The 72,089-nt window shown below is 43.4% G+C and overlaps 1 long non-coding RNA gene and 2 pseudogenes across 1 annotated transcript; 1 reads left to right on the top strand and 2 right to left on the bottom strand.

The window, feature by feature from the left end:
* Positions 1–852: 852 nt before the first annotated feature.
* On the bottom strand, positions 853–28,237 carry LOC139311894 (zinc finger protein 585A-like; annotated as a pseudogene).
* LOC139311939 (uncharacterized) lies at positions 15,296–17,819 on the bottom strand. The gene is made up of 2 exons (XR_011599959.1): positions 17,743–17,819; positions 15,296–15,406 (listed from the first exon to the last, which is right to left on the bottom strand). It is a non-coding gene; the product is annotated as an uncharacterized lncRNA (long non-coding RNA).
* Positions 28,238–48,584: 20,347 nt separating the features above from the next.
* LOC139310023 (zinc finger protein 850-like) overlaps positions 48,585–72,089 on the top strand; it is a 34,911-nt pseudogene continuing 11,406 nt past the window's right edge.

The raw sequence follows: 72,089 nt of genomic DNA on the forward strand, positions 1-72,089 counted from the left end.
TGGCCCTGAGGCAGTCGTGGCAAAATGGCAGCCACTTCCACAAATCCACCTCAGGGCCCAGCGATGAATCCCAGGCACAGTGAAAATAACGGCTGCTTCCATGAAATAGTCATACAGCTGAGAGATTTCCGTCCTTCCCTCCTTCCCCAATATAAGGTTCAGATGTCTTCAAAAGATAAAGAGGAGGACGCTATGAGGTCTGGTAGGGTTGGACTTCGAATTGGGGACTACAGGGACCCTGTTTTAGGAAGGAGAGGCCTGAAGAGACTCTGGGAGGGAAGGAAAGTCCTGGGGAGACCTAAGAGATGGGTTACGGGAGGCCTTTGGAAGGAAAGCCCAAGTCTGCAATTAAGCAAAGCAGTCTCATTTAACAGCTGCTGCAAGGTGTAATCGTAATTGGAAGGCCCTGTGACAGAATGGCCTAAGCTGCACGGAGCCAGTGGGAGTGGGAAAAGGCCTGGGGGTTACTCTGTGCGGAGGCCTGGGGGGGGGGCTTCCCCAGAACTGGAGCAAACCGGTAGCATTTCACCCCTGCCTTGGGGAAAACAAGGGTGGGGAACCAGAGCAATAGGTGTCTTGGGGGGTGGGGGTAGAGGAGGCCTAGGGATGCCTTGGGGAAAACAAGGGTGGGGAACCAGAGCAATAGGTGTCTTGGGGGGTGGGGGTGGAGGAGTCCTAGGGATGCTTTGGGGGAACCAAGGGTTGGGAACCAGAGCAATAGGTGTCTTGGGGGGAATTTTGACTGAAGCTTTTCACACATTCAGGACATTCAAATGGTTTCTCTCCTGTGTGAGTTCTCTGGTGTATCAGCAGACTGGAATTGACACTGAAATCCTTCCCACAATCAGGACATTCAAAGGGTTTCTCTCGTGTCAGTCCTCTGGTGTATCACCAGGCTGGAATTCTGACTGAAACCTTTCCCACACTCAGGACATTCGAAGGGTTTCTCTCCTGTGTGAGTCCTATGGTGTTTCACCAGGCTGGAATTGACACTGAAACTTTTCCCACACTCAGGACATTCAAAGGGTTTCTCTCTTGTGTGAGTCCTATGGTGTATCAGCAGACTGGAATTGACACTGAAACCTTTCCCACAATCAGGACATTCAAAGGGTTTCTCTCGTGTGAGTCCTCTGGTGTATCACCAGGTTTGAATTTTGACTGAAGCTTTTCCCACATTCAGGACATTCAAAGGGCTTCTCTCCTGTGTGACTCCTCTGGTGTATCACCAGGCTGGAATTCTGACTGAAACCTTTCCCACAATCAGGACATTCAAAGGGTTTCTCTCTTGTGTGAGTCCTCTGGTGTATCACCAGGCTGGAATTCTGACTGAAACTTTTCCCACACTCAGGACATTCAAAGGGTTTCTCTCCGGTGTGAGTCCTCTGGTGTTTCACCAGGCTGGAATTCTGACTGAAACTTTTCCCACACTCAGGACATTCAAAGGGTTTCTTTCCTGTGTGACACCTCTGGTGTATCAGCAGGCTGGAATTGACACTGAAACCTTTCCCACAATCAGGACATTCAAAGGGTTTCTCTCCTGTGTGAATCCTCTGGTGTATCACCAGGTAGGAATTCTGACTGAAGCTTCTCCCACATTCAGGACATTCAAAGGGCTTCTCTCCTGTGTGAGTCCTCTGGTGTATCACCAGGCTGGAATTCTGACTGAAACCTTTCCCACAATCAGGACATTCAAAGGGTTTCTCTCTTGTGTGAGTCCTCTGGTGTATGACCAGGTGGGAATTCTGACTGAAACCTTTCCCACAATCAGGACATTCAAAGGGTTTCTCTCCTGTGTGAGTCCTCTGGTGTTTTACCAGGCTGGAATTGAAACTGAAACCTTTCCCACAATCAGGACATTCAAAGGGTTTCTCTCTTGTATGAGTCCTCTGGTGTATCACCAAGTAGGAATTCTGACTGAAACGTTTCCCACAATCAGGACATTCAAAGGGTTTCTCTCCTGTGTGAGTCCTCTGGTGTTTCACCAGGCTGGAATTCTGACTGAAACTTTTCCCACACTCAGGACATTCAAAGGGTTTCTTTCCTGTGTGACACCTCTGGTGTATCAGCAGGCTGGAATTGACACTGAAACCTTTCCCACAATCAGGACATTCAAAGGGTTTCTCTCTTGTGTGAGTCCTCTGGTGTATCACCAGGTTTGAATTTTGACTGAAGCTTCTCCCACATTCAGGACATTCAAAGGGCTTCTCTCCTGTGTGAGTCCTCTGGTGTATCACCAGGCTGGAATTCTGACTGAAACCTTTCCCACAATCAGGACATTCAAAGGGTTTCTCTCTTGTGTGAGTCCTCTGGTGTATGACCAGGTGGGAATTCTGACTGAAACCTTTCCCACAATCAGGACATTCAAAGGGTTTCTCTCCTGTGTGAGTCCTCTGGTGTTTTACCAGGCTGGAATTGAAACTGAAACCTTTCCCACAATCAGGACATTCAAAGGGTTTCTCTCCTGTGTGAGTCCTCTGGTGTTTTACCAGGCTGGAATTCTGACTGAAACTTTTCCCACACTCAGGACATTCAAAGGGTTTCTTTCCTGTGTGACACCTCTGGTGTATCAGCAGGCTGGAATTGACACTGAAACCTTTCCCACAATCAGGACATTCAAAGGGTTTCTCTCTTGTGTGAGTCCTCTGGTGTATCACCAGGTTTGAATTTTGACTGAAGCTTCTCCCACATTCAGGACATTCAAAGGGCTTCTCTCCTGTGTGAGTCCTCTGGTGTATCACCAGGCTGGAATTCTGACTGAAACCTTTCCCACAATCAGGACATTCAAAGGGTTTCTCTCCTGTGTGAGTCCTCTGGTGTTTTACCAGGCTGGAATTGAAACTGAAACCTTTCCCACAATCAGGACATTCAAAGGGTTTCTCTCTTGTATGAGTCCTCTGGTGTTTCACCAGGCTGGAATTCTGACTGAAACTTTTCCCACACTCAGGACATTCAAAGTGTTTCTCTCCTGTGTGAGTTCTCTGGTGTATCACAAAGTTGCCATGCTTGTGAAAGCATTTACCACATTGGGAGCAGTTGTAGGTCATCTGTCCTATATCGATTCTTCTATGAATCACAAGGGACTATTCTGACCAAACCTTTTTCCACATTCAGAGTATTTATATGGCTGATCTCCAGTGTGGATTCTCTTGTCATTTGAACTCTGTACTTTTCCCACAATAGGCTTTCTGAAAGAAATGGAAAATATTTTTTTTATTTCTGCTTCAATTTGCTTTGCTTTTCAATGTTGCTTGTTATTCTCAGTTGTCCAGTGTTGTTATATTGACATCTTTGTCTGTAAGATTCAAATGATAGTGTAAGTTTTATTGTTTATAAAAAGGTTGCAGAAGATGTGAAAAAAAGTAGTACAGGTAATCCTTGAGGTAAAACAGGCCATTCAACGAAAGGTCAAAGTTACTACACCCACACACCCAATGCTAAATACAAATCTGTTTCAAAGTTGACATTTTGCAGCCCCTCCCCCCAATGGTCCATCCACCAGCTGCAGAGATGTTGCAGCATACCTACCCACCTATTTCCCAAACATCTTGCCCGGTCAATCCTCAGAGGCCCCAGACCACAGTACATTGGCCTGCTTTGTCAATATTTTGCTTCTAGGTATTGCTCCCCAACCCCACTCCCCTTCTTCATTCACTTACTTAATTTTTACCAAGCTCAAGAACTCAACTGAGCTACGTGGCAGAATCAAGAAGAAGACTTACGATCTCTTTTTTTTCCATGGCAATCCTTTCGCCCCACCCACCATAAATTGGTAGTGATTTACCTTGCCTGGGGAGGAAAGGATTCCCATGGAAGTAAAAAAGATGAGATTTCTTCTTAGCTCAACCAGTGTAAGACTAGCATAAAGCTAGCACTGCTGGCGCTAAGGAGAAATCATGTCTATTTTGCTTCCATTGCAATCCTTTCCTTTCCAGCCAGCATAAGCTCCTACAATTTCTTCTTAGTTCCACCAGCACTAATTTTATGGTGGCAGCGCTAAAAAGAGATCCTAGTGGTTTACCCTGGCTGGGGAGGAGAATATTGCCATGGAAACAAAAGAGATCGGATTTCTTCTTCTCTCTATCAGTGCTAGGTTTACTCTAGTCTTTTACTGGTAGAGCAAAGAAGAAACCCCATCACTTTTGTTTCCATGCCAGTCCTTTCCCCTCCACAGCCAGGGTAGACCACTATGATATCTTCTTAGCGCCAGCAGCATAAAACTAGCACCGGCAGAGCTAAGAAGTAATCGTAGCTAAGAAGAAATCATAGCTAAGAAGAAATCGTAATAGTTTATGCTGGCTGAGGCGAAAGGATTGCCATGGAAACAAAAGAGATTGGGTTTCTTCTTCTTGATTGTGCCACGTGGCCCACCGAGGGAATGGCCTTCTCTACTCTGACTTCCTGAGCTCATCAAAATGTAAGTAAGCAAATGGTGATGGGGTGGAGTATGGAGAAGGCCCATAGGGCTTTGGGGAAACCAAGGGGCATAGGCAAAGTGTGCGGTTTCCTAGACTCAAAGAGAAGGGTTAAGTGGGATGTGACAGCTCCTCTTCCAATACACTTGAGGATCTGTCACAAAGAAGAGAGGATTGACTTATTCTCTAGGGCACCAGAGGGTAGGACAAGAAGTAATGGGTGGAAGCTTGTCAAAGAGAGATCCACCCTAGAAGTGAGGAGAAATTTTCTGATGGTGAGAAGAATTAATCAATGGAATATCTTGACTCTTGGGAGTTGTGGGTGTTCCATCATTGGAGATTTTCAAAAATAGATTGGACAACCATTTGACAGATGGCATAAGGTCCCCTGCCTTGGGCAGGGAGTTAGACTTGAAGACCTTCAAGGTCCCTTCCGAGGGCTCAGGGGAGGGGCGGGGGTGGTGGCGGCCATTATTAAGGAAAGTCTTTGTCTGAAGGAGGCCACTGTTCCGCAGATAGCCGGATGTGAAGTGCGGTCGTGGGGTACAGATGGGTTGGTTGACTACGTACCTGGCTCCCTGCCACATGGCAATAACCCTGCCTGAGCTGCTTGACGTAATAGCCGGGGTGGCGGTGGATACCCCCAGACTTATGGTCATGGGGGACTTCAACCTGCCATCCATCGGTGAAACGTCGGGGATAGCTCGGGAGTTCATGGCTTCCATGGCAGCCATGGACCTGACCCAGTTAGTTCCAGGCCCGACTCACATGGGGGGACACACTCTGGACCTGATTTTTGTCTCTGGTCAGTGGTTGAATGATCTAGTCATCAAACCCCTGTCATGGTCAGATCATTAACTTCTTCAACTAGACTTTCGAGCCGCTTCCCCTTGCCGCAGGGAGATGGAACCGCCTAGGTCCGTGATGGCGAACCTATGGCATGCGTGTCACAGGTGGCACGTGGAGCCATATTAGTGGGCACGCCAGCTCAGCTCTGGGGCGCATGCGCACGCCAGACAGCTGATTTTCGGGCCTTCTGGGCCCACCAGAAGTATGGAAACAGGCTGTTTCCTGCCTCTGGAGGGCCTGGGGGGGTGGGGAAGGCCCGTTTTTCTTTCTTACCAGCTCCAGATCCTCTCTATTTATCTGGGAAGAGTGAAAACAGTCTTTCCCTCTCCCTTGGAGGCCCTACGGAGGCTGAAAGGGCCCATTTCCCGACTCCTGGTGGGACAGGAAGTGATGTTTTTTTCTGTCCCCAGCCTCCAGAGCCTCCTAGAGAGGCTCCTACAGACTCCTAGAGAGGCTCCTAGAGACTCCTAGAGAGGTTCTGGAGGCTGGGGACAGCAAAAAACATCACTTCCTGTCCCACCGAGAGTTGGGAAATGGGCCCTTTCAGCCTCCGTAGGGCCTCTAAGGGAGTGGGAAAGGCTGTTTTCGACCTTCCCAGATCCATAGAAAGGATCTGGAATCAGGTAAGAAAGAAAAACGGGCCTACCAGGCCATCATGTGCCAGGAGCGGGGGTGGGTGGGGTTGCATGTGCATGCGCGTGGGCACGTGCATGTGCGACCCTCCCCCCGCCCCCTTCTCCTGGCACGATTGGCAAAAAGGTTAGCCATCACTGGCCTAGGTGGTTCCGTCTCAGGTGCCTGATGGATCCTGATAGGTTCCTGACGGAGCTTGGGCCATTCCCTGAAGCTCTGGCTCATGGCTCGACTGAAGAGCTGGTGGCCGCCTGGGAAAAGGCGGCCGCTAGAGCTTTGGACCGAGTCGTGCCTTTGCGGCCTCTGACCTGATGCGGATCCCATCTAGCCCCCTGGTTCTCAGAGGAGCTGGGGGAGATGAAGCGCCAAAAAAGACGCCTAGAGAGTGATTGGAGGGTCAGCCGTTCCGAATCCGACCGAACACTGGTAATATCTCATATTAAGACCTACCTAGTGGCGATAAAAGGGGCAAAATCAAGCTATTTTTCTGCTCTTATTGCATCTGCAGAGAACCACCCAGCCACCCTGTTTAGGGTGACCTGCTCCCTCCTTCATGTGGAAGTGCAGGAAGACCCCTTGCAGGAGAAGACTGAGGAATTTGCGCAATTCCTGCATGACAAAATCGCTCAGATTCGGGAAGGCTTGGACTCCGATTGGGTTGTTGAGAGTGTGGTGGCGCAGCAACTTCCTCGGTACCTGGATGAAACTGTCTATCTGGATCCGTTCCAGTCGGGCTTCAGACCGGGATACAGCATGGAAACGGCATTGGTCGCATTGGTAGATAATTTCTGGAGGGCTCGGGACAGGATGTTCCTCTGTCCTAGTCCTATTGGACCTCTCAGCCTCTTTTGATACCATCGATCATGGTGTCATGCTGCGACGGCTGGAGGGGTTAGGAGTGGGGGGCACCGTGTTGCGGTGGTTCTCCTCCTTCCTCTCCAGCCGGACACAGTCTGTGTTGGCAGGGGGACAGAGGTTGACCTCGAGGCGCCTTATGTATGGAGTGTTGCAAGGGTCGGTCCTCTCGCCCTTTCTGTTCAACATTTATGTGAAGCCACTGGGTGAGATCATCCGTGGTTTTGGGGTCCTTTGAGACCGCCAGCCCCATCGCTCGTAAAGAGCCGCCTTTACATCTGAAAGGCGGCTCGAAAAACTCCATTTCCTTAAGGAAATGTGAGACAGAGCAGGCGAGGGCCCTCTGCGATGTCCCCAGAGTTTTTGTTTTACTCTTGGGGACGAAGCAGGATGAGGCTCCCTCTTTTCCTCGCCGCTGCTCCGGGCTTCGGGAGAACTCTGCTTTTTGCAGAGCTAGGCGACAGGACCAAGCCATTTACTGAGAATTAACAGATTGTTTAAACAAAGAGGATGAGATCTGGAGTCTGGACCCTAAATCGCAAGTATTTCTAACAATTTTATAAGCGATTTTAAAAGCGAAGGAAAAAAAGTTTAAAATGGCGACTAGCTGAGAAGAAGAAAGCTGAAAGTGAAAGTCCTTCCGCCTGAATAGTTTAACAAGCTACAAAGTAGCAGAAATAATAGCGCTGGCTAGAATTGAAAAGAAAAATTTCTACTTTATGTTTCTTTCTTCTTGGAGATTTGATATTGATATTGTCTGGAGAGAAGTCCTTTTCTTTAAAAAGAGTTTGTCTGTGTGGCAGGATGGCGTCTAAACTAACAAAGCCAGACAAACAAGCAGCGGGGGGTGGGGTCCCCCATTTACAAACTATGTGAACAAGTTTCGAACTTGCAGACTCAGAAGAATGGTTTTAACCTAAAAGAATTTGTTTTGGAGGAAATGGCAAGACATGACGAGATTGTGAACCAGAATCTTGAAAAATTTAGGCAGGAAATTAAGGAATTGATACAACTAAAGTATGATAATTTGCAACGAAAGATTGTAACAGTGGTCAATGCTTTTTCAGAAATAGTTATAAAGATGGATACAGATATCAAGTTATTAGAGTCTAAAATGGAGAAAGTTGATGATAAGATTCATAATTTGGATAATAAAATACAAAGAATTGAAAATGATTTGATAAATACTCAAGATAATAGTTCAGAAGTAAAGTCTAAAAAGGAAGCTGATCACGAGACTCACAATGCAGATAATATAAAACAAGGGATTGAAAAAGAAGTTACAATGATGCAATACAGGCTCACGGAATTTGCGGTTAGAATGAGAGGATTACAGGAAGATAATAGAGTTGATTTAAGAAAAATATCTGCTGCAGTTCTGGCTGAGATTTTAAAGGTTCATCCTGAAGAGGTATCTTGTAAGATTGACAAGGCCTATAGAGTAAATTCTTGGATTGCAAAGCAAAGGCAATTGCCTAGAGATGTGGTGATTTACTTCACAGATAAAGGAATAACAAATGATATTGTGCAAAAATCCTTTAATTCTACTCTAGAACTGAATGGAAGAAAGATTTGGATATATAAAGAGTTGCCGCCCAAGATGTTAAAAGATAGAAAGAAATTTGGATTTTTGGTTACTGAGCTAAAAAAACAAAACATCTCATTCAGGTGGGATGCTCCAGTTGGTATAATATTGAGATATCAAGGAGAAAGATATCAACTAAATACTGTTGAAAAAGCGGAAGAATTTTACTATAAGGTTCTCAAAATGGGTTCAACATCTCCATGTGTAATACATGAGTGGAATAAAGAAAAGCAAAATCAACAAGAGATAGAAATTCATGATAAACAGATGGAGGTGGAGGTAATGGAAAAACAACAAGTTACAGAGGTCTTTGTAGATGAGCCGCTTCTGGATTCTCCTTCAGAGGTCTCAGCTGGACTATTTATAAATACAAGAGAGGCGGCTTTGGATTCTAATGTGATGACTTATCAAGTTACAGACCAGCATGGAAATCAATCAGTTGATATACAACTCATAGAAAGGAAACCAGAATGGAGATTTAAGCCACAAAAGCAAAATCAACAAGATCAAGTTATAGATCAGCATGGAAACCAAACAGTTGATATACAACTTATAGAAAGGAAACCAGGATCGAGATCTAAGCCACAAAAAGTCAAGAAAAGAAGAAGCAGGTCCTATAAAAATAAAAACTTTTAGACTAAACAACAGTGTAATGCCAGTTATCTAAGAGATGATTGAATACATGAAAATATAGCTGAGGCAAAGTATTGGTTTATATTATCTGTACTTTTGGGATGTGAAAATGGCCTTAAACTGAGTGGATTGGAACTATCTACTTTGGATTCTTTGATAAATGTATTACATTTATGCTGAGCTACAAGGCAAGAGAGTTATGGGATTGGGGCACGCAGAAGATCTGGTTGTTACCCTATTACGATGGTTGGAATTAATAATTTCAAAAAAAGGGGGGAAAAATTTGTATTTGAAAAACTTTTTCAATTAAAAAAAAAAACATTTATGTGAAGCCACTGGGTGAGATCATCCGTGGTTTTGGGGTGGAGTGTACGCTGAGTGTCATCAGCGTATGCCTGTACGCTGATAACACTCAGCTGTACATTTCCACCCCAGACCACCCCAATGATGCTCTTAACGTAATGTCTCGCTGCCGGGGGCCGTGGGGATCTGGATGGGGAGAAACAGGCTCAGACTCAACCCCTCCAAGACTGAGTGGCTATGGCTTCCGGTGTCATTATAGCCAGCTGGTTCCATCGCTGGCTATTGGGGGTAAAACTCTGCCCCCCTCGGAGAGGGTGCCCAGTCTTGGTGTCCTCCTGGATGCACAGCTGTCCTTAGAAGAACATATGACAGCTGTGGCCAGGGGGGCTTTTGATCAGGTTCGCCTGGTGCGCCAGTTGCGCCCCTTTCTGGATCGGGACACCCTACGCACGGTCACTCACGCCCTCGTCATGTCCCGTCTGGATTACTGTAACGCTCTCTACATGGGGCTCCCCTTGAAGAGCACTCGGAGGCTCCAACTGGTCCAGAATGCGGCCACGTGGGTGATTATGGGTACGACTAGGCGCACCCATGTGACACCTCTCCTGAGCGAGCTGCACTGCTCCCAGTGGTCTTCTGGGTGCAGTTCAAGGTCTTGGTTACCACCTTTAAAGCGCTCCATGGTTTAGGACCCAGATATCTACGGGACCGCCTTCTGCCACCAATAGCCTCCCATCGACCAACACGCTCCCACAGAGGGGCTCCTCAGGGTGCCGTCGGCCAAACAATGTAGGCTGGCGACTCCCAGGGGGAGAGCCTTCTCTGTGTGGGCACCCACCCTCTGGAATACACTACCCCCTGGGATACGTATGATTCCCGACTTCCGTACCTTCCGCAGGGCCCTAAAGACCCTGCTATTTCAACAGCCTGGCCTGGCTGAATAAGAACTTAGATGGGATTTTAAATTGGGGGGTTTTAAATGGATTAGGCCAATTGTTTAATTCTTTTAATTGGTTTTAATTTTTGTACGACTTGGTATTTTATCATGGCTGTACACTGCCCTGAGTCCTTCGGGAGAAGGGCAGTATATAAATCTAATAAACCTAAACCTTTCAGCCCTATGATTCTATTTTCTTAGCAATTTAACAGATTTCAACAGTCAGCATAATTTACACTGATCAAGCATTTTTTGATTTCCTCTTCTGCAAAGCTTACATGGCTGGGATGACTGCATGTAACAGTAAGCTATGATTAAACCATCTTAAGACTGGTATACCGAACAAGTATAGTGAAATAGGAGTGGAGTTTTAAGAAGCTATCTTTTGGCTAGCATCAGGTTTTCCTTTGTAATCAGCAAACTAGCTATTTCATTATTTCCCCCCAAATCAACATGTTGGGATAGACCTTCTGTGAACATGGGAGGTTCTTAATACAGGTAATCCTTGATTTACAACCACAATTGAGCCCAACATTTCCACTGCTAAGAAAGAGAATTGTTAAGTGAATTTTACCCCATTTTCTAACCTTTCTTGCCACAGTTGTTAATCTGGCTTTCCCACTAACTTTGCTTGTCAGAAGCTTGCAAAAGGTGATCACATGACCCTGGGACACTGCAACTGTCATAAATACGAGCCAGTGGCCAAGGATCTGAATTTTGGTCACGTGACCACTGAGATGCTGCAACAGCTGCAAGTGTGAAAAACGGTCATTACTCAGTTTTTTCAGTGCTGCTCAAACTTCAAATGGTCACTAAAAAAATGGTTGTAAGTCAAGGAATACCTGTGTGCAGAAGTAGCTTGTTTGCTAACAATGAAATATTGAGCCATAGAAATGGGAAAAGTGAAGCTCTTTCAACATGAAACTGGGGATGAGATTAAGTCCTGTCCCCAAACAGCTACTGGGCATGTGGGTACAGTGGTTAGAGGAATGCAGTTAAGAGTCTGAAGCCATGGTCTTGCGTTATCTAGTAGCAAGGAACAGGATACGGTCGGGGCATAGAAGGCCAATGCCAAAGGGATTTGCCCCCTCTTACAAACTGTCCAGAAAATCCTTGGTTTTTTAAGAGCTTCAGGAAAGATTTATTAAAAATAGTGGCAGAAAATTGGAGCCGAACAATCGAAGGAAGTGCTTTCAGATGCAGCAAAGATCATTTTCTTCTAGCTTAAGAGAAGATAATAACTGCAACAACCAAGAACAAATGGAGCTTCCAGACTCAGGAACTGCGTCCAGGTAGTCCTCGATTTACAACAATTCATTTAGTGACCAAAGTTACAACTGCACTGAAAAAAGTGACTTACCACCGTTTTTCACACCTACAACCATTACAGCATCCCCAAGGTCATGTGATCAAAATTCAGATGCTTGGCAACTGACTCATCTTTATGATGGTTGCAGTGTCCCAGTGTCTTCCCCTTTTGTGACCGTCTGACAAGCAAAGTCAACAGGAAAGCCAGATTCACTTAACCAGGTTACTAACTTAACCACTGCAATGATTCACTTAACCACTGTGGCAAGAAAGGTCATAAAATGGGGGGGGATGACACTCACTTTACAAAAGTTTCACTTGGCAACATAAATTTTGGGCTCAAGTGTTTTCGCAAGTCCAAGACTATCTGTTATCTCCCAAGAACAATTTCACGAGTGGGAAAATAGATTTCTCTTTTAAAAGCTGCATTCTGACCATTTGTGCTTTTGGAAGACTGGGGCTGGCAGAGAAGAGAAATCAGAGGCTGGAAGTCCTCAGTTTTACTTTTAGCCTTCAGAAGTTGTGGGAGCTTCATCACTGGAAGCTTTCAAGGGGAGACTGGATTGCCATCCATCGGAAATGATACAGGCTCTCCTGTTTGAGCAGGGGGTTGGACTAAGAGTAACAGAGTTGGAAGGGACCTTGGGGGTCATCTAGTCCAATCCCCTGCTCACAGGAGACCTATACTAGGGATTCGAACCGCCGAACTGCCGACCTTTGTGATCGACAAGCTCAGTGTCTTAGCCATTGAGCCACCTAGTCAGGCTAAATGAGTAGATGACCTCCATCTTCCTTTCCAACTCTTGTTATTCTGTTAATCCGAGGCTTTGGTGAACAGGATAATATAAAGTTAAATGAGGGATAAGATCAAAAAGAAATAGAAACTCAGATGACACCAGAGTAAATGGAAAAGGGGGTTGGGGGAGGGGGAAGAAAGAAGATTATAAATATAAATGTACAATTCTGAAATGATAGATTGGGTAAAATGGGAAAGAAATTGAAAAGAAAGTATAGATTATTAGAAAACTGGAGTTGCTCGGACACCAAATAAGAGAAATATTGCACAACAAAGGAGAAAGAAAGGAAAGAGGAGGAGAGGGAGAGAGAGGAATGGAAGAAAGGGAACAAGAGCAGGAGAGAAGGTGAAAAAGAGGGAAAAGAGGGGAGGAGTGGGGGAGAGGAAGGGGAAGTATAGGGGAGGAGAGGAGAGGAAGAGGAAGAAAGTAGAAGAGGAAAGGAGGGAGGGAGGGAGGAGAAAGAAAGGTTTGTTCTGAAAAGAGAGAAAAGAGAGGGTAGAAGAGCAACCACAAATGTGATTAAAATCTTATTTTTATGCTTTCATTAGAATATATATATATATATATATATATATATATATATATATATATATATGAGATCAATTATGGATAAGAGAATGTACATTTACAATATGTGTATAAGGAATAAAAATAAAAAACTTTTTTCAAAAAAAATAAATAAATGTGCATCGGTTGGCAGCATCCAAACCAAATAGCCCAACTGGCTTCTGGCCTCTCCTCCAACTTGCCCTCAACTCACCTTCCAGCTGATGCTTCAACTTTTGGAAGAGCCCAAAAGCCGCCCTGCAAGCCACCTTCCACCCATGAGGGATTCGGTACAGGAAGTTCCTCTGTGCTTCTCTTCTTCCTCATTCCTTTCTAGCAATACAGTACTTGATGGTTTTAACTCCTTTAAGGATCAACCACAGATGCAGCTACTATATTGATGGCTTTGTAGGCGCAGAAGTGACCGCCATCTCCCGACAGGAGGCGAAAAAACACGCTTGTCCCGTCTCCGCTTAAGGCATTTGCAAGATGTTGTCACTGATTATATGCTATCAAATTGTTTTAGACTCCTAGCATCCTATCTTTGCAACCGAGCCAAGTAAAATAGTGAAATGTGAAGCTACTTAAGCTTCTGAAGATGAGCTACATGCTGAGCCCTAAATGTTCATGAAGTTCTTACAGAATTACAGAGTAAGAGTTGGAAGGGACCAACTCTCCAAGCTGGAGAACCTATATCATCCCAGTCAAATGGCTCTCCAGTCTCCTCTTAAAAGCCTCCACTGATGGAACAACCACAGGTTGAGAGGCAATTTGTTCCACTGATCAATTGTTCTCAGTGACAATTTCTTCTTAATTCTAGGTTGGATTTTTTTAAAAAATAATTCTCCCTGTTACTTTTTGTCCTACATTCAGGCCCTTTGGGGAATAGGTCGACCCCATTTTCTGCGTCAGCCCCTCAACTATTGAAAGACTGCTCAGCGCTCCGAAAATAAATGTGTTAAGAAATGATGGTAAATTTTGAAGATGATGGCAAAAAAATGTTATACCCAGATGTACATGGATTGATTTTAAAAAATTCAGGACATTCAAAGGGTTTCTCTCCTGTGTGAGTCCTCTGGTGTTTCACCAGGCTGGAATTCTCACTGAAACCTTTCCCACAATCAGGACATTCAAAGGGTTTCTCTCCTGTATGAGTCCTCTGGTGGCCAATGAGATGGGAACTCTGACTGAAACTTTTCCCACACTCAGGACATTCAAAGGGTTTCTTTCTTGTGTGAATCCTCTGGTGGATCACAGGTAGGAATTCTGACTGAAGCTTTTCCCACATTCAGGACATTCAAAGGGTTTCTCTCCTGTGTGAGTCCTCTGGTGTTTCACCAGGTTGGAATTCTCACTGAAACATTTCCCACATTCAGGACATTCAAAGGGTTTCTCTCCTGTGTGAGTCCTCTGGTGTTTCACTAGGCTGGAATTCTCACTGAAACGTTTGCCACAATCAGTACATGCAAACTGTTTCTCTCCTGTGTGAGTCCTCTGGTGTATCAGCAGGCTGGAATTTTGACTGAAGCTATTCCCACATTCAGGACACTCAAAGGGTTTCTCTCCTGTGTGAGTCCTCTGGTGTATCACCAGGTGGGAATTTGCTGTGTAACGTTTCCCACAATCTGGACACTCATATGGTTTCTCCCTCGTGTGAGTCCTCTGATATATCACAAAGTTGCCATGCTTGCAAAAGCATTTACCACATTGGGAGCAGTTGTAGGGCATCTCTCCTATGAGGATCCTTCTGTGAATTGCAAGGGAGCTATTCTAACTAAAGTTTTGCCACATTCAGACTATTTATATGGCTTTTGTTCAGTGTATTTTTTAAAAAAATTTGATTTATATGCCGCCCTTCTCCGGAGACTCAGGGCGGTTTACAATGCGTTAAGCAATAGCCTTCATACTTTTGTATATTTATACAAAGTCATCTTATTGCCCCCACAAACTGGGTCCTCATTTCACCTACCTTAGAAAGGATGGAAGGCTGAGTCAACCTTGAGCCTTGGATAGATTTGAACCAGCAGTAAATTGCAGGCAGCTGTGTTAATAACAGGGTGCATAGACCACTGTACTATCAAGGCTCTATCAAGTATAGATCTTCTTGTGATTTGAACTCTTTACTTTTCCCACAATAGGCACATATATGGAGCTTTTCCATCAGTGACATTCTTGAGGAGGTCAATATTATGTGTGATTCCTTATTTTGTTGGTGTGTGCATTACTGGCTGCTATATGTGACTATCCAATTGACATTTTCTTCCCCACTGGCTTCCAGATATTTCCCTCTTTTTCTGAATGGAAAAATGATCTCCTTTGACCTTTTCAAGTAACGTATTCTTAAATTCTATATAATCTACTTTTTCCAGCTGCAAATCTCTTCATGATTTTCTCTTTTCTGTCTCTTACCAGCTGATGAAGTAGACGAATTCTGTGGTTTTCTGAAGGAAATAGAACATATTTTTATTTCTGCTTCAATTTGCTTTGCTTTTCAATGTTGCTTGTTATTCTCAGTTGTCCAGTGTGTTCATGTTGGCATCCTCTTTGTCTGTAAGATTCAACAGAAAGTGTAAGTTTTATTGTTTATGAAAGGGTTGCAGAAGATGTGAAAAAAAGTACAGGTAATCCTTTAGGTACGACTGGCCATTCAACAAATTTCTGAAGTTACAACACTCCCCCAAATGCTAAATATGAATCTGCTCCAAAGTTGAATTTTTGCAGCGCCTCCCACCCCGAGGTCCTTGACTCCTTCACTGCAGAAATGCTGCAGCATACCCACCCATCTATTTCCCTTCCATCTTGCCCAGTCAGTCCTCACAATCCCCCAGACCCCAGTATTTTGGCCTGCTTTGCAATATAGTATGCATTCCTCCCCAACCCCACTCCCCCATCACCATTCACTTACTAAATTTCTGACAAGCTCAGGAAGTCAGCTGGGCCACGTGGCATAATCAAGAAGAAGAAATATAAACTCTTTTCTTTCCATGGCAATCCTTTCACTCCAGCCAGTATAAATCGTTAGTGATTTACGCTGGCTAAGGAGGAAAGGATTGCCATGGAAGCAAAAGTGATGAGATTTATTCTTTGCTCTACCAGCACAACACTAATGTAAAGCTAGTGCTAGCGGGGCTAAGAAGAAATCAGGCCTATTTTGCTTCCGTTGCAATCCTTTTCTTTCCAGTTAGCATAAACTACTACGATTTCTTCTTAGCTACACCGGCACTAGTTTTATGCTGGCGAAGAGATCTAAGAAGATATTGTTGTGGTTTACCCTGTCTGGGGAGGAAAGAATTGTCATTGAAACAAGAGATCAGATGTCTTCTTTGCTCTGTTAGCGCTAGCTTTACACTAGTCTTACGCTGGTAGAGCAAAGAAGAAATCCCATCTCAAGGTTTGCAATAGCAAAGTCCAGACTTCACCCCAATTGAAATGCTGTGGTGGGACCTCTCGAGAGGTGGGCATAAACAAATGCCCACAAACCGCAATGAACTGAAACAATGTTGTAAAGAAGAGTGGGCCAAAATTCCTCTGCAACAATGCAAGAGACCGTTTTTGGTCATACAGAAAACAATTCCTTGAAGTTATTGCTGCTAAAGGTGGCTCTGTAAGATATTGAATCATAGGGTGTTAGTTTTCACACGTGGCTCCTCCATTTTGGCTTTCCCTTTGTAAAATACATGGTGACCAGTGGTGGGTTGCTACCGGTTCGGCCCAGTTCGGCTGAGCCAGTAGTAGCGGTGGCAGGAGGCTCCACCCACCTGCCCGGACCTCATCAAATATGCTCTGTGCATGCGCAGAAGTGGTGCGTGTGCATGAATCGTTAGCAAAGGTAAGTGAAACCCACCACTGATGGTTACGTGATGTAATATGTCATGTGTTGTTGTTCATCTGAAGTTGTATTCACCTACTTTTAAGAGTGTACAGACCAGATGATTTTTAGTATGTCCTGATACATGAAACCATACAACTCAAAGAGGGTGTACTTTGTTTTTCACATGACTGAATATCTAGAAGCACTGGGGATAGATTATCCAACTGCAGAGAGAATTACATTTACACCTACAAATGTATATATGTGAAAAATCCATGTTTTCAGCCTGAAAAATGTCCCAAAATGGTTACAATTAAACCTTCTGAGCTAAATTTAGAGATGTGGGGGCTTTAACTGATGAAATGATGCCTAAAGCCTCTGCAAAATTTAAAACACCAGTCATACCGATGGAAGTCCTCAGCTCCAAATAAGGAAATACTGTCCTCCTGTCCACAATTCCTCTGGTGACATCCCCTTTCAAGGAGTCCTCACATTTGGGACTGGGATCTGTGTCACTAAGCAGCCCGATCATAAAGCATGATGTCATATAATTGCCAACTTACATCTGTTCCTCTGGAGTTGTTAAGCAAACCGCTGTCGGTTGTTAAAGGCAATTTCACATGACTGTCACTTGCAATTTCTTGCCGTCATCATCCTCACTAACTTTGCCTATGAGAAACAAGCTGGGAAGGTCAAAAATGGGGATCATGATGGTGGGATGTTGTGACCATCATAAATGTGCATCTGTTATTTTCGTAACTGTGCGTGGATATCAACTGAGGCGAGACTAGCTCAATACAACTAGATTTATTGCTAACATCACAAGTAACCAGAACGCTTCAGAAAACACTTACAACAGAGCCTGCTATTTATACATTGGCTGTCAGAAGAAGCTAACCAGTAATAAACACTTGTGCTTCCCTCCAAGAGAGCTGTCATTTCCATAGCCAATCAGAAATGCCTCCTGGTTGCTGGCAGCAACGGGGCAGAGGACGCTACACATCGGTTGGCAGCATCCAAACCAAATAGCCCAACTGGCTTCTGGCCTCTCCTCCAACTTGCCCTCAACTCACCTTCCAGCTGATGCTTCAACTTTTGGAAGAGCACAAAAGCCGCTCTGCAAGCCACCTTCCACCCATGAGGGATCCGGTACAGGAAGTTCCTCTGTGCTTCTCTTCTTCCTCATTCCTTTCTAGCAATACAGTATTTGATGGTTTTAACTCCTTTAAGGATCAACCACAGATGCAGCTACTGTATTGACGGCTTTGTAGTCGCAGAAGTGACTGCCATCTCCCGACAGGAGGCGAAAAAACACACTTGTCCCGTCTCTGCCTAAGGCGTTTGCAAGATGTTGTCACTGATTATATGCTATCAAGTTGTTTTAGACTCCTAGCATCCTATCTTTGCAACAGAGCCAAGTAAAATAGTGAAATATGAAGCTACTTAAGCTTCTGAAGATTACATGCTGAGCCCTAAATGTTCATGAAGTTCTTACAGAATTACAGAGTAAGAGTTGGAAGGGACCAACTCTCCAAGCAGGAGAAGCTATATCATCCCAGTCAAATGGCTCTCCAGTCTCCTCTTAAAAGCCTCCACTGATGGAACAACCACAGGTTATGGAGGCAATTTGTTCCACTGATTAATTGTTCTCACTGACAATTTCTTCTTAATTCTAGGCTGGATTTTTTTTTAAATAATTCTCCCTGTGTTACTTTTTGTCCTAGACACAGAACTGCAACAACACCAAGCCTGTGACTTACAGATAGTCCTCGCCTTACGACCAGCCATTTAGCAACCATTCAAAAAACAACTAATGACCCAGATTTGAACTTCTGAGGACTGGGGGGTGGGGGGCTACACTCAGGGTCACATGACATTTTGGGTGCTTGGCAACCAGCCTGCAGTTGTGGCCTTTCATAGCATCCTCCAGCATGACCATGATGTACATTTTTGCCAGAAACCCATGCTTATATCCCTAGTGAACAATGGGTTTGCTTAATGATTGTAGCATTCACTTAACAACTGCAGTGTTTGAATGAAATTGAATCAACTAGGTAGGGAATCTATGAGTCACCACAAAAAGGGGTATGCAGAAGTAAACTCAAGTGCCCACTGACCACTCAGTAACAGTAACAAAGTTGGAAGGGACCTTGGAGGTCATCTAGTCCAACCCCCTGCTTACACAGGAGACCTATACTAGGGTTCGAACCACCGAACTGCCGACCTTTCTAATCGACAAGCTCAGTGTCTTAGCCACTGAGCCATCTAGTCAGGCTGAGCCACCTAGTCGGGCTGTTTGTTTTACAATTGTTGCATGCGCTTAACAATTGCCACCAAATAGGTTGTAGAATTGGGCACATTGTGTGGTGACCTATTAATGACCATCATGACTTAGGACTGTAATTGCAGGCTAAATTACAGTTGTAAATTAAGGATTACCTGCATTTCCAATGTTGGTTTAATCCTGGTCATTGAAAAGCTACCCAGGTGTTAAGATCTTAACAGTGTATCTGGAAAGGAACTAAGCTAATACAGGCAGCCTTCCACTTATAAGTTCATTTGCTGACTGTTCAAAGTTAGGATGACACTGAAAAAAGTGACTTATGACCATTTTTCACACTTACAACCTTGGTAGCATCCCTATGAACAGTGATCAAAATCCAGATGCTTGGCAACTGGTTCATACTTATGACCATTGCTGTGTCCCAAGGTCAGGTGATTGCAACCATTTGAAAAGCAAAATCAATGGGGAAGCCAGATTCACTTAACAACCATATTACTAAATTATCAACTGCAATGATTCACAGTGGCAAGTAAGGACATAAGATGGGGTATAACTCACTTAACAAATCTCTCACTTAACAATGCAACTTTTGGGCTCAATCGTGGTTGTAAGTCAAGGACTACCTGAAATTTTGACTGGTGGAAAAAGACTGTGTTTTCCTGCAGCAAGAGTCTCTTCTGACACACCTGACAAGGTTTGGGGATTGTGCATTTGCACATAAACCAAGGATTGTTGTGCATCACAACAACTGAATTTGTCAGTTGGAAAGCTGACAGTCTGGGTTTGAAACCTGAGCACCACAGGACAGGTTGAGTTCCTGTTACTTGCTCCAGCTCCTGTCCACCTAAGAGTTCAAAAGCTTGCAAATGCGAGTAGATAAATAGGTACCACTTTGGTGGGAAGGAAGTATTCCATGCACAACAGCATATAGTCATATTGGCCACAAGGCCACAGAAGCATCTTCAGACAACGTTGGCTCCCTCGGCTAAAAAACAGAGATGAGCATCGTCCCCCAGAGTCAGAAATGACTGAACAGGGGAAACCTTTATCTTTAGTAAAGTGCAATACAGGTAGTACTCAACTATATAATTACCATTACTTCTCTGTGCTACCTATTCTAAGTTATCCTAAATTTAGGCACTACTTTCTCCCACTGTTAACAAAATATCAATCATAGTTGTGGGAAATTTGAAAATAACTTTCACAATTGATTATACTGTTAAAACAGACAAAGCAATTCTAAAGACTAAAGCACAAAAAAAGAAAACTATGTATTCTTTTTTTTAAAAAACGTGATACGCTCTCCCCACCCCGACTCCCAAATCAGGTAATGGAAAAGAGAAGGTAACCCTGGGAGGAAATAACAATTTGAAAAGTTTGTATATATCTGTGATTAATTCCAAATGTTAAAGGTGAACATGGTTCCTGTAGTCTGCAATTTTTCCTTTGGAATATCCATGAACAGGCAATTTTAGCTTTAGCCATTAATTTCTATACATTATCCCGTAGGCCTTTTTTGATGAAATGCTGATGACACACCCTTGGAAAATAAGTAATGAGAATCAATGTTAATCTGACTAATCTTTTGAGTCACCTATTTATACCATTAAAAAAACCCATTAAAATTTAAAAAAACAAAAGTTGGGATATTTCGGACATGTGATGCGACATCCAGAAAAATACGGCACACTTCATTTAATCCTCCAGGGAAGGATTGAAGGCAAATGAGCTCCAGTCAGAAGAAGAACATCATGGTTTTAAAATCTAAGGGAATGGTTTGGACAAAATTCAGCAACACTTTTTTGTGCGGCTATAGATAAAAATAGGATCGCCAACAGCTTATGACGGATATGGCACAAGAAGAAGAAGATTTATATCATATCAAATGTTTCAAAAACTTCCCGTCCTTGTAATGGTAGTGAGAGTAGTTTGAAGCCATTTTTAAAAATGTATCTCTTTCTGCAAGTCAGACAAGAAGAACGAGCTGGAAAATGCCAGAATCAGTAAAGTTCATTATTACCATAGTAAAAATAAAAAAAGGAGAGACCTTATGGATAAGGAAGTGCACCCTTCATAATAATTCTAATTTTAAAAAAACCTTGAATTCTGTCTAGTGATACTTGAAAAATGCCACAAAGAGTGGCTGGACTGGTGTACTATTGAAATTGTAGATTTCAATATAAAAACCCACAATCCTACCTGGCAGAACCTGGACCACTCTCCTTAATGGTGAAGAGAGAGAGAAATTAAGTAGTGCCATTGGTAAAATTTAAAACCCACAGATGGGGGGAACCTCCAGGCTATAATAGACCAACAGTTTCCAAGAAGGAACCTTCCTTTCTTTCTCTTGGAGCATTGCTGGACATTCTGTTGAGTAAAAATGCATCTTTTCTCTGCACACAACTTATAAAAAGACTTTCTTTGTATCTAATTGAGACTTTTGCTTAGCCACAAAAGTGACAAAGCTTGTTTTCCTTCTCTTTGCATCCTAAATTCCATTTGGACTTAATTGAGTGAAAGAATTATGCTCAGCAGTAGAGGGCCAAGAAGAGAAAAGACAGTTCTTGTGTTGGCTAAGAAGATTGCCTGTAATAAAAGGTCCCAGGGCAGCATGTTGAATCATCATTGCAAGGGTTGCGTGTATGCTGTTTTAGACAAGTTGCTTCTCAAGCCTAGTGAGCTCAATCTGCAATTGAAGAAAAGCTACAAAAGCATTCTGTAAAGAAAGGAAGCTGTTAGATCGGCGCAGGGAAAGGAAGACGCGACCAGCGTTGGTCCATCAGCACTTTATTTCAGCTCGGAATAAAGGCAGACGGCTGTGCTGCCGGAGCTCTTTTATACGCTTCGGCAGACTCAGCCGTCCAATGACAGTTGTTTAAACTTCCCGCCGGTGGATTAGCCAATCCCCGGCGGATGACTTTATAAGGACATAACAGAAGCCATAGGCCTGGCTGCAGTAGATGAGAGGCCTGAAGGCTGAAGGGGATCAGGGTTCAGTCAAGCCCCCCCCTGAATCCTTGGTCCAAATGAAAACAGGGGGAATGATGTAACCTTCTTAGTAGACACAGGGGCATCTAAACAAAGCTGCTAGCTCCCTTTTCTAAAATATCCAAGGGGTTAATAATGGCTTCATAAATCGTCGCCCCATGCTGAAAACCCTGAAATGTTCCTTAGATGGAAGAAATATAGATATGCCTGCGTGTCCAGTTTCCCTCCTGGTCATAATGGCGAGAAATATGGCTCAAGAAGATCAAACCCCCAATACCTGGCAGGAGTTTGAAGTACCGAACCCACCGGGATATGCTGCACCCCATGTTGAAGCCTTAGCAGTGCCTGTTCCTCTCAGGCAGAAAAGCTGCCCCCGCTGCATTGCCATAAGCCAAAGGCAGAGAGAGATGGAAGGAAGCTGTTTGTCAAATTGCAGAACTAACTATTGGGAAATTAACCCTTAGGCAGCCAACTACTATTTACACCAGCCATGCGATTCAAGGAGTTTTAGAGACACAAGCATCAAGCTCTCCTCACTCAGAAACCACGAGTGACCCTGAAACAAACAAATGCTTTAACCCAGCTATTCTTTTGCAAGCATCGGGTCATGAAATTTTAACAACGTAAGCAGATCAAAACAACAACCAGAGTGGAGCAGACCTTCCCAAGCCTGACTGACCAGCCTTACCTGGACTTTAAGAGAAAAAGCAGACTAAGGTGTGACTTGAAAATCACCTTAAGTGAGTAAATGCATTACCACTAGTACTTTGATCTGTGTGATGTTCTCCACGTAAAGGAATTAGATTATCTCCTTTGGAAATACTTGAAAATCATATAGGAGACCTAAGGCAGATAGGAACTAAGATAGGAACTAAGTGGGTGAATCAGATAGCGGGAGAATTAAATAAGCAAATACAAGAAATCCAACAATATTGTCTGTCCCTTAGCCCACCATTTTTAACCACCTCTAGTTATGGGAAAACATGATTGTAAAAATGAAGTGAATAATAATTGGAGTATTTGTCTTTGTATTTTGAAATCGAGATAATGATAAGTTTTCTTTTTTTAATCTTTTTCTAGAAATACGAATAAATATAAACTGTAACAATTGAAATACCTTAATGGTATATGGTGGTAAAAGTAAAAAGGATTAAGTTGTAACTTGGATACCAGCTAGAACAATTCTAAATTTAATTAGGGAAATTGTAATGATTGAAATATTTTAAATTATATTGTGATGAAGGTAGAAATGATTAAATTGTGATTTGGAGGATTGTATGGGTAAAACACTGGAAAGGAAAAAGTTTAATGCCTAGGTGGAAGGGCCCATATACTGTGGTCATGTGTTCCCATTTGCAGTAAAAATGTTGGAATCCAAGTCTTGGATTCACTGGACACGAGTTAAGTCCGCAGTTTACGAATATTGGGAGGCAGACCAGGACTAGGCCCGACCCCTAGTAGTACGCTTGAAGAAGTGCCCCCTATAACTGTCCTACCGGCAACAGGCAGGCAACATACGGGACAGAAGAGGCCTTACTGGTGTCACACCGGAAGCTGACCTCTACGTACGGCTGAAGATTTGGAATGGGAAGTCAAACATATATAGCCATAGTACACTATCCCTTAAATTAATAAGCGTGCTTGCTGTTACTGTGATTAGTTGTGATTTGCTGTATATAGTACGCTGGAATCACCTCTTCCTCAAAAAGACAGGTGCTGAATCTAAAATCATATACTGTGACAGAGAGCAGTATGAAACTCCTGTAGATATTTATGTTTAAAGAAGCCAGGGAGTGAGCTCTCTGTGGGGCTGCTCTAGCTCTAAGAATGTGGATATTGTATTAACAAATAAGAGGTGGCTCTGTGAGATACCTAAGACTAATATTGCCTTTTCCAAGTCACATATAACCCTAACCTTCTTCCTGATGTGGTGATTTTGTAGATTAAGGGAATTGTGATTGGATAGGTTCTGTGTAGAGGACAATTATGAGTTTTCTGTGGCTTCGGCTATTATTGGCAAAGGGCCTAATGAGTAATAACACACGGAATAGTAGTTCCCAATGTTGTGAGAATGCCCAAGTGACACCCTTGCCCTTGAGAAAGGATCTGGGGAAGTTGAGAACCCCAAAAGACAAGGCAAGAACGGGTCACAAAGTGTGAACTCTTTGGAACAGGTCCACTCCCGCCAACGACGTATCATCAATAGGTGGGGTCGGTACCCTGGACCTAAGCCAACCCCAAAACCTAAAGACAAGCATCTGACAATCCCAGAACAGAGTGGGGTAGAACAAAGGGAGAATGGGCCCCTGTAACAATTGAGAAAAGGGAACTATCTGTTAAGAATACTGGAATTGAGTTAAAGCCTAGTTAATCAGTCTGACCCTACCCTAAGCCAAAAATGCTGGTTCTGTTTGTCTGCTGGTCCTTCATCTTACAATGCTGTTCCAGTTGAGCCAGATCTTTGGATCAGGACCAGGGCCACAATAGTCCTTGAGAAAGATATTAATGGTGAACCAAAGTAACAGTAGCCAAATTGCAAGGAGACTTTTATAATGCATTCAAAAGGCTGGGAATGAACCGTTCCCCATTGTTAGCCCTATAGCTGTTGGTATGGAAATCCTAGAGTCACCCTCCTTGTGTGTAAAGTGACATCAGGAACCAGATATTCCTGTAGGATCCCTGATGGGAGATCAATGTCCATCAGAAATACACTTGACCTTAGAATGACACTTATGGATGTAAAAACTAACTAGTGGCAATTCTCCTTATGCCCACTCTTATTTCAACAGAAGGTCACCTTCTCAATACCACCACATGTCTCCATTAGATCCAACACAGGCTTTGTGTCCTATTTCCCCCTGGAAATACAAGCTCTCGTTACCTTTTTGAAGGCGCTATTCTCAGAGATAAGCAAAAGGACCCTACACTAGAAGTCCCATTGCAGTCACTGGTGGCATACTAGTGGCAGGGACTTTAGGGGTCTGGACTAATGAGAAAAAAACCAATGAGCCCATGCCTTTTCCATGAATATAGGTGTGTATGTAAGGAAAAATGGAGTTTTCTTCTTATGTGAGAAAAATGTGTATTTGTGTTTACCTACAAACTGGACTGGAACATGTACACCTTCCCCAAAAATAGGTGTTGTCAGTGAAGAGCACGCTATCCCTGTTCCCCTCAAGGGGCATGTTCAAAAAGGGGTGCCACTCTCGGTCCCACTATTAGCAATCCTGGGGACTGCTGTTGGAACAGGTGTAGGTGGAATGGCACACTCCATACCACAGTTCAAGCAATTGTCAGAGGAGTTCCAAGAAAGCCTGAACCAAATTGATGGAACCTTAGTCAATGTCCAAGACCAAATAGATTCCTTGGCAGCAGTGGTCTTACAAAACTGGCATATCATAGCCTTTTAACAACTGAAAAGTGGGTTGTAGACATGAATAAGTCAGGTGTGGTCAGAGAGAATGCCAAGGACTGGGCATCCAAAATGGGTCAGAAGTGGTTCTCTTAGTTGTCTGGGCCTGGCTGGATTAGGCAGATGTTATTCCTGTTGTGATAGGCCTGGCTTTTATTCCTTGTTCAGCTAGCTATGAGAGCAGTGAAAGAGATAAAGAGTTGAAAAAAAATGAGTTGATTTTGATGGAAAGCCTTATAGACTGTAAAATTGACCCTGATCTCTTTGATGAAAATGAAGTTTCTGATACAGGAACATATGTACAACTCTCAACTGGGTAATTAGAGAAAGTGCTTCAGAGAATAAGATTGAAAGTCATAAGTATTAATTGTCTTTCCTTTGCATTACTATGTATCTTATCCTGAATTGATTATGTTATACGTTATATGCTTACATTGTTGAATTAAGCTCTGTAATAGGTTAGACTCAATTGTAAACAAGTAAAATAGAGTCTAAAAGGGGGGATAAGGCAGGACGTAAAATGAAATTGGATATAAGAGTGAAATAATACGGGGTCAGCCTGCATGATCTCTGAAGGGCCCTTTTGACTTGAGAAAGTTGCAGAGTTCAAGAAGTCAAACCGCAGGCAAAGAGACAGTTGCTGGATTCAAAAAGTCAAACTACAAGTATTAGCTAACTTCCTGGACTATGTTAAAATGCAGAGCTAACCCACATGGAGTTTCCTGCCTAAAGCGATAGGGGAGGAGGACTAGCTAAGGAGGCAGATCTAAGATACTTCCTGTTTTTGTTAGTATATAGATACGTATCTTAAACAGAATCCTTGTTCAGATGTTAGGATTTATATTATGCTTTCTGAACCTTTTGGCCAAAATAAAGCTTTTTCTGATTTCGAAATTCATCTCTTTATTTTTCCACGACAAAAGCACTGTTGCCATTGCTAAATGCATCCATAATAGTTAGTTCTCATCACAGTTGTATCTCGAGGATTACTTGTATGCTGGCTGGGAAATTGTGAGGTTCAAAATCTGGAGTTCACCAAGATAGAAGGATGAAACTCCACATGTCAGAATTCCATAATCAAAATACAAAAAACACCACCCAAAGGCCGGTTTGCAGAAATTCCATGACTTGTGCAAATGCAAACATCCAAAAAGTACTGCTGATAATCAGAAACAGTTAGTTAGCCTTTATCAAACTAATATTTTCTATTTTTCTCTCTCCACCTACAGGTCAAATCCTGAGAACTGGTGATTAAAAAAGGCCAGAATTTAAATAATCAATTTCTCATCTATACTCCAAATGGGAGATCAGAAAGGTTAAAGGTTAGACGAAATACTGAAATCTTTCTCACAATCCGGACACTCGTATGGTTTTCTTCTGTATGAGTCCTCTGGGGTATCACCAGGTAGGAATTGACACTGAAACTTTTCCCACAATCAGGACATTAAGAGGGTTTCTCTCCTGTGTGAGTCCTCTGGTGGCTAATGAGATGGGAACTCTGACTGAAACTTTTCCCACACTCAGGACATTCAAAGGGTTTCTCTCCTGTGTGACTCCTCTGGTGGCCAATGAGATGGGAACTCTGACTGAAACTTTTCCCACACTCAGGGCATTCAAAGGGTTTCTCTCCTGTGTGAGTCCTCTGGTGTATCACCAGGTAGGAATTCTGACTGAAACATTTCCCACAATCAGGACATTCAAAAGGTTTCTCTCCTGTGTGAATCCTCTGGTGTATCACCAGGCTGGAATTCTGACTGAAACTTTTCCCACAATCAGGACATTCAAAGGGTTTCTCTCCTGTGTGAGTTCTCTGGTGTTTCACTAGGCTGGAATTGACACTGAAACCTTTCCCGCATTCAGGACATTCAAAGGGTTTCTCTCCTGTGTGAGTCCTCTGGTGTCTCACCAGGCTGGAATTCTGACTGAAACTTTTCCCACACTCAGGACATTCAAAGGGTTTCTCTCTTGTGTGAGTCCTCTGGTGTTTCACCAGGCTGGAATTCTCACTGAAACATTTCCCACAATCAGGACATTCAAAGGATTTCTCTCCTGTGTGAATCCTCTGGTGTCTCACCAGGTAGGAATTCTGACTGAAGCTTTTCCCACATTCAGGACATTCAAAGGGCTTCTCTCCTGTGTGAGTCCTCTGGTGTATCACCAGGTGGGAATTCTGACTGAAACTTTTCCCACACTCAGGACATTCAAACTGTTTCTTTCCTGTGTGAATCCTCTGGTGTATCACCAGGTAGGAATTCTTACTGAAACATTTCCCACAATCAGGACATTCAAAGGGTTTCTCTCCTGTGTGAGTCCTCTGGTGTTTCACCAGGTTGGAATTGACACTGAAACCTTTCCCACAATCAGGACATTCAAAGGGCTTCTCTCCTGTGTGAGTCCTCTGGTGTATCACCAGGTGGGAATTTGTTGTGAAACGTTTCCCACAATCTGGACACTCATATGGTTTCTCCCTGGTGTGAGTCCTCTGGTGTATCACCAGGTTGAAATTCTGACTGAAACATTTCCCACAATCAGGACATTCAAAGGGTTTCTCTCCTGTGTGAATCCTCTGGTGTTTCACCAGGTTGGAATTGACACTGAAACCTTTCCCACAATCAGGACATTCAAAGGGCTTCTCTCCTGTGTGAGTCCTCTGGTGTATCACCAGGTGGGAATTTGTTGTGAAACGTTTCCCACAATCTGGACACTCATATGGTTTCTCCCTGGTGTGAGTCCTCTGGTGTATCACCAGGCTGGAATTCTGACTGAAACATTTCCCACAATCAGGACATTCAAAGGGTTTCTCTCCTGTGTGAGTCCTCTGGTGTATCACAAAGTTGCCATGCTTGCAAAAGCATTTACCACATTGGGAGCAGTTGTAGGTCATCTGTCCTATGTGGATCCTTCTATGAATCACAAGGGAGCTATTCTGACCAAAGCTTTTGCCACATTCAGAGTATTTATATGGCTGATCTCCAGTGTGGATCCTCTTGTGATTTGAACTCTGTACTTTTCCCACAATAGGCTTTCTGAAGGAAATGGAAAAATTTTTTTTTAATTTCTGCTTCAATTTGCTTTGCTTTTCAATGTTGCTTGTTATTCTCAGTTGTCCAGTGTTGTTATATTGGCATCTTTGTCTGTAAGATTCGAATGAAAGTGTGAGTTTTATTGTTTATAAAAAGATTACAGAAGATGTGAAAAAAAGTAGTACAGGTAATCCTTGAGGTAAAACAGGCCATTCAACGAAAGTTCAAAGTTACTACACCCACACACCCAATGCTAAATACGAATGTTTCAAGGTTGAAATTTTGCAGCCCCTCCCCCCAATGGTCCATCCACCAGCTGCAGAGATGTTGCAGCATACCCTCCCACCTATTTCCCAAACATCTTGCCCGGTCAATCCTCAGAGGCCCCAGACCACAGTACATTGGCCTGCTTTGTCAATATTTTGCTTCTAGGTATTGCTCCCCAACCTCACTCCCCTTCTTCATTCACTTACTTAATTTTTGACGAGCTCAAAAAGTCAACTGAGCTACGTGGCAGAATCAAGATGATTTACGATCTATTTTGTTTCCATGGCAATCCTTTCGCCCCACCCAGCATAAATTGGTAGTGATTTACCTTGCCTGGGGAGGAAAGGATTCCCATGGAAGTAAAAAAGATGAGATTTCTTCTTTGCTCAACCAGTGTAAGACTAGCATAAAGCCTAGCACTGGTGGCGCTAAGGAGAAATCATGTCTATTTTGTTTTTTTGTTTTTTTGTGTTTTTTTTTAAATGAAATTTTATTGAATTAAGAATATATTACAATTCAAAGTATACAGTTCGGCAATGTGTAGTCATATTGTATATTTACAAATGCGGTGTCTAATCAATTATCTAATTAATTATACAGTTTATACAAAAATTCTTATATATGAAATTAATTACTGTTTAATTAAGATATAATAATATATAGGATTAACTAATAGTTGTGTGTTATTCCTCATGAGTATTAACTTTTGCATTTAATTTCCAACCATGTCTATTTTGATTCCATTGCAATCCTTTCCTTTCCAGCCAGCATAAGCTCCTGCGATTTCTTCTTAGTTCCACCGGCACTAATTTTATGGTGGCAGCGCTAAAAAGAGATCATAGTGGTTTACCCTGGCTGGGGAGGAGAATATTGCCATGGAAACAAAAGAGATCGGATTTCTTCTTCTCTCTATCAGCGCTAGGTTTACTCTAGTCTTTTGCTGGTAGAGCAAAGAAGAAACCCCATCACTTTTATTTCCATGCAAGTCCTTTCCCCTCCACAGCCAGGGTAGACCACTATGATATCTTCTTAGCACCAGCAGCATAAAACTAGCACCGGCGGAGCTAAGAAGAAATCGTAGCTAAGAAGAAATCGTAGTAGTTTATGCTGGCTGAGGCAAAAGGATTGCCATGGAAACAAAAGAGATTGGATTTCTTCTTCTTGATTGTGCCATGTGGCCCACCGAGGGAATGGCCTTCTGTACTCTGACTTCCTGAGCTCATCAAAATGTAAGTAAGCAAATGGTGATGGGGTGGAGTATGGAGAAGGCGCATAGGGTTTTGGGGAAACCAAGGGGCAGGAGGCAGAGCATGGGGTATCCTAGACTCAAAGAGAAGGGTTAAGTGGGATGTGACAGCTCCTCTTCCAATACACTTGAGGATGTGTCACAAAGAGAGGATTGACTTATTCTCTAGGGCACCAGAGGGTAGGACAAGAAGTAATGGGTGGAAGCTTGTCAAAGAGAGATCCACCCTAGAAGTGAGGAGAAATTTTCTGATGGTGAGAAGAATTAATCAATGGAATATCTTGCCTCTTGGGAGTTGTGGGTGTTCCATCATTGGAGATTTTCAAAAACAGATTGGACAACCATTTGACATATGGTATAAGGTCCCCTGCCTTGGGCAAGGAGTTAGACTTGAAGACCTTCAAGGTCCCTTCCGAGGGCTCAGGGAAGGGGCGGGGGGGGGGGTGGCGGCCATTATTAAGGAAAGTCTTTGTCTGAAGGAGGCCACTGTTCCTCAGATAGCCGGATGTGAGTCCCTCCTTGTGAAGTGCGGTTGTGGGGTACAGATGGGTTGGTTGACTACGTACCTGGCTCCCTGCCACGTGGCAATAACCCTGCCTGAGCTGCTTGACGTAATAGCCAGGGTGGCGGTGGATACCCCCAGATTTATGGTCATGGGGGACTTCAACCTGCCATCCGTCAGTGAAACGTCTGGGATAGCTCGGGAGTTCATGGCTTCCATGGCAGCCATGGACCTGACCCAGTTAGTTCCAGGCCCGACTCACACGGGGGGATACACTCTGGACCTTATTCTTGTCTCTGGTCAGTGGTTGAATGATCTGGAATTAGGGGATCTAGTCATCAAACTCCTGTCATGGTCAGATCATTAACTTCTTCAATTAGACTTTCGAGCCGCTTCCCATCGCCGCAGGGAGATGGAACCGCCTAGGTCCGTGATGGTGAACCTATGGCACGTGTGCCACAGGTGGCACGCAGAGCCATATTAGTGGGCACGCCAGCTCAGCTCTGGGGCGCATGCGCACGCTGGACAGCTGATTTTCGGGCCTTCTGGGCCCACCAGTAGTAGGGAAACAGGCTGTTTCCTGCCTCTGGAGGGCCGGGGGGGGGGGGGGAAGGCCCATTTTTCTTTCTTACCGGCTCCAGATCCTCTCTATTTATCTGGGAAGGGCGAAAACAGCCTTTCCCTCTCCCTTGGAGGCCCTACGGAGGCTGAAAGGGCCCATTTCCCGACTCCCAGTGGACAGGAAGTGACGTTTTTTTTCTGTCCCCAGCCTCCAGAGACTCCGAGAGAGGCTCCTACAGACTCCTAGAGAGGTTCTGGAGGCTGGGGACAGCAAAAAACATCACTTCCTGTCCCACCGAGAGTTGGGAAATTGGCCCTTTCAGCCTCCGTAGGGCCTCCAGAGGAGTGGGAAAGGCTGTTTTCGACCTTCCCAGATCCATAGAAAGGATCTGAAATCAGGCAAGAAAGAAAAACGGGCCTACCAGGCCATCATGTGCCAGGAGCGGGGGTGGGTGGGGTTGCGTGTGCATGCGCGTGGGCACGTGCATGCGTGACCCTCCCCCCGCTCCCCCTCTCCTGGCACGCGATGGCAAAAAGGTTAGCCATCACTGGCCTAGGTGGTTCCGTCTCAGGTGCCTGATGGATCCTGATAGGTTCCTGACGGAGCTTGGGCCATTCCCTGAAGCTCTGGCTCATGGCTCGACTGAAGAGCTGGTGGCCGCCTGGGAAAAGGCGGCCGCTAGAGCTTTGGACCGAGTCGTGCCTTTGCGGCCTCTGACCTGATGCAGATCCCATCTAGCCCCCTGGTTCTCAGAGGAGCTGAGGGAAATGAAGCGCCAGAAAAGATGCCTAGAGAGTGATTGGAGGGTCAGCCGTTCCGAATCCGACCAAACACTGGTAAGATCTCATATTAAGACCTACCTAGTGGCGATAAAAGGGGCAAAATCAAGCTATTTTTCCACTCTTATTGCATCTGCAGAGAACCGCCCAGCCGCCCTGTTTAGGGTGACCTGCTCCCTCCTTCATGTGGAAGTGCAGGAAGACCCCTTGCAGGAGAAGGCTGAGGAATTTGCGCAATTCCTGCATGACAAAATCGCTCAGATTCGGGAAGGCTTGGACTCCGATTGGGTAGCTCCAGAGTGGGTGACGGGGGTGAGTCTTGAGAGTGTTATCTGGGAGGAGTTTGACCCTGTGGTTCCCGAGGACGTGGACAGGATTCTGGGTAGGTTGAGCTCTGCCACATGTTTATTGGACCCGTGTCCCTCCTGGTTGGTGCTCGTCTCCCGGGAGGTTACACGAGGCTGGCTCCAGAGGATTATAAATGCTTCTTTGAGTGAGGGTCTCCTCCCCACCGCCCTTAAAGAGGCGGTGGTGAGGCCCCTCTCAAGAAGCCTTCTCTGGACCCGGCAATATTGGCGATCTATCGTCCAGTCTCCAACCTCCACTTTGTGGCGAAGGTTGTTGAGAGTGTGGTGGCGCAGCAACTTCCTCGGTACCTGGATGAAGCTGTCTATCTGGATCCATTCCAGTCGGGCTTCAGACTGGGATACAGCATGGAAACGGCATTGGTCGCATTGGTAGATGATCTCTGGAGGGCTCAGGACAGGGGATGTTCCTCTGTCCTAGTCCTATTGGACCTCTCAGCGGCTTTTGATATCATCGACCATGGTATCATGCTGCGACGGCTGGAGGGGTTAGGAGTGGGGGGCACCGTGTTGCGGTGGTTCTCCTCCTTCCTCTCCAGCCGGACACAGTCTGTGTTGGTAGGGGGACAGAGGTCGACCTCGAGGCGCCTTATGTATGGAGTGCTGCAAGGATCGGTCCTCTCGCCCCTTCTGTTCAACATTTATGTGAAGCCACTGGGTGAGATCATCCGTGGTTTTGGGGTGGAGTGTACGCTGAGTGTCATCAGCGTACGCCTGTACGCTGATGACACCCAGATGTACATTTCCACCCCAGACCACCCCAATGATGCTCTTAACGTAATGTCTCGCTGCCTGGAGGCCGTGCGGATCTGGATGGGGAGAAACAGGCTCATACTCAACCCCTCCAAGACTGAGTGACTATGGCTTCCGGTGTCTCGATATAGCCAGCTGGTTCCATCGCTGGCTATTGGGGGTGAAACTCTGCCCCCCTCGGAGAGGGCGCGTAACTTGGGTGTCCTCCTGGATGCACGGCTGTCCTTAGAAGAACATATGACAGCTGTGGCCAGGGGGGTTTTTGATCAGGTTCGCCTAGTGCGCCAGTTGCGCCCCTTTCTGGATCGGAACACCCTACGCACGGTCACTCACGCCCTCGTCATGTCCCGTCTGGATTACTGTAACGCTCTCTACATGGGGCTCCCCTTGAAGAGCACTCTGAGGCTCCAACTGGTCCAGAATGCGGCCACGCGGGTGATTATGGGTGCGACTAGGCGCACCCATGTGACACCTCTCCTGGGCGAGCTGCACTGGCTCCCAGTGGTCTTCCGGGTGCAGTTCAACGTCTTGGTTACCACCTTTAAAGCGCTCCATGGCTTAGGACCCAGATATCTACGGGACCGCCTTCTGCCACCAATAGCCTCCCATCGACCAACACGCTCCCACAGAGAAGGGCTCCTCAGGGTGCTGTCAGCCAAACAATGTAGGCTGGCGACTCCCAGGGGGAGAGCCTTCTCTGTGGGGGCACCCATCCTCTGGAATACACTACCCCCTGGGATATGTATGATTCCGACCTCCGTACCTTCCGCAGGGCCCTAAAGACCCTGCTATTTCAACAGGCTGGCCTGGCTGAATAAGAACTTAGATGGGGTTTTAAATTGGGGGGTTTTAAATGGATTAGGCCAATTGTTTAATTCTTTTAATTGGTTTTAATTTTTGTACGACTTGGTGTTTTATCATGGCTGTACACTGCCCTGAGTCCTTCGGGAGAAGGGCAGTATATAAATCTAATAAACCTAAACCTTTCAGCCCTATGATTCTATTTTCTTAGCAATTTAACAGATTTCAACAGTCAGCATAATTTACACTGATCAAGCATTTTTTGATTTTCTCTTCTGCAAAGCTTACATGGCTGGGATCACTTCATGCAACAGTAAGCTATGTTTAAACCATCTTAAGACTGGTATACCTAACTTAAAACAAACTAGCCTTTGTTAAGTTGTCACAAATATTCATTACAGCTAAAGTATCAAGCGGAGACACCTCCCTAGAAAATAGACAAGTATAGTGAAATAGGAGTGGAGTTTTAAAGAAGCTATCTTTTGGCTAGCATCAGGTTTTCCTTTGTAATCAGCAAACCAGCTGTTTCATTATTACCCCCCAAATCAACATGTTGGGATAGACCTTCTGTGAACATGGGAGGTTCTTAATACAGGTAATCCTTGATTTACAACCACAATTGAGCCCAACATTTCCACTGCTAAGCAAGGCAATTTTTAAGTGAATTTTACCCCATTTTCTAACCTTTCTTGCCACAGTTGTTAATCTGGCTTTCCCACTAACTTTGCTTGTCAGAAGCTTGCAAAAGGCTGACCCCAGGACACTGCAACTGTCATAAATACGAGCCAGTGGCCAAAGATCTGAATTTTGATCATGTGACCACTGAGATGCTGCAACAGCTGCAAGTGTTAAAAATGGTTATTACTCACTTTTTTCAGTGGCACTGAAACTTCAAATGGTCGCTAAAAAATGGTTGTAAGTCAAGGAATACCTGTGTGCAGAAGTAGCTTGTTTGCTAACAATAAAATATTGAGCCATAGAAATGGGAAAAATGAAGCTTTTTCAACATGAAACTGGGGATGAGATTAAGTCCTGTCCCCAAACAGCTACTAGGCATGTGGGTACAGTGGTTAGAGGAATGCAGTCAAGAGCCTGAAGCCATGGCCTTGCGTTATCTAGTAGCAAGAAACAGGATACGGTCGGGGCACAAAAGGCCAATGCAAAAGGGATTTGGCCCCTCTTACAAACTGTCCAGAAAGTCCTTGGTTTTTTAAGAGCTTCAGGAAAGATTTATTAAAAATAGTGGCGGAAAATTGGAGCCGAACAATCGAAGGAAGTGCTTTCAGATGCAGCAAAGGTCATTTTCTTCTAGCTTAAGAGAAGATAATAACTGCAACAACCAAGAAAAAATGGAGCTTCCAGACTCAGGAACTGCGTACAGGTAGTCCTTGACTTACAACAATTCATTTAGTCACCGAAGTTACAACTGCACTGAAAAAAGTGACTTACCACCGTTTTTCACACCTACAACCATTACAGCAGCCCCAAGGTCATGTGATCAAAATTCAGATGCTTGGCAACTGACTCATATTTATGATGGTTGCAGTGTCCCAGTGTCATCCCCTTTTGTGACCTTCTGACACGCAAAGTCAACAGGAAAGCCAAATTCACTTAACCAGGTTACTAACTTAACCACTGCAATGATTCACTTAACCACTGTGGCAAGAAAGGTCATATAATGGGGAGGGGGGGACACTCACTTTACAAATGTTTCACCTGGCAACAGAAATGTTGGGCTCAAGTGTTTTCGCAAGTCCAAGACTATCTGTTATCTCCCAAGAACAATTTCACGAGTGGGAAAATAGATTTCTTTTTTAAAAACTGCATTCTGACCATTTGTGCTTTTGGAAGACTGGGGCTGGCAGAGAAGAGAAATCAGAGGCTGGAAGTCCTCAGATTTTCTTTTAGCCTTCAGAAGTTGTGGGAGCTTCATCACTGGAAGCTTTCAAGGGGAGACTGGATTGCCATCCATCGGAAATGATACAGGCTCTCCTGTATGAGCAGGGGGTTGGACTAAGAGTAACAGAGTTGGAAGGGACCTTGGAGGTTATCTAGTCCAACCCCCTGCTCCGGCTAAATGACAAGATGACCTCCATCGTCCGTTCCAACTCTTGTTATTCTGTTAATCCGAGGCTTTGGTGAACATGACAATAGAGTCACGATTCATCGAAGGAAGAGACGCCGCTTGCAACTCAATAGCCCCGATGCTCTTTTTGTCATTTTGTTCTCCCCACCCGTGACGCCTCCGCGCCGTCCTTTTATGCCTTTCCCCGCACCTGGATTGCGGAGCTGGGTGCTCTGCTTGAACATGGAGGCTCAATTTTCTATAGGAAGAGAGAGCTCTGCAAGGACCAACTGTTGTATCCTCTCCTTTACCAGGAGAGCGTTAAATAGGTGCAGTTTTTTTTAAAAGAAATTATTTATTCAAGGATAATTTCCCTTTAACCTCCCCCCCTCCCCCTTCCTGGATTTCTTATTCTCTGATCTGATCTTTTTCTGAAAGTTTCAAATTTAACTTACTCTTTCCGAACTGTTGAGATTCGCCCAGCAAAATTCAAGAACGGCAACACCAAACTCAAAGTTTTCTCCAAAGGAGCTACAGGAAAAGGAATTCAGTAAGAGGAGTCTACATTTCTGGATCTACTCTAGCTGCTGAACTTTCTGCTTTTAACCCGTTCAGCTTCTTGGAAAGTTTGACCAACCTGATTGTAAAATAATCTCGCAACCAACCCTGCTTCCTTCTGCAAAAACCCTATTTAAGGCTCTCCTGGTAAAGGAGAGGATACAACAGTTGGTCCTTGCAGAGCTCTCTCTTCCTATAGAAAATTGATCCTCCATGTTCAAGCAGACCACACAGCTCCGCAATCCAGGTGCGGGGAAAGGCATAAAAGGAGGGCGCGGAGGCGTCACAGGCGGGGGGGACAAAATGACAAAAAGAGCATCGGGGCTATTGAGTTGCAAGCGGCGTCTCTTTCTTCGATGAATCGTGACTCTATTCTCATGTTCACCAAAGCCTCGGATTAACAGAATAACAAGAGTTGGAACGGACGATGGAGGTCATCTTGTCATTTAGCCTGACTAGGTGGCTCAATGGCTAAGACACTGAGCTTGTCGATCAGAAAGGTCGGCAGTTCGGCAGTTCGAACCCTAGTATAGGTCTCCTGTTTGAGCAGGGGGTTGGACTAGATGACCTCCAATGTCCTTTCCAATTCTGTTACTGTTAGTCCAACCCCCTGCTCATACAGGAGAGCCTGTATCATTTCCGATGGATGGCAATCCAATCTCTCCTTGAAAGCTTCCAGTGATGAAGCTCCCACAACTTCTGAAGGCTAAAAGAAAATCTGAGGACTTCCAGCCTCTGATTTCTCTTCTCTGCCAGCCCCCCCCCCCTCCTTCCAAAAGCACAAATGGTCAGAATGCAGCTTTTAAAAGAGAAATCTATTCTCCCACTCGTGAAATTGTTCTTGGGAGATAACAGATAGTCTTGGACTTGCGAAAACACTTGAGCCCAACATTTATGTTGCCAAGTGAAACTTTTGTAAAGTGAGTGTCATCCCCCCCCCCCATTTTATGACCTTTCTTGCCACAGTGGTTAAGTGAATCACTGCAGTGGTTAAGTTAGTAACCTGGTTAAGTGAATCTGGCTTTCCTGTTGACTTTGCGTGTCAGAAGGTCAGAAAAGGGGATGACCCCGGGACACTGCAACCATCATAAATATGACTCAGTTGCCAAGCATCTGAATTTTGATCACATGACCATGGGGATGCTGTAATTGTGTAATATAATGATGCTGTAATGTAAGTGTGAAAAACGGTGGTAAGACACTTTTTTCAGTGCAGTTGTAACTTCGGTCACTAAATGAATTGTTGTAAGTCGAGGACTACCTGTACGCAGTTCCTGAGTCTGGAAGCTCCATTTTTTCTTGGTTGTTGCAGTTATTATCTTCTCTTAAGCTAGAAGAAAATGACCTTTGCTGCATCTGAAAGCACTTCTTTCGATTGTTCGGCTCCAATTTTCCGCCACTATTTTTAATAAATCTTTCCTGAAGCTCTTAAAAAACCAAGGATTATCTGGACAGTTTGTAAGAAGGGGAAAATCCCTTTTGCATTGGCCTTTTGTGCCCCGACCGTATCCTGTTTCTTGCTACTAGATAACGCAAGACCATGGCTTCAGGCTCTTGACTGCATTCCTCTAACCACTGTACCAACATGTTTAAATGTTTTAATTGGTTTGTTAATGCTTTTAATTATGGGGCCAAATTTATATATATATATATATATATATATATATTAATTGTATTTTAATATTTGTAGTCTATGTTTTTACGTGGCTGTACACCGGCCTGAGTCCTTAGGGAGAAGGGCGGTATACAAATTCAAAATAAAATATAAATAAATAAAAAAACATGCCCAGTAGCTGTTTGGGGACAGGACTTAATCTCATCCCCAGTTCCATGTTGAAAGAGCTTCACTTTTCCCATTTCTATGGCTCAATATTTTATTGTTAGCAAACAAGCTACTTCTGCATGCAGGTATTCCTTGACTTACAACCATTTTTTTAGTGACCATTTGAAGTTTCAGCGGCACTGAAAAAAGTGAGTAATAACCATTTTTAACACTTGCAGCTGTTGCAGCATCTCAGTGGTCACGTGACCAAAATTCAGATCCTTGGCCACTGGCTCGTATTTATGACAGTTGCAGTGTTCCAGGGTCATGTGATCACCTTTTGCAAGCTTCTGACAAGCAAAGTTAGTGGGAAAGCCAGATTAACAACTGTGGCAAGAAAAGTTAGAAAATGGGGTAAAATTCACTTAACAATTGCCTTGCTTAGCAGTGGAAATGTTGGGCTCAATTGTGGTTGTAAATCAAGGATTACCTGTATTAAGAACCTCCCATGTTCACAGAAGGACTATCCCAACATGTTGATGAAACAGCTGGTTTGCTGATTACAAAGGAAAACCTGATGCTAGCCAAAAGATAGCTTCTTAAAACTCCACTCCTATTTCACTATACTTGTTCGGTATACCAGTCTTAAGATGGTTTAATCATAGCTTACTGTTACATGCAGTCATCCCAGCCATGTAAGCTTTGCAGAAGAGGAAATCAAAAAATGCTTGATTAGTGTAAATTATGCTGACTGTTGAAATCTCCAAATCTTTACATTGCTAAGAATATAGAATCATAGGGCTGGAGGGACCTTGAAGGTCTTCTAGTCTAACTCCTTGCCCAAGGCAGGGGACCTTATGCCATCTGTCAAATGGTTGTCCAATCTATTTTTGAAAATCTCCAGTGATGGAACACCCACAACTCCCAAGAGGCAAGATATTCCATTGATTAAGTCTTCTCACCATCAGAAAATTTCTCCTCACTTCTAGGGTGGATCTCTCTTTGACAAGCTTCCACCCATTACTTCTTGTCCTACCGTCTGGTGCCCTAGAGAATAAGTCAATCCTCTCTTCTTCGTGACAGATCCTCCAGTGTATTGGAAGAGGAGCTGTCACATCCCCCTTAACCCTTGTCTTTCAGTCTAGGATACCCCATGCTCTGCCTCCTGCCCCTTGGTTTCCCCAAAGCCCTATGGGCCTTCTCCATACTCCACCCCATCACCATTTGCTTACTTACATTTTGATGAGCTCAGGAAGTCAGAGTAGAGAAGGCCATTCCCTCGGTGGGCCAGGTTGCACAATCAAGAAGAAGATATCATAGATGTTTACCTTGGCTGGGTGGGGAAAGGACTGGCATGGAAACAAAAGAGATGGGATTTCTTCTTTGCTCTACCAGCGTAAGACTAGTGTAAAGATAGCGCTGATAGAGCAAAGAAGACATCTGATCTCTTGTTTCAATGACAATCTTTTCCTCTCCAGCCAGGGTAAACCAAGACAATATCTTCTTAGATCCCTTCGCCAGCATAAAACTAGTGCCAGTGTCGCTAAGAAGAAATCATAGTAGTTTATGCTGACTGAAAAGAAAAGGATTGCAATGGAAGCAAAATAGGCATGATTTCTTCTTAGCCCCGCTAGCACTAGCTTTACATTAGTGTTGTGCTGGTAGAGCAAAGAAGAAATCTCATCTCTTTTGCTTCCATGGCAATCCTTTAATCCTCAGCCAGGGTAAATCACTAACGTTTTATGCTGGCTGGAGTGAAAGGATTGCCATGGAAAGAAAAGAGTTTATATTTCTTCTTCTTGATTATGCCACATGGCCCAGCTGACTTCCTGAGCTCGTCAGAAATTTCGTAAGTGAATGGTGATGGGGGAGTGGGGTTGGGGAGGAATGCATAGTATATTGCAAAGCAGGCCAACATACTGGGGTCTGGGGAATTGTGAGGACTGACTGGGCAAGATGGAAGGGAAATAGGTGGGTGGGTATGCTGCAGCATCTCTGCAGTGAAGGAGTCAAGGACCTCGGGGTGGGAGGCACTGCAAAAATTCAACTGAAGCAGATTCGTATTTAGCATTTGGGGGAGTGTTGTAACTTCAGAAATTCGTTGAATGGCCTGTCGTACCTAAAGGATTACCTGTACTTCCTTTTTTCACATCTTCTGCAACCCTTTCATAAACAATAAAACTTACACTTTCTTTTGAATCTTACAGACAAAGATGATGCCAATATAAATACACTGGACAACTGAGAATATCAACCAACACTGAAAAGCAAAGCAAATTGAAGCAAAAATAAAAATATTTTCTATTTCCTTCAGAAAACCACAGAATTCGTCTACTTCATCAGCAGGTAAGAGACAGAAAAGAGAAAATCATAAAGAGATTTGCAGCTGGAAAAAGTAGATTATATAGAATTTAAGAATACGTTACTCAAAAAGGTCGAAGGAGATCATTTTTCCGTTCAGAAAAAGAGGAAAATAACTGGAAGCCAGTGGGGAAGAAAATGTCAATTGGATAGTCACATATGGCAGCCAGAAATACAGGTACCAATAAGGAATCACACATATTTTTGACCTCCTCAAGAATGTCAGTGATGGAAAAGCTCCATAGATTTGCCTATTGTGGGAAAAGTAAAGAGCTCAAATCACAAGAGGATCCACACTGAACAAAAGCCATATAAATACTCCGAATGTGGCAAAACTTTAATCAGAATAGCTCCCTTGCGATTCATAGACGGATCCTCATAGTAGAGATGCCCTACAACTGCTCCCAATGTGGTAAATGCTTTTGCAAGCATGGCAACTTTGTGATACATCAGAGGACTTACACCAGGGAGAAACCATATTGTGGGAAAAGTGTCCAGATTGTGGGAAAAGTTTCAGTCTGAATTCCCATCTCATTGGCCACCAGAGGACTCACACAGGCGAAAAACCCTTTGAATGTCCTGGTTGTGGGAAAAGTTTCATTGCAAATTCCCACCTGGTGATACACCAGAGCTCTCACACAGAAGAGAAACCCTTTAAATGTCCTAAAAAATCTTTTCAATTTCCTGAAGAACCTTTTCAGTATCCACATTGTGGGAAAAGTTTCAGTCTGAATTCCAGCCTGGAGAACCACCAGAGGACTCACACAGGAAAGAAACCGGTCAAGTGTCCAGATTGTGGGAAACATTTCCGTTACCATTTTAACCTAATAAACCACCAGAGGACTCACACAGGAGAAAAACCTTTTGAATGTCCTGATTGTGGGAAAAACTTCAGTCTCAATTCCAGTCTGGTGAAACTCCAAAAGACTCACACAGGAGACAAACCACACAAATGTCCAGATTGTGGGAAACGTTTCAGTTACCGTTCTAAACTGGTGAGCCACCAGAGGACTCACACAGGAGAGAAACCATATGAGTGTTCTGATTGTGGGAAAAGTTTCAGTCAGAACTGCAATCTGCTGATCCACCAGAGAACTCACACAGGAGAGAAACTCTTTGAATGTCCAGAGTGTGGGAAAAGTTTTAGTCACAATTCCAGCCTTGTTAAACACCAGAGGACTCACACAGGAGAGAAACCCTTTGAATGTCCTGATTATGGGAAAAGTTTCAGTCTGAATTCCTACCTGGTGATAGACCAGAGGACTCACACAGGAGAGAAACCCTTTGAATGTCCTGATTGTGGGAAAAGTTTCAGTCAGAAATCCTCCTTGGTGGATTTCTGAGAGCAAATCAGCTGAGAGTGGGGAAGCCGAGCTAATCAACGTGCTAATTAGCTCGGCTTCCCCACTCTCAGCTGATTTGCTCTCAGCTGTTTTGCGCAGGGCTCTTGCTGCTTGCTAAATTGCTCGAGCAGATTTTTTTTTCTCCTTGTGCAAACCAAGCTCAAAACGAAACTGAAAGTGAAACAGGCTGTTGGCTTGTTTGATGCAACGTTGGAAAATTAGGCAGCAGATTTCTTTTCTTTTTCGTCACCAAAAAAAGGTAGGTGGAAACAATGGGAAATTTAGGGCAAAAGAGGAGAGTTCAAGATTTTAAAACACAAAAGAAAAAAAGCTCTATTTAACTAGGAAATTGTAATAATTGAGATATTATTAATTGTATACTGTGTTGAAAGCAGAAATGGTTAAGTTGTGGTTTGGAGGAATATATGGGGGAAATTATTTGGTTTATTATTATTGGTAAGTATAATTAATTGATTTGTAAGAAATTGGATTGCATGGAAATAATTGGAATATTCATGTTCATATTGATTAATATACAAAAAAGATAGTTATATAACTAATTGATTTATATTAAAATGTTGAATTTGTATTAAACAACTGTATTACATAATTACATAATTAACCAATGTGAGGATGGATATAAAAATAGATGACAATGGGAAGGGGTATAATATAGAATAGAAGGGAAAAATTGAATTTGATTAAGATTAGAGATGAGGATGAAGGGTAATATTGGTTTTTTTACAAAAATAGATGAGGAATAAATATGGCAAAAAGGAAATATAGAAATTGTAAATTTAATTGAAATGACTAAACACTGTTTAAATTTGTGAACCAGCCAAATATTCTGTTCAAAGAAAATACATTGTATATTTGTATGTGTGTTTCTAATTATTGCTATTTATTCATATTTGTTCTCTTTTATTCTTTAAAGTTTAACAATTCATTCTTTATCTTAATATATTTATATTTGTTTGGGGTTGGCTTTCTTCCCTTTCATCTTTTTTATTGTACAGCAATCTTTCTCCTCAAACCTACCACCTCTCTCTTTTCTTTCTTTCCTTCTTACTTTCTCTTCCCCCCACCCTCTTCTTCTCCTCCCTACTTCCTCTTCCTTTCTCCTTCTCCTCTCTTCCTCTCTCTCTTACCCTCACTCCTACTCTAATTTCCCTTCCCTTCCTTCATCCCTCTCTATTGCTGTATCCTTTTATGCATATGGACTACTCAGAGGACTGAAAAAGTTATTTTTGACTGGTCCTCACACTTTTGACCAGACCTCGAACTTACGACTGTCCTCACATTTTATGTTTTTTGCCCTATCTTATCACCATGGTGAAGAGAAGCAGTTGTGAAATGAGTGACATGGTTGTTAAGAATGCTGCATGGGCATAAATGTGAGGGTGGTCATAAGTGTGAGGACCAGTCAAAAGTGCGAGGACCTGTCAGAAATGACTTTTTTCAGCCCTCTGGTTAGTCCTTTTGTGCATATGGACTACTCAGAGGGCTGAAAAAGTTATTTTTGACTGGTCCTCACACTTTTGACCAGTCCTCGAACTTACGACTGTCCTCACATTTTATGTTTTTTGTCCTATCTTATCACCATGGTGAAGAGAAGCAGTTGTGAAATGAGTGACATGGTTGTTAAGAATGCTGCACGGGCATAAATGTGAGGGTGGTCATAAGTGTGAGGACCAGTCAAAAATGCGAGGACCTGTCAGAAATGACTTTTTTCACCCCTCTGGTTAGTCCTTTTGTGCATATGGACTACTCAGAGGGCTGAAAAAGTTATTTTTGACTGGTCCTCGCACTTTTGAGTAGTCCTCGAACTTACGACTGTCCTCACATTTTACGTTTTTTGCCCTATCTTATCACCATGGTGAAGAGAAACAGTTGTGAAATGAGTGACATGGTTGTTAAGAATGCTGCACGGGCATAAATGTGAGGATGGTCATAAGTGTGAGGACCAGTCAAAAGTGCGAGGACCTGTCAGAAATGACATTTTTCAGCCCTCTGAGTAGTCCCTATACACATAGCCACGCCCACCCAGTCAATGACCTCCAAGCCATGCCTACAAAATAAGCCACGCCCACCATGGTGTCCCTCTTTACCAATGTTAAAATCTGGTCACCTTACCCAAAGTGCCTGAATGCAGGACAAAAAGTAACAGGGAGAATTATTTTTTAAAAAAATCCAACCTAGAATTAAGAAGAAATTGTCAGTGAGAACAATTAATCGGTGGAACAAATTGCCTACATAACCTGTGGTTGTTCCATCAGTGGAGGCTTTTAAGAGGAGACTGGAGAGCCATTTGACTGGAATGATATAGGTTCTCCTGCTTGGAGAGTTGGTCCCTTCCAACTCTTACTCTGTAATTCTGTAAGAACTTCATGAACATTTAGGGTTCAGCATGTAGCTCATCTTCAGAAGCTTAAGTAGCTTCACATTTCACTATTTTAATTGGCTCTGTTGCAAAGAGGTTGCTAGGAGTCTAAAACAACTTGATAGCATATAATCAGTGACAACATCTTGCAAACGCCTTAGGCAGAAACGGGACAAGCGTGTTTTTTCGCCTCCTGTCGGGAGATGGCGGTCACTTCTACGCCTACAAAGCCATCAATACAGTAGCTGCATCTGTGGCTGATCCTTAAAGGAGTTAAAACCATCAAGTACTGTATTGCCAGAAAGGATTGAGGAAGAAGAGAAGCACAGAGGAACTTCCTGTACCGGATCCCTCCTGGGTGGAAGGTGGCTTGCAGAGCGGCTTTTGTGCTCTTCCAAAAGTTGAAGCATCAGCTGGAAGGTGAGTTGAGGGCAAGTTGGAGGAGAGGCCAGAAGCAAGTTGGGCTATTTGGTTTGGATGCTGCCAACCGATGCACATTTATTTATTTTTTGAAAAAAGTTTTTTATTTTTATTCCTTATACACATATTGTAAATGTACATTCTCTTATCCATAATGGATCATATATATACGTATTTTTTTTCTAATGAAAGCATAAAAATAAGATTTTGATCACATTTGTGGTTGCTCTTCTACCCTCTCTTTTCCCTGTTTTCACAACAAACCTTTCTTTCTCCTCCCTCCCTCCCTTCCTCTTCTACTTTCTTCCTCTTCCTCTCCTCTCCTCCCCTACTTCCCCTTCCTCTCCCCCACTCCTCCCCTCTTTTCCCCCTTTTTCACCTTCTCTCCTGCTCTTGTTCCCTTTCTTCCATTCCTCTCTCTCCCTCTCCTCCTCTTTCCTTTCTTTCTCCTTTGTTGTGCAATATTTCTCTTATTTGGTGTCCGAGCAACTCCAGTTTTCTAATAATCTATACTTTCTTTTCAATTTCTTTCCCATTTTACCCAATCTATCATTTCAGAATTGTAGATTTATATTTATAATCTTCTTTCTCCCCCACCCCCATCCCCCTTTTCCATTTACTCTGGTGTCATCTGAGTTTCTATTTCTTTTTTATCTTATCCCTCATTTAACTTTTTATTATCTATATCATTCATCTATCAACTTTTATTCATATTTCCTTTCTATCCATACGTAGAATCTTTCCCATGTCTTGAAATACACAAGATTCCTTTTTATTTTTTATTCTTAGCATCAATCTGGTCATTTCCACACAGTCTAAACTCTTTTTTATTACTTCACCTTCTGACGGAATTTTCTCTGTCTTCCAATTTTGTGCATATACAGTTCTTGCTGCTGTTATTAAATATATAATTAAGTATGCTTCTTCTTTGCTATATCTTTCTGGCAAAATACCCAATAGAAAAATCTCTGGTTTTAATTCTATAGGTTTATGTAACATTTCCTCTAACCATATCTGTAACCGGGGCACATTTATGATGGTCGCAACATCCCACCATCATGATTCCCATTTTTGACCTTCCCAGCTAGTTTCTCATAGGCAAAGTAAGTGAGGATGCCGACAGGAAATTGCAAGTGACAGTCATGTGAAATTGCCTTTAACAACCCACAGTGGTTTGCTTAACAACTGCAGAGGAACAGATGTAAGTTGACAGTCAATCATGCTTTATGATCGGGCTGCTTAGTGACACAGATCCCAGTCCCAAACAGATAAACAGATCCTGCAACCGTTCTTCATATGTTTTAGCCTCCAGTCCCCTGATCATCTTTGTTGCTCTTCTCTGCACTCTTTCTAGAGTCTCAACATCTTTTTTACATTGTGGCGACCAAAACTGAATGCAGTATTCCAGGTGTGGCCTTACCAAGGCATTATAAAGTGGTGTTAACACTTCATGTGATCTTGATTCTATCCCTCTGTTTATGCAGCCCACAACTGTGTTGGCTTTTTTGGCAGCTGCTGCACATTGCTGGCTCATATCTAAATGATTGTCCACTAGGACTCCAAGATCCCTCTCACAGTTACTACTATTGAGTAAGGTACCACATGTATGGTACCTGTGCATTTTGTTTTTCTTCCCTAAATGTAGAACCTTACTTTTTTCACTGTTTAATTTCATTTTGTTAGATAGCGCCCAATGTTCAAGTCTGTCAAGATCCTTCTGTATCTTGAGCCTATCTTCTGGAGTGTTGGCTATTCCTGCCAGCCTGGTGTCATCTGCAAATTTGATGATTTCCCCATCTATCCCCTCGTCCAAGTCATTGATGAAGATGTTGAAGAGTACTGGGCCTAAAACAGAGTCTTGGGGTACTCCACTGCATATTTCCCTCCATGTAGATGCAGTTCCATTGAGGATTACACATTGAGTGTGATTGGTCAGCCACTTACGAATCCATCTGGTAGTGATACTGTCTAACCCACATTTTTCTACTTTATCTAGTATTAGGTTATGGTTTACTTTATCAAATGTTTTACTGAAGTCCAAGTAAATTATATCGACAGCATTCCTCTGGTCCACTAATTTTGTCACTTTGTCAAAGAATGAAATAAGATTAGTCTGGCATGATCTGTTTTTGACAAATCCAAGTTGGCTTTTGGTTATTACTTTGTTTGCTTCTAGGTGTTTGGTGATTCGTTGCTTGATTATCTTTTCTAGAATCTTCCCTGGTATTGAGATCAGGCTAATAGGTCTGTGGTTTCCTGGATCTGTTTTTTTCCCCTTTTCTGAAGATGGGAACTACATCAGCTTTTTTCCAGTCCTCTGGCAGGATCCTCTGTGCTCCAGGATCTTTGAAAGATATAGTTCAATGGTCCTAAAATCTTGTCTGCCAGTTCCTTCAGAACCTTGGGGTGTAATCCATCTGGTCCTGGTGATTTGAATTCATCTATGGTCTCTTGCAGTGTTGTGGAGGAATTTTGGCCCACTCTTCTTTACAACATTGTTTCAGTTCATTGAGGTTTGTGGGCATTTGTTTATGCCCAGCTCTCTAGAGATCCCACCACAGCATTTCAATTGGGGCGAGGTCTGGACTTTGCTATTGCAACACCTTGATTCTTTTCTTTTTCAGCCATTCTGTGGTAGATTTGCTGGTGAGCTTGGGATCATTGGCATGAAACAAAAGAGATGGAATTTCTTCTTTGCTCTATCAGCGTAAGACTAGTGTAAAGCTAGCGCTGATTGAGCAAAGAAGACATATGATCTCTTGTTTCCATGGCATTCCTTTCCTCCTCAGCCAGGGTTAACCATGACAATATCTTTTTAGATCTCTTCACCAGCATAAAACTAGTGCCGGTGGAGAAATCATAGTAGTTTATGCTGATTGGAAAGAAAAGGATTGCAATGGAAGCAAAATAGGCCTGATTTCTTCTTAGCCCTGCTAGCACTAGCTTGACATTAGTGTTGTGCTGGTAGAGGAAAGAAGAAATCTCATCTCTTTTGCTTCCATGGCAATCCTTTCCTCCTCAGCCAGGGTAAATCTCTAACGATTTATGCTGGCTGGAGTGAAAGGATTGCCATGGAAACAAAAGAGTTTATATTTCTTCTTCTTGATTATGTCACATGGCCCACGTGACTTCCTGAGCTCGTCAGAAATTTCGTAAGTGAATGGTGATGGGGGAGTGGGGTTGGGGAGGAATGCATAGTATATTGCAAAGCAGGCCAACATACTGGGGTCTGGGGGATTGTGAGGACTGACTGGGCAAGATGGAAGGGAAATAGGTGGGTGGGTATGCTGCAGCATCTCTGCAGTGAAGGAGTCAAGGACCTCGGGGGGGAGGCGCTGCAAAAATACAACTTTGAAGCAGATTCGTATTTAGCATTTGGGGGAGTGCTGTAACTTCAAGCAGTCGTTGAATGGCCTGTCGTACCTAAAGGATTACCTGTACTTCTTTTTTTCACATCTTCTGCCACTCTTTCATGAAACAATAAAACTTACACTTTCTTTTGAATCTTACAGACAAAGATGATGCCAATATAAGCACACTGGACAACTGAGAATAACAAGCAACACTGAAAAGCAAAGCAAATTGAAGCAGAAATAAAAATATTTTCTATTTGCTTCAGAAAACCACAGAATTTGTCTACTTCATCAGCATGTAAGAGAGAGAAAAGAGAAAATCATGAAGAGATTTGCAGCTGGAAAAAGTAGATTATATAGAATTTAAATATACGTTACTTGAAAAGGTCAAAGGGGATCATTTTTCCGTTCAGAAAAAGAGGGAAATATCTGGAAGCCAGTGGGGAAGAAAATGTCAATTGGATAGTAACATATGGCAGCCAGTAATGCAGGCACCAACAAAATAAGGAATCACACATATTTTTGACATCCTCAGGAATGTCAGTGTTGGAAAAGCTCCATAGATGTGCCTATTGTGGGAAAAGTAAAGAGTTCAAATCACAAGAGGATCCACAGTGAACAAAAGCCATATAAATACTCTGAATGTGGCAAAACTTTAGTCAGAATAGCTCCCTTGCGATTCATAGACGGATCCTCATAGTAGAGATGCCCTACAACTGCTCCCAATGTGGTAAATGCTTTTGCAAGCATGGCAACTTTGTGATACATCAGAGGACTCACACCAGGGAGAAACCATATGAGTGTCCAGATTGTGGGAAAAGTTTCACAACAAATTCCCACCTGGTGATACACCAGAGGACTCACACAGGAGAGAAACCCTTTGAATGTCCTGAGTGTGGGAAAAGTTTCAGTCAGAATTCCCACCTAGTGATACACCAGAGGACTCACACAGGAGAGAAACCCTTTGAATGTCCTGATTGTGGGAAAAGTTTTCGTAAGAATTCCCACCTAGTGATACACCAGAGGACTCACACAGGAGAGAAACCCTTTGAATGTCCTGATTGTGGGAGAAGTTTCAGTCGGAATTCCCACCTAGTGATACACCAGAGGACTCACACAGGAGAGAAACCCTTTGAATGTCCTGATTGTGGGAAAAGTTTCAGTCAGAATTCCCACCTAGTGATACACCAGAGGACTCACACAAGAGAGAAACCCTTTGAATGTCCTGATTGTGGGAAAAGTTTCAGTCAGAAATCCTCCTTGGTGACACACCAGAGGACTCACACAGGAGAGAAACCCTTTGAATGTCCTGTTTGTGGGAAAAAATTCAGTCAGAATTCCCACCTCATTATCCACCAGAGGACTCACACAGGCGAAAAACCCTTTGAATGTCCTGATTGTGGAGAAAGTTTCATTGCAAATTCCCATCTGGTGATAAACCAGAGCTCTCACACAGAAGAGAAACCTTTCAAATGTCCTAAAAAACTTTTTCAATATCCTGAAAAACCTTTTCAATGTCCACATTGTGGGAAAAATTTCAGTCCCAATTCCAGCCTGGAGAACCACCAGAGGACTCACCCAGGAAAGAAACCGTTTGAGTGTCCAGATTGTGGGAAACATTTCCGTTACCATTTTAACCTGATGAACCACCAGAGGATTCACACAAGGGACAAACCGTACAAGTGTCCAGAGTGTATGAAATGTTTCAGTCAGAAATCCTCTTTGGTGACACACCAGAGAACTCACACAGGAAAAAAACCTTTTGAATGTCCTGATTGTGGGAAAAACTTCAGTCTCAATTCCTGTCTGGTGAAACACCAAAAGACTCACACAGGAGACAAACCACACAAGTGTCCAGATTGTGGGAAAAGTTTCAGTTACCGTTCTAACCTGCTGAGCCACCAGAGGACTCACACAGGAGAGAAACCATATGAGTGTCCAGATTGTGGGAAAAATTTCAGTCAGAACTGCAATCTGGTGAGCCACCAGAGGACTCACACAGGAGAGAAACCATATGAATGTCCAGATTGTGGGAAAAGTTTCAATCAGAATTCCTACCTGGTGAAACACCAGAGGACTCACATAGGAATGAAACCCTTTGAATGTCCTGATTGTGGGAAATGTTTCAGTCAGAATTCCTACCTGGTGATACACCAGAGAATTCACACAGGAGTGAAACCCTTTGAATGTCCTGAGTGTGGGAAATGTTTCAGTCAGAATTACTACCTGTTGATACACCAGAGGATTCACACAGGAGAGAAACCCTTTGAATGTCCTGAGTGTGGGAAAAGCTTCAGTCACAATTCCAGCCTGGTGATCCATCAGAGCACTCACACAGGAGAGAAACCCTTTGAATGTCCTGAGTGTGGGAAAAGTTTCAGTCACAATTCCAGCCTGGTGAACCACCAGAGGACTCACACAGGAGAGAAACCCTTTGAATGTCCTGATTGTGGGAGAAGTTTCAGTCGGAATTCCCACCTGGTGAACCACCAGAGGACTCACACAGGAGAGAAACCCTTTGAATGTAATGATTGTGGGAGAAGTTTCAGTCGGCATTCCCATTTGGTGGGCCACCAGAGGAGTCACACAGGAGAAAAACCTTTTGAATGTCCTGATTGTGGGAAAGGTTTCAGTCAGAATTCCAGCCTGCTGATACACCAGAGGACACACACAAGAGGGAACCAATACAAATGTCCAGATTGTGGGATATGTTTCAGTTACCGTTCTACCCTGGTGAACCACCAGAGGACTCACACAGGAGAGAAACCATATGATTGTCCAGACCAGCAGAGTCAAACTATTTGATTGAGGGCTGCATCAGGATTGTGGTTGATCTTGTGGGCGGGCGTGGAGGGGTAATGTCATATGGCCAGCTCAACATCTCTTGTGTCATGAGGCGCCTGTGGTGGCCCAGGCTGGTCTGGGGGGATCCATTGTCTCCAGCAGAAGAAGGTGAGACAATGGTAAGTGCCAAAACCCTTGTTCTCTCCATCCCTCTCAGGGTCAGGGAGTGCAGACTGCACAGTGCCCTAGGAGTGTAAGTACTCAGCCTGGCCCTCAAGCGCCCATTGCATGAGGACCCCACAGCTCATCCTGTGAGGTGGGTGCCCGGCTGCGCTTACCACCTCCTCAAGGCTGCTGCTATGCTCACTGTCCTTGGGCACGTTGCTCATGCTGTATCCAGGAGGGCAAAGTGATTGTGTCAGAGGGAGGGGCACTCCTTCTCTATGCGAGGAGCCCCAGCTTTGTAACTAAAGCATCCTCAGCAATAGAATGGGAGACTACCAGGAGAGGTCAGGAGGAGGGGACAAGGGGATAGCGAAAGGGTAGAAGGGCAGCTGGTGGCCAAGTGCTAAGGTGGGACTTCCCTCAGAATCTGACTCCCTCTTATTATAATCCTTCTTTCCTTCCTTCCTTCCTTCCTTCCTTCCTTCCTTCCTTCCTTCCTTGTAGTAAATCAATGTCCAGTCACTTGCTCTGATCAAAGATGTATCTCCCGCTCTCGCAGAGAGCTTTATTTTTTATACAGTTTTTACAGGCAGACAAAAAGATAGGAAGCAACAGTGTTCTAATTGGTAGAAACTATTCACCCCCCTCTCAAGATGCCATCCTCTCAAGGCAAGGTGTGTTGTGGCTCCGTTACTGGAGCCTGTGTCATCGTCAGGAGAGGACTCCGAGAGTGAAGGGGAGGAGTTGGCAAGGCCTCCCTCTCCAGGACCCTCCTCTCTGGCAATGCCTTCGGTGTCCGCCGAAGGGCAAGAGATAGGGCCAGGGCCAAGTACGTCCATGCAGCCACAGATGGACAGTGATGAGGGTAATGAGTCTTCGCTGGACCCATGCCAGCGTCGCAGAGATAAGCACGCACAACGGAAGAAAGGGCGTGCCCGAGATTAGGCTGATTCACTGGACCACACCCCACAGGATATAAAAGGGAGCGTGGTGGCCAGTCAAACCTTGTGACGAACAAAGCTGAAAGCTTCCACGCCATTCTGCATTGCCGGACTTTTGCTTTAAGACTTGACAGGATTATCTCTGGACTTGATTGTAATTATTGAGCTGCTTTCCTTTGATGTATCAGAAGTGGGGAGAAGTTATCTCTCCTCTTTGTAAATAATAAACTCTTGGCAGGCAGCCACTAGGTTGTTGCCAAGTTCCGTTATCATAAGGAAAAGGATTTTGCCAGCTGGTTTGGTCTTTAACTCCTGAAGTCTGTTGGTGTGTGTGCATGGGGTTGGGGACAGAACAAGGTGATATAATACAGATCAAAGCCAAAATGAGATCATAGGCATGAGTTAAGGCAGTGTGCTGCTCTTAGCCTGGCACTACGACCTTTGACCTACCTCTACATTCCACTCTGTTTTGTTTTGTTTGTCAGGACATTGTAATCATAATCAGGAGAGGAATATCCCTGCAGTTGCTTATACAAGGTATAAACCTGACCCTGAGGCAGCGTAAGAGGGGGTTTGGGGCGAAATGTAGTAAGACATATGTTACAAAAAGAGGGAAGCCACTGAACAAAACAGCACCCGCCAATCAAAATAGCACAAATGATGACTGAATAACATAGGATGTTTCCCAATAAGCCTGTAGGTAACCAAGACCAAAGGCTTTCCCACCAAGATCCTAAAGTATCAATTTTTAAATCAGAGGCCAAATTATGTAAAATGTTAAGTTGATGCTGAATGTTCCGTGACTCATCTGAAATGTTAAAGCAACAAAGTCCTTCAAAACTTTCACAACCCAAATGCTGGCATAGAAGCAAATAATCAACAGCAGCGTGATTTTGAAGAATAGCTTTTCTAAAAGCTTGCAGCTCATGATTGATTGCTGAAATTGCTAAAGAAGTGGCATTAATGGTTTTTGCTAGATTACACACAATAGCATTAAGATTCAGATGAGCACACGCAGCAAGTGCTGGCACACCCACCATAGATACAGCCAATGCTATGTATTCTGCTTGATTAAGTAAAGCTATTTCAGAGTCACAAGTGTCATCTAGGGTGACCCCACGCTTAATACCGCTCGAGTGAAGTTGTTGTTTAGAAAGCAAAACAGGAATCAACCGGCTAAGACAACACTGTGCTTCACTAATATTAGCAGGAATATAATTAAAGGTTTTTTGACCACATGTAAAAAACCACTCTTGCGGTAGCCAAACATGAGCAAAATTAAAGGAAGCCTCTTCAAAAGCTGTACAGTTTAAAACAGGTGAACTAATGTGAAGACAGTGAGGATTTTTGCTTGAAGAAGTATAATTAACCATTTTTACACGTTACATTTTCAGGGACCTCCACCACTGGAGTATGCAAATCAATTGCGTTAGGAGGTGGATAATATGCAGCTACCCACCAACTAGCTATAGTCTTATAGTTATAGTGCCCTTCTAACAATACCTACCCAAGCCAGTAAGGTTCTGAATTACAGTAGTAGGGATACAAACAGGGATTAAACATGTAGAAAGCAAATTTTGCATATCATAAGTTTCAGACAAACAAAAGGCATCAGTTTTTCTGATGTTTGCAAGCTGCACCCATAGATTTTGTTTTATCCGTTGTTCGAGAGAATGTTTAGGTGGGATGACAGCTGCTGTTACCAAAGTACAGTTATTAACAATCAAGCACAAACAAATTATGAGTAAGGAATTGGCAGTTAAATCCACAAAAATGGCAGTGCATAAATTCTCGGGTGTTTGTTCTACATGTTGCTGCTGCAGCACTTCCTGCGCTTTAGTGGTCAAATTCTTCACATCTCCCCATGTCACCGGATGACTGGCACGACGGGATCTGGTTGGTCACTGTGCTGTCTGTAGAGTCAGCTTTGCCATCTCTGGGATAGGGTTCAGGAGTTGGTGCCACAACATCCTTAGATGGGCGAACATAATGTGCTGTAACCCACAAAGGTCCTGTAGAAGTAAGCACAGCAGCATAGCCACGCTCCCAAGTAATCAGAGGGACTGGTTCTAACCATGTTTTGTCTGGTAATGCTCTATAATATACCAGAGGAGGAGGCAAACTTGTTTTTTCTTGAAAATGCCTCTGATAAGCGGTCGAATTAGAAATTGAAAAATTCAGTTGATTCAAAGTAAATAAAACTTTTGTAACTTGTTGTGTTACCCATGACAAATTTGGTATCAGAGAGCCCTCCTTTTTTATTTGTTTGTGAAGGCAGTTCTTAAAGGACCTATTAGCACGTTCCACAATAGCTTGACCTGTGGGAATTATAGGGTAACAACAATGAGTAACAACAATGTTCCAGGTTGAACAAAATTGCAAAAAAGCCTGTGAAGAATAGGCAGGCCCATTATTTGTTTTTAAAGAAGAGGGCTTGCCCAGAGCTGTAATGGCCGAGAAATAACATGATTAGCTGTTTCCCCTTGTTGACGGGTAGCCCAAATCGCTCCAGAATAGGTATCAATAGCTAAATGAATATATTTCCAAGGAGCCAAAGAAGGAACATGGGTAACATCCATTTGCCATAATTGATTAGAGTTTAGACCACAGGAATTGACTTCTGTGTCCCCTGAGGGGGATGCCCCAGAACATTGGGGACAGGATGAAACAATTTGCTTAGCTTGCTCTAGTGGAATGTGGCAAGTTTGTACCAGCCCCCTGGCATTTTGATGGAAAAAAGAATAAGGGAAGGGATGAACGACTGCGTATGTGAGAGACAAAATACAAATGTTTCCGGTCTTGTAGCAGTTGCTGTAAAGTGAGAAATAAGGCCATAAGATTGGAGTCAATCGTGGGTGTGATATAAGCACCTGGAAGATTAAAAATAAATTGACACACATACTGAGAGTCAGAGATCAGATTAAAAGGCTGTTGAGAAAAAGTGTGGAAAGCTAAGATAGCAGCAGACAATTCTGAACGTTGAGGTGAAGATTGCCCTGCAGTGTAAGATACTTTCCAGATGTCATCATGAGGATCCTTGAAAGCAATTGCTCCTCTCGTTCGTCCTCCATCAGAAAAAACAGTAAGAGCTTGCGATAGTGGAGAAGGAGAAAGCAGTGGACGAACAGGAAAGGAGGAAGTCATTAAACAAGTAAACCTAGGATCTTTAGGCAGATGATATGAAATACAACCAACGTAGTCAGTCAGAGCACACTGAAGAGATAAATTATTCTGAAAATAAAAGTGAAAGTCAGATTTTGAGATAGGAAGAATAATATTTATTAAATCAGTTCCATTTTTTCGACAAGCTTGAGTTCGCCCCAAGGTTATAATTTCAGCTATGGCTTGGATAAAAGGCAAAACATTTTGAATTGGTGTATGAGGCAAATAAAGCCATTCAATACAATATACTTTTTGCTGTTCTAAAAGAGCCAATACTCCCGTAGGTAGTTTACTAGTAGGAAATATTAACAGAGATAACTGACAATCTCTATGAGGGATTCGATCAGGGGTTCTAAAATTTTTTACTACCGGTTCTGTGGGCATGGTTTATTTTGTGGGCGTGGTTTGGGGCGGGTCATGTGACTGGGTGGGCATAGCTAGCGGGTCATGTGACCGGGTGGCCATGGCTATGTGTATAGGGATTACCCAGAGGGCTGAAAAAAGTCATTTCTGACAGGTCCTCGCACTTTTGACTGGCCCTCACACTTATGACCATCCTCACATTTATGCCCATGCAGCCATGCCATGCCCATGCCATGGTGATAAGATAGGGCAAAAAAAGTAAAATGTGAGGACAGTTGTAAGTTTGAGGACTGGTCAAAAGTGCGAGGACCAGTCAAAAATAACTTTTTCAGTCCTCTGAGTAGTCCATATGCACAAAAGGACTACCCAGAGGGCTGAAAAAAGTGATTTCTGACAGGTCCTCGCACTTTTGACTGGGCTTCGCACTTATGACTGGTCATCTTTTATGCCTATTGCAGCATTCTTAACAACCGTGTCACTCATTTCACAACTGCTTCTCTTCACCATGGTGATAAGATAGGGCAAAAACATAAAATGTGTGGACAGTCGTGAGTTCGAGGAGTGGTCAAAAGTGCGAGGACCAGTCAAAAATAACTTTTTCAGCCCTCTGAGTAGTCCATATGCACAAAAGGACTACCCAGAGGGATGAAAAAAGTGATTTCTGACAGGTCCTCACACTTTTGACCGGTCTTCGCACTTATGACTGGTCATCATTTATGCCCATTGCAGCATTCTTAACAACCGTGTCACTTCACCATGGTGACAACATAGGGCAAAAACGTAAAATGTGAGGACAGTCGTAAGTTTGAGGACTGGTCAAAAGTGCGAGGACCAGTAAGAAATAACTTTTTCAGCCCTCTGAGTAGTCCATATGCATAAAAGGATACAGCAATAGAGAGGGATGAAGGAAGGGAAGGGAAATTAGAGTAGGAGTTAAGGGTAAGAGAGGGAGGAAGAGAGGAGGAGAAGGAGAAAGGAAGAGGAAGTAGGGAGGAGAAGAAGAGGGGGAAGAGAAAGTAAGAATAAAAGAAAAGAGAGGTGGTAGGTTTGAGGAGAAAGATTGCTGTACAATAAAAAAGATGAAAGGGAAGAAAGCCAACCCCAAACAAATATAAAGATATTAAGATAAAGAATGAATTGTTAAACTTTAAAGAATAAAAGAGAACAAATATGAATAAATAGCAATAATTAGAAACACACATACAAACATACAATGTATTTTCTTTGAACAGAGTATTTGGCTGGTTCACAAATTTAAACAGTGTTTAGTCATTTCAATTAAATTTACAATTTCTATATTTCCTTTTTGCCATATTTATTCCTCATCTATTTTTTTAGAAAAACCAATATTACCCTTCATCCTCATCTCTAATCTTAATCAAATTCAATTTTTCCCTTCTATTCTATATTATACCCCTTCCCATTGTCATCTATTTTTATATCCATCCTCACATTGGTTAACATGATCCCAGGGTACTGTGACGGTCATAAATACGAGTCAGTTGCCAAGGGTCTGAATTTTAATCACATGACCATGGAGATGCTGCAAAGGTCCTAACGGTGAAAAACAGTCATAAGTCACTTTTTCCAGTGCTGTTGTAACTTTCAATGGTCACTAAATGAGCTGTTGTAAGTCGAGGTCTACCTGTATTTATTGTCATGCATACTGCTGGAAAGTCCTTTGCACCTGGATCCAGTTTAACAGACGTTCTCAAAACCAGTTTAGGACCAGTTCTGAAGACTTTTTTGGGTTTACAGTTATAACAAAGGCTAACTAAAGAGAACTTGTTCCAAAATGGAATCGTGATTGCAAATACATTTTTTGTTCCGTGTTGCTTTAAATCTGGCCTGTAAAATGAATTCTGCAGAAGGAAGCAGGGTTGGTTGGGAGATCATTTTACAATCAGGTTGGTCAAACTTTCCAAGAAGCTGAACGGGTTAAAAGCAGAAAGTTCAGCAGCTAGAGTAGATCCAGAAATGTAGACTCCTCTTACTGAATTCCTTTTCCTGTAGCTCCTTTGGAGAAAACTTTGAGTTTGGTGTTGCCGTTCTTGAATTTTGCTGGGCGAATCTCAACAGTTCGGAAAGAGTAAGTTAAATTTGAAACTTTCAGAAAAAGATCAGATCAGAGAATAAGAAATCCAGGAAGGGGGAATGGGGGGGGGGAGGTTAAAGGGAAATTATCCTTGAGTAAATAATTTCTTTTTTAAAAAAACTGCACCTATTTAACGCTCTCCTGGTAAAGGAGAGAATACAACAGTTGGTCCTTGCAGAGCTCTCTCTTCCTATAGAAAATTGAACCTCCATGTTCAAGCAGAGCACCCAGCTCCGCAATCCAGGTGCGGGGAAAGGCATAAAAGGACGGCGCGGAGGCGTCACGGGTGGGGAGAACAAAATGACAAAAAGAGCATCGGGGCTATTGAGTTGCAAGCGGCGTCTCTTCCTTCGATGAATCGTGACTCTATTCTCATGTTCACCAAAGCCTCGGAGTAACAGAATAACAGGAGTTGGAAAGGACCTTGGAGGTCATCTACTCATTTAGCCGGAGCAGGGGGTTGGACTAGATAACCTCCAAGGTCCCTTCCAACTCTTACTGTTAGTCCAACCCCCTGCTCATACAGGAGAGCCTGTATCATTTCCGATGGATGGCAATCCAGTCTCTCCTTGAAAGCTTCCAGTGATGAAGCTCCCACAACTTCTGAAGGCAAACTGTCCAGATGACCTCCAGGGTCCCTTCCAACTTTGTTACTGTTACTGAGTGGTCAGTGGGGCACGTGAATATACTTCTGCATTCCCCTTTTTCTGGTGACTCATAGATTCCCTACCCAGTTGATTCAATTTCATTCAAACACGGCAGTTGTTAAGTGAATGCTACATTGTTCACTAGGAATATAAGCATGGTTATGTGACTGCAGGATGCTATGAAAGGCCACAACTGCAGGCTGGTTGCCAAGCACCCAAAATGTCCTGTAACCCTGGGTGGAGCCCCTCCCCCCCAGTCCTCAGAAGTTCAAATCTGGATCATAAGTTGTTTTTTGAATGGTTGCTAAATGGCTGGTCGTAAGACGAGGACTATCTGTAAGTCACAGGCTTGGTGTTGTCGCAGTTCTGTGTCTACCATCTGCACAGCTATAGAAGAGCAATATTCTCAATAGCAGTAATTGCAAGAGGGATCCTGGAATCCGAGTGGACAATCACTTCAATGTGAGCCAGCAGTTGTGTGGCAGCTGTTAATAGAGCCAAGGCAGTGGTGGGCTGCAGTAACAGAGGGATAGAATCAAGATCACGTGAAGTATTAGTATCACTTTATAAAGCCTTAGTAAGGCCACATTTGCAATATTGCACCCAGTTTTAGTCACTGTGATATAAAAAAGATTTTGAGACACTGGGAAAGATGCACAGAAAAGAGCAAGAAAGATAGAGGGGAGCGGAGGCTAAAATATCCGATGAGCGGGTGCAGGAACTGGGTATGTGTAATTTAATGCAGAGAACGGCTAAGGGTGACATGATAGCAGTCTTTCAATAGTTGAGGGCTGACGCAGAAAAGGGGGTCGACCTATTCCCCAAAGTGCCTGAAAGTAGGACAAAAAGTAACAGAGGGAGAATTATTAAAAAAAAAAATCCAACCTAGAATTAAGAAGAAATTGTCAGTGAGAACAATTAATCAGTGGAACAAATTGCCTACATAACCTGTGGTTGTTCCATCAGTGGAGGCTTTTAAGAGGAGACTGGAGAGCCATTTGACTGGGATGATATAGGTTCTCCTGCTTGGAGAGTTGGTCCCTTCCAACTCTTACTCTGTAATTCTGTAAGAACTTCATGAACATTTAGGGCTCAGCATGTAGCTCATCTTTAGAAGCTTAAGTAGCTTCACATTTCACTCTTTTACTTGGCTCTGTTGCAAAGATAGGTTGCTGGGAGTCTAAAACAACTTGATAGCATATAATCAGTGACAACATCTTGCAAACGCCTTAGGCAGAGACGGGACAAGCGTGTTTTTTCACCTCCGGTCAGGAGATGGCGGTCACTTCTACGCCTACAAAGCCATCAATAAAGTAGCTGCATCTGTGGTTGATCCTTAAAGGAGTTAAAACCATCAAGTACTGTATTGCTAGAAAGGATTGAGGAAGAAGAGAAGCCCAGAGGAACTTCCTGTACCGGATCCCTCATGGGTGGAAGGTGGCTTGCAGAGCGGCTTTTGTGCTCTTCCAAAAGTTGAAGCATCAGCTGGAAGGTGAGTTGAGGGCAAGTTGGAGGAGAGGCCAGAAGCAAGTTGGGCTATTTGGTTTGGATGCTGCCAACCGATGCACATTTATGATGGTCACAACATCCCACCATCATGATCCCCATTTTTGACCTTCCCAGCTTGTTTCTCACAGGCAAAGTTAGTGAGGATGGCAAGAAATTGCAAGTGACAGTCATGTGAAATTGCCTTTAACAACCCACAGTGGTTTGCTTAACAACTCCAGAGGAACAGATGTAAGTTGGCAGTTATGTGACATCATGCTTTATGATCGGGCTGCTTAGTGACACAGATCCCAGTCCCAAATGTGAGAACTCCTTGAAAGGGGATGTCACCAGAGGAATTGTGGACAGGAGGACAGTATTTTCTTATCTGGAGCTGAGGACTTCCATCGGTATAACTGGTGTTTTAAATTTTGCAGAGGCTTTAGGCATCATTTCATCAGTTAAAGCCCCCACATCTCTAAATTTAGCTCAGAAGGTTTAATTGTAACCATTTTGGGACATTCTTCAGGCTGAAAACATGGATTTTTCACATATATACATTTGTAGGTGTAAATGTAATTCTCTCTGCAGTTGGATAATCTATCCCCAGTGCTTCTAGATATTCAGTCATGTGAAAAACAAAGTACACCCTCTTTGAGTTGTATAGTTTCATATATCAGGACATACTACAAATCATCTGGTCTGTACACTCTTAAAAGTAGGTGAATACAACTTCAGATGAACAACAACACATGACATATTACATCACGTAACCATCAGTGGTGGGTTTCACTTACCTTTGCTAACGATTCATGCACACGCACCACTTCTGCGCATGCACAGACCATATTTGATGATGTCCGGGCGGGTGGGCGGAGCCTCCTGCCACCACTACTACTGGCTCAGCCGAACTGGGCCGAACCGGTAGCAACCCACCACTGGTCACCATGTATTTTACCAAAGGAAAGCCAAAATGGAGGAGCCACGTGTGAAAACTAACACCTTATGATTCAATATCTTATAGAGCCACCTTTAGCAGCAATAACTTCAAGGAATTGTTTTCTGTATGACCAAAAACAGTCTCTTGCATTGTTGCAGAGGAATTTTGGCCCACTCTTCTTTACAATATTGTTTCAGTTCGTTGAAGTTTGTGGGCATTTGTTTATGCCCACCTCTCTAGAGGTCCCACCACAGGATTTCAGTTGGGGTGAAGTCTGGACTTTGCTATTGCAAACCTTGAGATGGGATTTCTTCTTTGCTCTACCAGCGTAAGACTAGTGTAAAGCTAGTGCTGATAAAGCAAAAAAGACATCTGATCTCTTGTTTCAATGACAATCCTTTCCTCGCCAGCCAGTGTAAATGACGACAAAATCTTCTTAGATCTCTTTGCCAGCATAAAACTAGTGCCGGTGTAGCTAAGAAGAAATCGTAGTAGTTTATGCTAACTGGAAAGAAAAGGATTACAACGGAAGCAAAAAAGGCATGATTTCTTCTTAGCCCCGCTAGCACTAGCTTTACATTAGTCTTGTGCTGGTAGAGCAAAGAAGAAATCTCATCTGTTTTGCTTCTATGGCAATCTTTCCTCCTCAGCCAGGGTAAATCACTAATGCTGGCTGGAGTGAAAGGATTGCCATGGAAAGAAAAGAGTTTATATTTCTTCTTTTTGATTATGCCACTTGGCCCTGCTGACTTCCTGAGCTCGTCAGAAATTTAGTAAGTGAATGGTGATGGGGGAGTGGGGTTGGGGAGGAATGCATAGTATATTGCAAAGCAGGCCAACATACTGGGGTCTGGGGATTGTGAGGACTGACTGGGCAAGATGGAAGGGAAATAGGTGGGTGGGTATGCTGCAGCATCTCTGCAGTGAAGGAGTCAAGGACCTCGGGGTGGGAGGCACTGCAAAAATTCAACTTTGGAGCAGATTCATATTTAGCATTTGGGGGAGTGTTGTAACTTCAGAAATTCGTTGAATGGCCAGTCGTACCTAAAGGATTATCTGTACTTCTTTTTCCACATCTTCTGCAACACTTTCATAAACAATAAAACTTACACTTTCTTTTGAATCTTACAGACAAAGATGATGCTAACACAAACACACTGGACAACTGAGAATAACAAGCAACATTGAAAAGCAAAGCAAATTGAAGCAGAAATAAAAATATGTTCTATTTACTTCAGAAAGCTGCTACTTCAGCAGGTAAGAGACAGAAAAGAGAAAATCATGAAGAGATTTGCAGCTGGAAAAAGTAGATTATATAGAATTTAAGAATACGTTACTCAAAAAGGTTATAGGAGATCATTTTTCTGTTCAGAAAAAGGGGGAAATATCTGGAAGCCAGTGGGGAAGAAAATATCAATTGGATAGTCACATATGGCAGCCAGTAATGCAGGCACCAACAAAATAAGGAATCACACATTTTTTTGACCTCCTCAAGAATGTCAGTGATGGAAAAGCTCCATAGATGTGCCTATGGGGGAAAAGTAAAGAGTTCAAATCACAAGAGGATCTACACTGAACAAAAGCCATATAAATACTCTGAATGTGGCAAAACTTTAGTCAGAATAGCTCCCTTGCGATTCACAGAAGGATCCTCATAGTAGAGATGCCCTACAACTGCTCCCAATGTGGTAAATGCTTTTGCAAGCATAGCAGCTTTGTGGTACATCAGAGGACTCATACCAGGGAGAAACCATATGAGTGTCCAGATTGTGGGAAACGTTTCACAGCAAATTCCCACTTGATAAGACACCAGAGGACTCACACAGGGGAGAAGCCCTTTGAATGTCCTGAGTGTGGGAAAAGTTTCAATCATAAATCCAGCCTGGTGAACCACCAGAGGACTCACACAGGGGAGAAACCCTTTGAATGTCCTGATTGTGGGAAAGGTTTCAGTGACAATTCCAGCCTGGTGAAACACCAGAGGACTCACACAGGGGAGAAGCCCTTTGAATGTCCTGATTGCGGGAAAAGTTTCAGTGAGAATTCCAGCCTGGTGAAACACCAGAGGACTCACACAGGAGAGAAACCCTTTGAATGTCCTGATTGTGGGAAAAGTTTCAGTTGGAATTCCAGCCTGGTGAACCACCAGAGGACTCACACAGGGCAGAAACCCTTTGAATGTCCTGATTGTGGGAAAAACTTCAGTCTCAGTTCCTCTCTGGTGAAACACCAAAAGACTCACACAGGAGACAAACCACACAAGTGTGCAGATTGTGGGAAAGGTTTCAGTTACCGTTCTGACCTGGTGATCCACCAGAGGACTCACACAGGAGAGAAACCCTTTGAATGTCCAGATTGTGGGAAAAATTTCAGTCACAACTGCCATCTTGTGATCCACCAGAGGACTCATACAGGAGAGAAACCATATGAGTGTCTAGATTGTGGGAAAAGTTTTAGTTACAATTCCAGCCTGGTGAAACACCAGAGAATTCACACAGGAGTGAAACCCTTTGAATGTCCTGAGTGTGGGAAATGTTTCATTCAAAATGCCAGCCTGGTGATACACCAGAGGACTCACACAGGAGAGAAACCCTTTGAATGTCCTGAGTGTGGGAAAGGTTTCAGTCACAATTCCAGCCTGGTGATACACCAGAGGACTCACACAGGAGAGAAACCCTTCGAATGTCCTGATTGTGGGAAAGGTTTCAGTGTCAATTCCAGCCTGCTGATACACCAGAGAACTCACACAGGAGAGAAACCTTTTGAATGTCCTGAATGTGGGAAAAACTTCAGTCTCAATTCCAGTCTGGTGAAACATCAAAAGACTCACACAGGAGAGAAACCACGCAAGTGTCCAGATTGTGGGAAATGTTTCAGTTACCGTTCTTCCCTGGTGAACCACCAGAGGACTCACACAGGAGAGAAACCATATGAGTGTCCAGACCAGCAGAGTCAAACAATTTGATTGAGGGCCACATCAGGATTGTGGTTGATCTTGTGCGTGGGCGTGGTGGGGTGATGTCACATGGCCAGCTCAACATCTCTTGTGTCGTGGGGCGCCTGTGGTGGCCCAGTCAGGTCTGGGGGGATCCATTGTCTCCAGCAGAGGAAGGTGAGACAATGTTAAGCGCCAAAACCCTTGTTCTCCTCATAGCGTCCAGTCTGGCCCTCAAGCTCCTGTTGCACTGGGACCCCACAGCCCAGCCCTGCTTCCCCCAGTGGGTGCCCGGCTGTGCTTACCTCCTGCTCAAGGCTGCTGCTATGCTCGCTGTCCTTTGACATGTTGCTCATGGTGTATGCAGGAGGGCAAAGTGTGTGTGTCAGAGGGAGGGTCACTCCTCCATGCGAGGGGCCCCAACCAGGAGAGTCAGGAGGAGGGGACAAGGGGATAGCGAAAGGGCAGAAGGGCAGCTGGTGGTCAAGTGCTAAGGTAGGACTTTCCTTAGAATCTGACTCCCTTTTACTATAATCCTTCCTTCCTTCCTTCCTTCCTTCCTTCCTTCCTTCCTTCCTTCCTTCCTTCCTTCCTTCCTTCCTTCCTTCCTTCCTTCCTTCCTTCCTTCCTTCCTTTTGTGGCCAAAGACTGAAAACAAACCAGGCTCAGTTTATCCGGTGCTTGCATCTACTGGGAGAGTCCACAGACAACAGCAAAACTTGTCAAAATGTTGGTTGTGATAGTTGATCAGAACTCCTCTGTTTTTTATGTACTGTAAGGTCCCAAAATGTACTTGAGTCACCAGAATGCCAAAAAGAGAGACTCAAGACGAGGCTTGCAAAAAGAAGCAGATTTTATTTATGGCCAAAAACAAAATACTGGGTGGGACTATATCCAGAACATACAGATACAATGCATGTGAGGAGATAGCCACACCTTGGGGAAGGTAAGGCGTCCTTTTTATATCCTCAGAGACATCAACTCAGAGACATCAGTACCCAATTCTGGCCTCCTAGTTGTGTATTCAGGTTTGTGTATTCCTTGTTGCCCTGCAAAGGAATAGAAGCTTCCCAATTAGTGTTATCTCTTTGTTCTCTCAATTGGCCATTTGGCCTCCTGGTTCTGCATCATCCGAGGAATAATTTACACTTCAGCCCTAATTTACACCTTTGATCTGTATAATCAAAGGTGTAAATTAGGGCTGAAGTGTAAAATTATCCCTCGGATAATGTCTGCAGTTCCAACTGAGATAGGTACCATGCTCTTAGATGGCATAAGAAAAACAGGAAGAAGATTGATATGGGTTCAGATCAAATGGCAGGAACATATGTTTGACAAATACCAGATACCTTACAGAGGCCTAATAACAGAATATGTTTGTTACAGGAGATACAAATACAAAGGCATATAATATATGTGATACAAATACAAAGGCATATTTGTGTTACAGATATAAAGGTACAATATATGTGTTTTATGCAAATACAAAAGGCCATATGTGTATTACAGAAACCTAATGTTTACAGAATAACAAGTTCCTACTAATTCTAGTATACCAGTATATCCAGTGCTGGGATTCAAGTAATTTAACAACCGGTTCTCTGCCCTAATGATTTCTTCCAACAACCAGTTTGCCAAACTGCTCAGAAAGTTAACAACCTGTTCTCCTGAAGTGGTGAGAACTGGCTGAATCCCACCACTGAGTATATCATATTCTAGTATTATTTATTATATCCTCATTACTGTTTCCCTTCAGTACAACAGCCTTAGCGTTTAGGAACAGAGATAAATTAGTTGCTTTTCTATTAATACATAATCCTTAAAAGGGCTGTCCTGTAGGGAGCCTCCCATGGTCTAATTCAGACTGGAAACATAACAAAGGAAAATATTCTCCCCACTTGGCTTTGTCCTGTTTTCCCCACTGGAAATGGCTGTTTGCAACACACAAGGAGGGGATACTTTCCTGCGAGCTCACAATTCAAGAATACCAATGTTAACTTGGATTGCTAATAAAGTTGCCACTCCCTCCTCCCTCCCTCCCTTCCCGCTTTCCTTTCCTTTCTTTTTTTAAGCTGCCAAGAGGCTCCCGACAAAGGCTTCCCATATTGACCCCTCCCCCATCATTGCTTCAGCATGGTTTTTAGCTTTTGTTATCTTTCAGCCTACAATGAGCTTGTAGGCTGCAAGTGAGTGAGTGCAAGTGAGTGAGACACCTCCACCTCCACCCCCCTCCACACACATAAACACACACTCACCAGTGGTGGGTTCCTCTCGGTTCGGCCCGGTTCTCCCGAGCTGGTAGCGGTGACGATATGACGTCATCGAAACGGTTCTGCCCCCCCCCCCGCGCCCCCCACTCCCAAAGCGCTCCGGAATAGGTATCAATAGATAAATGAATATATTTCCAGGGAGCCAAAGAGGAAACATGGGTAACATCCATTTGCCATAGTTGATTAGAGGTGAAACCAGGAGATTAACTCCCATGTCCCCCGAGGGGGATGCCCCAGAACATTGGGGACAGGATGAAACAATTTGCTTGGCTTGATCGAGTGGAATATGGCAAGCTTGTGCCAGCCCCCTGGCATTTTGATGGAAAAAAGAATGACTAGAAAAAGGATCTGTGAACAAAGTAGGTAAAACATGAACAGCAGCATCAGCGTGACTATTGCCTTCAGAAAGAGGGCCAGGAAGGGGAGAGTGACTGCGTATGTGGGAGACAAAGTACAAATGTTTCCGGTCTTGTAGCAGTTGCTGCAAAGTGAGAAAAAGGGCCATAAGATTGGGGTCAATCCTGGGCGTGATATAAGCACCTGGAAGATTAAAAATAAGTTGACACACATACTGCGAGTCAGAGATCAAATTAAAAGGCTGTTGGGAAAAAGTGTGGAAAGCCAAGATAGCAGCAGACAATTCTGAGTGTTGTGGCGAGGATTGCACTGCAGTGTAGGACACTTTCCAGGTATCATCATGAGGATCCTTATAAGCAATCGCTCCTCTCATTCGCCCTCCATCGGAAAAAACAGTAAGAACTTGCGACAATGGAAAGGGAGAAAGCCGTGGGCGAACAGGAAAGGAGGAAGTCATTAAACAAGTAAGCCGAGGATCTTTAGGCAAATGATATGCAATACAACCCCCATAGTTAAAGCACACTGAAGAGATAAGATATTCTGAAAATAAAAGTGAAAATCAGTTTTCGAGATAGGAAGAACAACATTCATTAAATCGGTCCCATTTCTACGACAAGCTCGAGTGAGCCCCAAGGTTATAATTTCAGCAATGGCTTGGATAAATGGTAAAACGTTTTGGGATGGTTTATAGGGTAAATAAAGCCATTCAATACAATATATTTTTTGCGCCAATACTCCCGTAGGCAGCTTTCTAGTAGGGAATATCAAAAGAGCTAACTGACAATCTTTATGAGGAATACGATCCACAAACTCAAGATGTCATTAAGTTGCTCGACTGTAGCAAGTGCTGCAGGCGGAATTATAATGAGGTCTCCAGGCTGCTTTCCTTTGGTCAATAAGTCTATGGACTAAGTAAATGTGTAGGCAGGGAAAAATATGGGTAGACCCAATTGAGGGTGCCCAGCAATTGTTGCAAATTAACCAAGGAAATAACTTTGGGTAAGCTCAAGCGAGGAAAAGCCGGAGCAGAATAAGATTGCAACATTTTATGTCCTAAATAAAAATAAGGAGAGTGCAGCTGTATTTTTTCCAGGGCAATTTGCAATCCATAGACACATAAATCATTTTGTATTTTGGAAAGCCAGTTAGATTGTATTTTTGGGTCTCCAATTAATATGTCATCCATAAAATGATATATCAAAACCAATGGATGATGTTTGCAAAAAGGGGCTAATGCCGCAGCAACATGAAGTTGACATAATGTGGGGCTATTCAACATGGCCCCCACGGAGAGGGCGCACAATCTGGGAGTCCTGGATACGCAGCTGTCCTTGGAGGAACATCTGACGGCTGTAGCCAGGGGGACCTTCTGTCAGGTTCGCCTGATTCGCCAGTTGCGGCCCTTTCTTGATCGGGATTCCCTGTGCACAGTCACTCATGCCCTTGTCACCTCTCGCCTGGACTACTGCAATGGTCTCTACATGGGGCTCCCCTTGAAGAGCACCCGGAGGCTCCAACTGGTCCAGAATGCGGCCGCGCGGGTAGTCACAGGAGCCGCATGGCGCTCCCATACAACACCTCTCCTGTGTGAGCTGCACTGGCTCCCAGTGGTCTTCTGGGTGCGCTTCAAGGTGTTGGTTATTTTAAGCTCAAGCGAGGAAAAGCCGGAGCAGAATAAGATTGCAACATTTTATGTCCTAAATCAGTGGTTCTCAACCTTCCTAATGCCGCGACCCTTTAATACAGTTCCTCATGTTGCGGTGACCCCCAACCATAAAATTATTCCTAAAACCATTAAAAATATGTGTTTTCCGATGGTTTTAGGCGACCCCTGTTAAAGGGTCATTCGACCCCCAAAGGGGTCACGACCCACAAGTTGAGAACCACTGTCCTAAATAAAAATAAGGAGAGTGCAGCTGTATTTTTTCCAGGGCAATTTGCAATCCATAGACACATAAATCATTTTGTATTTCGGAAAGCCAGTTAGAATGTATTTTTGGGGCTCCAATTAATGTCATCCATATAATGATATACCAAAACCAATGAATGACGTTTGTGAAAAGGGGCTAATGCCGCAGCAACATGAAGTTGACATAATGTGGGACTATTCAACATTCCCTGTGGTAAAACTATCCAGTGATAACGTTTATTAGGTTTTGAATGATTCACCGCAGGCACTGTAAATGCAAACTTTTCCTGATTAGGGGGGCATAGAGGAATGGAAAAGAAACAATCCTTTAAATCAATTACCATCACTTCATGGTCTTGGGGAATCAAATTAGGATTAGGCGTTCCGCACTGCAAGGGGCCCATCGGTTGAATACAGGCATTAATGGCACGGAGATCATGCAAAGAACGTCACTTGCCACTTTTCTTTTTTATCACAAACACAGGGGCTAGTGAACGGCACAACATGACCAGCAAACAGCTGATCTTTTACCAACTGGTGGAGAGCCGTCAATTTGTCGTGTGACATGGGCCATTGATCAATCTGCACCGGCTCTTTAACCAGCCAAGTCAACGGGAGGGCAGTAGTCTCAATCCTCCAAAGTGAGGGTGGCCCCCAATTTACTGAGCAGGTCGCGCTCCCAAAGGCTGACATGAATATCTAATACAAAGGGGTGGACCTGAATGATCAAATCTGAATTAGGCAAGTGAGTTGAAAGAAATCGTGCACTTTGACAACCCCACACACCCCACACACTTGGGCAGGGCTCAGTTGGCCAGGTGGCAGGCCACTACTTGGCAGAGATCACAAACATCCACTCCAGTGTCCTTACCCTGCAACACAATGATCTGGCGGGGCTGTTGGGATGTTATCGGGGTAGTGATGGCAGCTATGATGCAAGTGGCCAGGTTAGTGGAACCGAAGCCACTTTCCCCTCTCTCCTTTTGCTCTCCCCCTACTGGGACAAAATAAGGCAAAATCAGGAGTTGAGCAGGGCTAGAATAAATGGGCAAAATTTGGGGCAAATTGGTCCACTATTGAATATAAATAATCCTGGTGTAGTCCGAATCTATCACTCCAGGAATGACAAAAATACCATTTTTACCCATGCTTGACTGCAGAAAGACAAGCCCTACATAATTTTTTGTTAGGAGCAATTTCAACCAGACTTGGTACACAGATGACTTATTCTCTGGAAAAAAATACTGTGGGAGTAAGACACTCCTAACACCCCTTGGAGTGTGTGCACGTGTCTGTGTCTGTGTGTTCCAGCATAACTCTGGAACACCTCAAGCAATTTTAACCCAACTTGATACACAGATGTCTTACTCTCTGGAAAAAAATACTGTGGGGGTAAGTCACTCCTAACACCCCTCAGGGTGTGGGTGTGTGGGTGTGTTCCAGCATAACTCTGGAATGCCTGGGCTGCTGAAATGAAAAGGAATGAATTATATCTATAGTGTCAAATCACAGTACTTTTGACAGTGATAGTGTGCATTTTGTATTCAAGTTCTGTTAAGATTCAGCCTGTTGTATCTTAAAATGGCTTCTAATGTACATCACAATGGAGTTGCCATGGTAACAGCTTCACAGTACTCCACAAGGGGGCTCCCTCTGGTAAGGGAAATTGATTCTTAAATAAACAAACAAACAAAAAATAACCCCCTAGGCCCTCAGCTTCAAGCAAACAGGGCAAGTTGTCAGGGGAGGTGCCTACTAATACATATAATCACCTGTAGAACTTTTCCCAGGCTGTTGCCAGGGCAATTAGGTCTCTAATTCTCACCACAGTGAGTGATGGCTTTTCACGTCTAATACAGGATTGGGATAAATAAATACCCTGCCAACGTCAGGTTATCAGCTAGTTGACTATGAAGGCTACTCCATTTCTTCTGAGGGATTCTTGCCTGCTGTAGTATACCTGATGGTCATCTGAATTAAATTCACCCATTCCTGTCCATTATAGTTCGCTGATTCCTAAGATGTCGATGTTCAGTCTTGTCATCTCTTGTTTCACCACGTCCAGCTTGCCTTGATTCATGGATTTTACATTCCAGGTTCCTATGGAGAATACATCTTTACAGCATCAGACTTTCCTTTCACCACCAGATACATCCACAGCTGAACGTCCTTTCGGCTTTGGCCCAGTTGCTTTACTCTTTCTGGTGCTACTAGTACTCGCCCTCTGCTCTTCCCCAGTAGCATATTGGACACCTTCCGACCTGAGGGGCTCATCTTCCAGCGTCATATCTTTTTGCCTTTTGGTCCTCTCCATGGGGTTTTCATGGCAAAGATACTGGAGTGGGTTGCCATTTCCTTCTCCAGTGGATCACGTTTTATCAGAGCTCTCGGCTATGACCTGTCCGTCTTGGGTTAACAGCATGTTGTCTGGGCACAATTTTAAGTAAAGATACAACAATAACCAGAATCATACTAGTAATCTTAAACATATCAATATTAATCACAGAATAATAATACAATTAGTTTATCCATCTTGCAAAATTTTCAATACAAATTTTTATTATCTTTTAAAAATCTGTTCAGTTTCTAACCTGTTTCTGTCAGTTAACCATTGGTAAAATAAATCCCATGTTAAAAATATTCTGTTTCTTCCTTTTCTTTTATCTTAAATGTCAGGCTATCTATCTTAGCACATTCTAATATTCTTTTTATTACACTTTCATTTGTTGGGACCTCATCATTTTTCCATTATTGTGCAAACACTATACTTGCTGCTTTTCCTACATGCAAAATTAAGTATGTATTCCCTTTATTATACTGTTCTGGTAATATACCCAGCAGGAATATTTCTGGTTTCAAATCTATATGTTGCTTTATCATTTTTTTTCTAACCAAGTATGTATTTGAATCCAATATTTTTTTTGCCTTTGGACATGTCTGCCACATATGATAATATGAACCTGGTATCTGATTACACTTCCAACATTTAGCTGATAAATTTTCAAACATCTTTGCTAACCTCTCTGGTGGTAAATGCCACCTATAAAATATTTTGTATGAGTTTTCCTTATAGGCCGTTGACATTCTAGAAAGTTAGCACCCACCCTTCTCCTCGAAGAATGAAATTTTCTATGAAATATTAAAAAGGCAGAATATTATATTTTCCCTAAAGGAGAAACATGTTTCTAAAGACATAAACTCAGAGCCTCAGCCCCCTGCCCCCCCAGCAGTTATTTTGGTGCCAAGCCAACCTATCTACAAGACCAAAGACTGAGCCAGCTTATCTACAAAACAAAAGACCTTCACCTCCAGGGTGATAGTAGTAGCCATCACACAAGATCCAAACCAGGCCATTAAGCCGTAATAGGAATTTCCCAACACCCTTTCAGAACACAATCCTCTTCATTACATCATCACCCAGCAAGATTCAACCAAGCCTGGGACACAGACAGCCTACAAAGTTAGCTAAGACCCCCACCCCCAGGGAGTCTGATACATTTCTTTCACTGGAACAGGAAGCAAGTTCAAATCCCAAGAGAGGGTATAAATCTCTCTCTCTCACACCCATGTGCTCAATTGCCCAGGACCTCAAACCATGTGGTCCTGTCCACCATTAAACCACCTTTCCAAACAGCATCCATGTTTTCAGTGTTTTTCTCCCACTTGGAACTGAACCCAGATGGACATTTCTTCCAACAACATTGTTAGTTTATTTCTATCCCACAATATCTGCCATTTATCTAATTCTATTGAATAACCGCAGTTTTTAGCTCATCTTATCATTGTTTCTTTCACTTGCTCTTCTTCCATTTTAATATTCAGTAAGTAACTATACATTTTTAAAATTGATTTTTCCCCTGTTCCTAGTAATAGCTGGTTTAGTTCTGCTGGCTCTTTATAGAAACCATACATTCTTGCATCTTTCTCATATCTTGATTGTATTTGCACATGTGGCCATCATGCTAAATCAATCCCTTGATTAGTCAGTTGTTGTTTAGATTTAAGTTCCCCTTTATAATTAAAATGTCCTTACACCTTACAATTTTTTCCATGTTAATCACATTCGAATGTATCAGTGCCTCCATCGTGGAGAGCCAGACTGGTATTTTCATATAAGGTCTTTCCTTAATTTCCCCTCATACT

The sequence above is a fragment of the Pituophis catenifer genome, unplaced genomic scaffold, assembly GCF_029215685.1.
Source record: "Pituophis catenifer annectens isolate HBS135680 unplaced genomic scaffold, rPitCat1.0.hap2 SCAF_2, whole genome shotgun sequence".
Taxonomy (NCBI): domain Eukaryota; kingdom Metazoa; phylum Chordata; class Lepidosauria; order Squamata; family Colubridae; genus Pituophis; species Pituophis catenifer.